General features: G+C 60.1%; 1 protein-coding gene across 11 annotated transcripts; it reads right to left on the bottom strand.

The window, feature by feature from the left end:
* Nucleotides 1–297: 297 nt before the first annotated feature.
* On the bottom strand, nt 298–50,175 carry TNS2 (tensin 2). 11 transcript variants are annotated; one of them, XM_043506637.1, is made up of 29 exons: nt 49,990–50,175; nt 28,598–28,709; nt 27,928–27,965; nt 22,211–22,249; nt 18,310–18,348; nt 17,035–17,084; nt 16,608–16,779; nt 15,940–15,990; nt 15,637–15,759; nt 15,371–15,435; nt 14,812–14,895; nt 14,483–14,661; nt 13,872–13,932; nt 13,705–13,780; nt 13,124–13,253; nt 12,658–12,723; nt 12,146–12,262; nt 8,773–10,194; nt 8,338–8,494; nt 7,005–7,864; nt 6,564–6,650; nt 5,648–5,779; nt 5,150–5,242; nt 4,583–4,660; nt 3,867–3,944; nt 3,278–3,446; nt 2,857–2,925; nt 2,466–2,495; nt 298–1,604 (listed from the first exon to the last, which is right to left on the bottom strand). In XM_043506637.1, the coding sequence occupies exons 1-29, from the start codon at nt 50,083–50,085 to the stop codon at nt 1,463–1,465; spliced, it is 4,815 nt and encodes a 1,604-aa protein (XP_043362572.1). In that variant the 5' UTR covers nt 50,086–50,175; the 3' UTR covers nt 298–1,462. The 11 variants fall into 11 exon arrangements, with proteins under 11 accessions (XP_043362572.1, XP_038234819.1, XP_043362575.1 ...); XM_038378891.2 differs by having other exon boundaries at nt 14,549–14,661; nt 49,990–50,173; XM_043506640.1 differs by lacking the exon at nt 49,990–50,175 and adding an exon at nt 40,312–40,474.
* Nucleotides 50,176–60,948: the final 10,773 nt, after the last annotated feature.

Below are 60,948 nucleotides of genomic sequence, written 5' to 3'. Positions count from 1 at the left end.
CTCAGCCCCTTTCCCAAATCCCAGGCTCGGCTCGGCTCGGCTCGGCCCGGTAGGCGCAAAGATGGGCCTGGAGGCAGCGTGCCCAGAGCAGCGAGCCGGGCTATACAGCGGGGCAGACGCCTGGCGCTGGCTGGGAGGTGCTGGTGGGGGGCGTATTTTCCCCCGGCAGGTTGTTCTAGGGCAGTTACAAGTGGGATCCGAGAGCGTCCGTCGAAATTTGTACAGGAGAAAGAAAGACGCGGCTGGCTAACGCCCCATGTTCCACTCCCCCCAAGAGACGGTAGAGACACCTCTGCCTGGAGCTCATATAAATTCTTTATTAGACAAAAATAGATCTCTTCTCTTAATTAAATCCCACCCCACGGAGCGAGGCCTTCGGCAGCGGCCAGCTGCAGCCCTTCCACTGCACCGGAGGCGGATGGCGAAGCAGCGGCTGTGGGGCGTTGGCTGGGCCCCAGCTGCCTCTCCCCCCTCATGGCGCTGGCGCTCTCGGGCAGCAGGGCCAGAGTCAGCCCTGCCTGCGCTGGCAGGGTCTCGGCTGTGCGAGCAGCCCGGCTCCATAGGCAGCTGGCCCGCCGCGAAACAACCGCCCCCTTGCATTAGTGCTGACATTGCACTTGCTAAGCACCCCGCCCAGCAGCGGGCGAGCTGGGAATAGAACCCAGGAGTCTGAGCACCCAGCCCCGCCCCCGCTCTAGGTCCCACGCCCCTCCATGCGCTGGGAATAGAACCCAGGAGTCCTGAGCGCCAGCCCCACCCCTCCTTTACCCCCTAGGCCACACTGGCTCTGCTCTTGAATCCGGTGAGAGCCAAATGCCTGCACCGATCATGCCGGGAGCATGAACTTGTCCCTCCCGCTCCCTCGGTGCCCGGCAACCCCAGGCAGGGCCGGGCACCCTGGGGTGGGCCCTGGCCTTGCTAAACGCTGCACGCTCCTGCCCCCTGCTCCTTCAGCACTTACAGCTTCCCAGACACTTCCCCTTCCAGGATCCCTCGTCCCCTTGGCACTGGCCCAGCTCCTGGCTGCCCACCTCTTCTATGCCCCCCACTGTCTCCAGTGACCCTGCACCACCCGAGATCACCAGCCCCTAGGCCACCCCCTTTCACAGCCCTGAGCATTAACCCCTGCTGTGCCACCACAGGGTGCGAAACCGAACCAGGCCCCCCTGTTAGGAAGGTGCCTTTGGTTTTTGGTGGCTCTGAGAGGATTAAAGCTTTGAGCTGTGGGGGGGAAGGGCTGGATGAGAACCCCCCCCCATTCCGACTGATGGTGGGGAGAGGGATCAGGCCTGTGTGAGGGTCAGCAGATGGGTGGGCCAAACCCGCAGGCCAGCCCCTGCCCCCCCTGGGAGCCACTGCCCCCTGCATGGCTGGGCGCTGGCTGGGGGGAAGGGGCAGGGCTGGGGTCTCTCTGCGGGCCGTGGGCAAAGGCCAGCGCCCACGTCTCTCCCCCCGGCCATGCTCATTTCCTGTGCGTCCCCAGCATGACCTTGGTGATGAAGTTGACGATGGCCAAGGCCGGCTGCTCGGGGTCGAGCTCGGCGAAGAGGTGGCAGACGTTCTCGCAAGGGCTGCCCTGCTTCTTAGCCACAAAGCCGAAGAGCCTGCGAGGGAGGAGACGAGACTGGAGCGAGCCGGCCGGCGAGACAGCTTCCCCAGCGCTGACCTGGCCCCATGGCGCTGACCTGACCCCATGGCGCTGACCTTGCCCCACAGGGTCAAACCTGACCCCGTGATGCCACTCCAGCCCCTCTGCACCCACCCCAGCCCTGCTGTGCCCACCCCGGCCCCGCTGACCCCAGTCCCACCACAGTGACCCCAGCTGCACTGCACCCACCGAGGCCCTGCTGACCCCAGCCCTGCTGCGCCCACCCTAGACCTGCGATTTCCACCGTGGGGGAAACAAGGTGAAATCATAAGGATGCTACAAGCAAGCGCATCCATGGGACAAACAGAAGGGCCAGCCCCACAGCAGAGCCCTGCAGGTTACTGGGTAGGGTGGAGGAGTTCCCTGGGGAAGGGTTTTTATCTCAGCTGTGCCGGGATGACTGGGGGGAGGGTCTGTCTGTCCCTGCTGTGCAGGGGTCCCTGTGGGAGGGTCTCTCTGTCCTGGCTGTGCAGGGGTCCCTGGGGGAAGGCTCTGTCCTGGCCGTGCAGGGATCCCTGGGGAGGGTCTGTATGTCCTGGCCATGCAATGGTCCCTGGGGAAATGCTCTGTCCTGGCCGTGCAGGGGTCCCTGGGGGAGGGTCTCTCTGTCCTGGCCATGAAGGGGTCCCTGGGGGAGGGTCTCTCTGTCCTGGCCATGAAGGGGTCCCTGGGGGAGGGCTGTGCAGGTCACAGGGTCTCTGACTCTACACCAGGGCAGCCCCGGGGCTGGGCCAGGTGCGAGAGCGGCTCTCTGGTGCTGGCCCATCCCCGAGTGGGCTTTGGTTGCAGCGCTGGCCCGGCCCCTCCCTGCACTCACTTGGAGGTGGTGCCGTCCGGATTCGTCCATCTGCAGTTAAACAAACAAACAGCCCTTGTCTCTCAGCAGGTAAAATTATATTTGCTCTAAGTGACACCGATGCCAGGGGGAGCTCCTGTCAACGTCAGATCCAGCCTCTCCCAGCAGGGGGCGCTGTGGGGAGCGGGGCAGGAGGGCTGGCCGTGGGGGGAACTCCCGGCTACTGTAGTCCCAGCGACTCTCAGCAGGGGGCACTGTGGGAAGCGGGGCAGGAGCGCAGGCCATAGTGGGAGCGCTCAGCTACTCCAGTCCCGGCCTCTCCCAGCAAGGGGCGCTATGGGGAGTGGGGCAGGAGCGCAGGCTCTGGGGGCGCTCCCAGCACCCACTGTTTGGGTGTGGAAGTGTCCGTTACCTCCTGTCCTGTGGGTCCGTGCTGCAGAAGGTGATGCTGTTCACAGGGTAATGGCGCCGGAAGAACAGCCTGTTGGACCAAGCCAATGGCTGGGTGTCAGTGCAGGGTGCTGGGGCAGGTGGCCCGGGGCAGGGCCAGCCCCCCAGCACGAGGATGGGAGAAGGGGCAGCGAGGGGATGGGGAGGGGTATGTGCGGCACAGGGCGGGGCCTGGACAGGGGATGCCCGCCGTAGGTGGGGGGTAGGGCCTGGGATGCTCCACGGTAGGCAGAGGGTGGAAGGGATGCCCCAGAGAGGGCAGCGTTGGGGCCTGGGCAGAGCCTGGGGTCTCCCCTTATAGATCAGGGCAGGACGGGGACAGCGTGTGCCTGCCCAATGGGGCTGCCCCCTAGGAGTGCCCACGTGGCAGGGGTGTCACTTACTTCCTCTGATTGTCCGTCAGGGTGATGCCCTGGGCCGAGACCTTGAAGTGCACGAGGCAGGCGGGCGGGCGGGGGCTGCAACTCAGGGTGCTGGCGGCCACCTTGGCCACGGCCTGGGGTCCCGTCAGCGACTCCGTCTCCACCGAGCTGAGGTAGAGCACGCTGCAGGCTGGGCAAGGGACGAGCCGTCAGCGCCGGGGGGCAGCCCCCAGGGGCCTCGTTCTCCCCAACCCCTGGCCTCAGCACCGTGCCCCAGCTGGGGGGGAGCTGGGCTGGGGCCCCCCACAGGTCTGACTGGGGAGCCAGCTGGCCCAAACCCCACCCCCAACTCTCTGTGACCCACCAGACCCCCCCTCTGCAGACCCCAACGGAGAGACCCTCCCACCCCAGTTCGGATCTCCCAGCCAGGCCGCCCTGCGCCTGGCCTGGGCTGGCTCTGTGTTGAGTGGTCAGTGGGTGTGGGTGGGCATCTCCCAAGACCCCCCCAACTTTAACCATGTGATCCCTACTGCCCCCATGCCACTGCAGCCGGCTCCCAGCCCCAAGGGGGTGCTGGGACCGCCCACCCTGCTCGGCCCGCCTGACCTACCCGCTCCCTGCTTCAACAAATCAGCCGCCGTGCTCACGTTGGTGGGGATGGCCACGTCCGGGGTCTCCTCCATTGGATCTGAGCGAAAGAGGGATGCAGAGGCAGTGTGGGCTAGTGGCTGCGGCAAGCAACCAGGACTCCTGGGTTCCATTCCCAGCTCTGGGAGGGGCATGGGGGGCTAGTGGTTAGAGCAGGGGGGCGGGGCGAGTGCTGGGAGTCAGGACTCATGGGTTCCATTCCCAGCTCTGCCAGGGGCACGCCCTGGGGACCAGGACTCCTGGGTTCACTTGTCTGTGCAGCCTGAGTTCGTGTCAGTGTGGGTGGTGGGGAATCTGGCCTGCTAACAGCAAAGCAAGCCCTTATTTGGGGGGGATCTGGGTGCCGCCCTCAAGGAGCAGAGGGGCCCTGGGCTTGTGGCCTTGTCCAAGCATCCAGGAACTGCCCCGGCCAGGGCTGAGGGATGCAGGCGGGATTCAAACCTGCGGGTAGCGCCCTCTTGTGGGAGAACGCAGTCAGGGCAGGGCCTCCCTTTCTGCTGACAGAGGACTGCGGGACGGGAGGTGCGGGGAAGGATGTTGCCCCCCTCCCTGGGTGCCGGAGTGGGTGTGTGCAGCGCATGTTCTGCAGAAGTGTCAGATGGGACCATCGCCACGGGCCCCTGGGGCTGAGAGGTCTCCAGAGCCAGGGCTGGGGGTGCCCCCTCCCTGGGTACCTACCTCTGCTGGGGATCCGGAGCTTGCAGGGCAGAGAGATGGGGGTGATGGAGTGCTGCGAGACCAGGGCGGGCAGGCTTCCTGCAGGGCACACGCACAATCAGCTTCCCCTGCCCCCGCCCGTTCCCCGGGCCCACAATCAGCGGCTCCTCTGGCACCTGCCCCCACCCAGCCCTCTTCCCCATGCACCAACCCTGGCCCCCTTCCTCGATGCCCTTTGCTACCCAACGCCCGAGCTCTGATGTCCTTCTGCTTTCACCTCCTCCAAGACCCTGAAGCAGGTCCAGCTTGCTGCCCCTCCCCCCCGCCCCGCCACTGCACCCCAAGCTCCTCCCTGCAGGCCGCGAAGGGGTGGGGGGGCAGAAGCCCCAAGCGGCGGCTGGGGTGAGGGACAAGTTGGCGTCTTTGCAGGAGACCCAAGGCCAAGCTCTGTGCCTGGGACGGGCTGGAGTGGCGAGATGCCCCCTGCTGCAGGTGCCGATCGCTCAGTGGTCAACATGCCAAGGGCTGGCAGCCAAGGGCCGGGGAGTTGAAGGACATGAGTGGTGGTTCCCCACCCCCATCACTCACCGAAATAGGGTTCATTCTGGCAGCCCTTGATCTTCACCCCCTTGGGGCCTGTCTCAATCAGGAAGTGACGCACCAGCTGCTCCATAGGGTCACCTGGGGCAGGGACCCAGCCAGGTGAGAGACCCTCGATGCAGACCCGCCACCCCTCCCCAAGCCCCAAGCCCTGCCTCCTCCTTGGTGCTGGTGGGGCTGGGAGCATCCTGGCAATGGGGTGGGCACCAGCTCCCAAAGGGCAATGGAAGGGCTAGTAGAGTAGGGGAGGGGGCTGGCAGTCAGGACTCCTGGGTTCTGTTCCTGGCTCTGGGATGGGAACAGGCTCTAGTAGTTTGAGCAGAAATGAGCCCAGGAGCCAGGACTCCTGGGTTCTCTTCCCAGCTTCCTGCCCCAGAACCTGGGTTCCTGCCCCAGAGTCTGTGCCTCAGTTTCCCCACCTACAACCTGGGGGTAATGGTCATCGGTTCCTGCTGCGGGGCTCAGCCGGGGGTGTATGTGCCTTACCTTTGGAAGGGAGGGTGAGGCAGTTGGCCGGGGGCGTCGCCACTTTCAGAGCCAGCCCGTAGGCACCTTGGAAGGAGTTGCTGTCACGGATGAGGAAGCAGCCGGGCTCCTTGTCCTTCAGCAGCGCGATGGCTGCTCGGGGGGCCGGACGAGGGGACGAGAGGAAGAGCCTGTTTGAGCTTCCTGTGTCAGCCGTCACCCTGCCCGCTCCTCTGCCAGCCGTCGCCCTGCCTACATTGCCCACGAGGGAGGATCTGTGCAGGGAACCATGGCTCCCTCCCGCGGGTCCCCTAGCCCTATAGCAGCCAAGCCCATTGGTGCAGGTGCGGTGCCATTCAGTGGGGAAGCTGCCTCCTGCCCCACAGGGGTTCAGCTCATGCCCAGACGGTGCCCGCTGTTTGGCCCTGGCTGGGATGGAATTCGGGCTGCACGTCCCAGCTTGCCCCTCCATACAGACTGACTGGGGTGACCGGACAGCCGAGCTCTGAGGATGCCCCTGGTGTCCTGGATGATTCTATATGTCGGGGTCTCTAGCCCCATGGGAGGGGTGTGCGGCCTACTAGTTAGGTTTGGGGGGTGGAGGGGCTGGGCTGAGAGCCAGGACTACTGGGTTCTATCGCTAACTGTAGGATGGGAGTGGGGTCTAGTGGTTAGAGCAGGGGGTGGCAGCTGTCAGGACTCCTGGGTTCTGATGGGAGTTGGGTCTAGTGGTTAGAGCAGGTGGGATTTGGCCCTCTGGGCTCTAGTCCCAGCTCTGGAAGCTGAGCACAGCCTGGAGCAGGAGTGCAGGTCTAGGGAAAGATTTTTCCTACTTAAAAATATATCAAATGGCTGCTGCTAAATTCTAACCAACTCGTGTGTGAACTGAATCAAGATAAGCCCCGCTCCCCCTGCCCCCCCCCCCAGCACACTGTACCTTGGTCCCGGGACAGGTTGGGTTTATACCAAAACTTGGATGTATCCTGGACAAATTTGACGTTGCTGTGGCTCTCCGGCTGTGTGTCTGAAAGGGAACAGCGGCCCCCGGTGAGCCGGACGGGGATGCCGGTGAGAGAAACCCTTGCTCACATTTCAAGGGGGAACCTGCTAAACTGGGGTGAGGGAGTCTCTCACTTTCCGTCATTGCTTCCAGCCCAGCCTCTCCCAGCAGGGGGCACTGAAGGGAGCAGGGCAGGAGCGCTGGCCGTAGCGGGAGTTCCCAGCTACTCTGCCCGGCCTCTCCCAGCAGGGGGCGCTGTAGGGAGTGGGGCAGGACTGCTGGCTGTGGGGCAGCTCAGACCCTCACTGCCTGGGCTGGCGGATTATGAAAGGACCCTGGTGCCATCCTCCCATCCCCACAGTGGAGCCGATCTCCTACCTGGGTCTGGCCTGGCTGTGTCGGGCGCGAAGGTGACGTGGTGGCCCGTCCCGGTGCCCCGTCCTGGGGGCGAGCTCCTCTCCCAGTTGCCAGCTGCTGGCGTGTGGCGCTTCTCGGGCAACGGCGGCTGTTGCAGTGAATCGCAGGCGTGGCCCTGGCTGGGGGAGCCCGGGGGCAGCGGGCTCCTCTCGCCGCCAGGGTAGTAGGCTGTGGTGATGGGGAAGGCAGGGGTTGGGGAGCACTGCAGGTCGGAGGGGCAGTAGGGGGCTGGGACCTGCACGCTGATGGGGCTCGGGAGGGGGCTGCCGTTGGGGCAGCGGGCCAGGGTGCCTGGGGCCAGCTCGGCTCTGTCACTGTGCAGGTACCCGTTGTAGGGGGCTGGGTTCCTGAGCGTAGCTGTCGCTCTGCAGCTGGCACAGGCCGGGCTGTGGATGGGCGCGGTCGGGGGGCTGCGCTGGGCCAGCCTGTCCATGCCAGGGGGCAGCGGGTGCGCTGGGGTCCCATTGCTGGGGGATGAATCAGGGGAGACAGCTGGGTAGCTGGGGCTATTCAGGTGACCTGGGCTGTCTCCCGGGTTCACCCTGGATAGGCCGGTTCCCTGGGGTGGGCTGGCAGAGCTGTGGGCTCGGAGACAGGGCTGCCTGGGGGCTGGCCCATTGGACTGGGCCCTGGAGGTGGCTCCGTGGGCACAGGCCTGTGTTGGAGAAGGGGGCTGTGTGGGGCTGGGCGTGGCCCCTGGCAGGACTAAGCTCATCTCTGGGGTCCTCTTGGCGCTGGGTGGGGCCGTGTCCTCAGGGCTGGAGCACGCTGAGCTCTCCTGCAGGCTGGCTGCCAGGGTGCTGCCTTTGGGCATTGCCGGGCTGTGGAATCACAGAGGGGGCACAATCAGTATCACCCTAGGCACCAGCCAGCACATGGGGGGCAGGGCACAGTACAACCCGCAGCACTGGGGCCAAGGGCCCACAGAGGGCAGACAGAAGCTTGTGCCAGGGCAGCGGAGCACAGGCTGGTGGTTCCCCAGGGGACCCCTAGGAGGCTGTTCCTAGTGGGGACGATTGTCCCCTGGCCAGGGGCTGGGAGCTTCGACCCTGGGACAGCTGGTGCAGGGGGAGCAGTGCCCTGGCACTGGGGCATCAACCTATCACTCCCAAGGGGCATTGGGGGCCTGGCAGGGGAGCTGGTCTCCTTTGAGTTTGTGTGTGTGGGGAGACTGCTTCTGGCCCTAGGACCCCTCTGCCATTGGGCCTCACTGTGCCCACCCTGGGATCTCTGGGTCTCTGCCCATGGGTGACTCCATAACCACCCCCCGCCCTGCGCAGGGGGCAGCACGAACCTGTCTTTGCTCTGCACCGGGCTGCTGGTGTGCAGAGGCGTTGGCGGGCCTGACAGCTCGGGGGGCGCGAGGCAGGCGGCGTGAGCCTCCCAGGGAGGCTGGCGCAGGGAGCCAGGGGCGTCTCGCCAGGGCGCCTCGTCCCCAGGGCCCTGCATCTCTGGGAATGAGCAGCCAGAGTGAAAGGCAAGCCATGCCCCCCACCCTCCTGGCTGTCAGCCAGATTTCCCCCCTCCCCATCGGCCACATACCAGCCCCTTCCCCCCACAGCTATAAGCCACCCACCACCCCCTTTTAGCCACCATCAGTCCCCTCCTCTGCATGGCTGTTGGCAAGATTACCCATCCCTCCATTAGCCACACACCAGCCCTCTCCCCCCAGGGCCATTAGCCAGTCCCCAGGCCTGGTAGCCAGTGCCATGCCATATTAGGGACTCACCAGTGGGCGTCCGGTCCTGGTGTCCCGGACGTGGGTAGCCCTGGCCCGTCTCCGGAGACTGGGGCTCATAGATTTGCTTCCTGGAGGCTGGGTAGGCCGAGCTGACGGGGGACGCTGAGCCGGATGGGGGCGAGTGGTAGCCTGGCGTGTCCGGGGGGGAGGCGCAGGGCCTGGCTGGGGACCGGCTGTAGAAAGGTGGCTGGGGGCACTGGGTGGGGGGGCCGCAGGTGTAGGTGCCGTGGGGCAGCAGGGCGGGGTAGGGTGGGCCATAGCGGTAGTGGAAGGGCTCTAGGCTCTGCTCCATGCCCTTGTGGCCCTTCTGATGGGCGCCAGGCATGGGCTGTGCCGGGTAGCTGTGGCTGAAGTGCGCCGGCATCTTGGCATGGGCAGGCTCGAACTCAAACACCTCGTGATGCCCCCGGGTGCGCTGGCTGTAGGCGGCCGGCATCAGCAGGGGCAGGGACTGGCCGGGGTGCCCTGGCCGGGACAGGGGGGACTTGGCACTCTCGTGGGCCCACTCCTCGGGCTCGCGGCTGCCCAGGTGCAGGCCGTAGAAGGCGGCGGTGGGGGGCAGGCCGGCTTCCTCGTGAACCTTCTCCTGGCAGTCCTGGCAGGGGCACAGCTCCAAGCCGCACACGGGCTCCTCCTCCAGGATCAGCACCTCCCGGTAGCTGGGTGGCTTGTAGGCCAGGTCCTCCCGCTTACCGGGGCTGTGGGGCAGCTCGTAGGCGTAGGGGTGGGCGAGGGGCTGCAGGCCCTCGGAGAGGGAGCGATACACCCGCCGTTTCTCCCCCGGCCCGGCCTCCTGCGGCAGGCAGGGGTAGCCCTCGGCGGGGTGCAAGTGGACCCCGTTGGCGCTGTAGACCAGGCGCCGGCGCTCCAAGGTGCCCTCTGGCCTGTAGTAGGCGCCATTGGGCAGCCTCTCGGGGCTGTGGGCGCCCGGGCAGCTCTGCGAGCGGTAGCCCAGGTGGCAGGAGCAGTGCCGGGCCAGGCCGGGGCGCCGGCTGGGGTACGCCAGAGGCCCGAAGGGGCTCATTTCCACCAGCTCGTCTTCCAAGATGGCCGTCTCCCTGTCCCTGGCCCCGTTGCTGTGCGGGCATCCCCCCAGCTCCCGGTGCGGGGATGCCCCGCTCTGCTGCTTGGGGGTCTCCGGCCTGGCCTTGACCCCGAAGCCCCCGAGCAGCCGGTCCAGCTCCTCCCTCTCGGCCGGCGTGGGCAGCGGCTTGGCGGGAGGGGAGGGTTCGGCCAGCATGGAGGAGTGGCCCGAGTCGCTGCTGACGGAGAGGAAGCGGCTGCCCTGCTGGGTGGAGTCGGTGCTGGCCGGGCTCCCGCCGCCGCCGCCGGAGAAGCCGCTCAGGTTCCGCTTCTTCTTGATCTTGGCGTAGAGGCTGCCGTCGATGGGGCCGCGGGTGTGGGACGTGTCTGTGCGGGAGCAGACAGCAGCGCCCAGTCAGGGCGGTCCGCGGGCACCGACCGCACAGGGATGGCCAGGGTGTGTGATCGGCCAGAGGGACCTGCACGTGCTCGCAGGGTGGGGTTCGTCCCTGCCAGCAGGGGGCAGCGCACCCACACACGCGCGCGCACGCGCACGTACACAGGAGGGCTCATCCTCGCCAGTAGGGGGCAGCGCACACACACACACACACGCGCACGTACACAGGAGGGCTCATCCTCGCCAGCAGGGGGCAGCGCACACACACCCACGCGCACGTACACAGGAGAGCTCATCCTCGCCAACAGGGGGCAGCAGAGACACACTCACACACACACAGAGTAGGTTTCCTCCCCTCCAGCAGGGGGCAGCGCGCGTGCGCACACACACACACACACACACACACACACAGGAGGGCTCATCCTTACCAGCAGGGGGCAGCAGACAGACAGACACACACACACAGAGCAGGTCTCATCTCCTCCAGCAGGAGGCAGCGTGCGCACACACACACACACACACACACACACAGAGGAGGGCTCATCCTTACCAGCAGGGGGCAGCAGACAGACACACCCACACACGGAGGAGGTCTCATCCCCTCCAGCGGGGGCAGCAGAGACACACTCACACACACAGAGCAGGTCTCATCCCCTCCAGCAGGGGGCAGCGCACGCACACACGCACCCTAACTTCCATTCATACCTTTGAAAATCTCCCTGACAACCACAAAATGAAACCCACAACAACCTCATGAACACAGAGACTCTCCCCCACAAAAAAGTTACACAAATGTAAAGTTACACACACACACACTCACACACACATACAGAGACACAACCCAAAGAGGCACATACAGACATGAACACACACGTGTACTCACAGACACACATGGGCGACTTCAGAAATTCACTTAGACTCGTTCCACCAGGGGGTGCTAGACCCCAGGAACAACCCTTCCTGCCAATGACCAAATATCCCGGAACCATTACTTGCCCACAAATCTCCTGTTGGTTTAAGACATTCAGTTCCTGCCCCCCCTCCAGCCCCCCAAACCCTCCCCCAATCAGAGAAGTCATCACAGATCCTCGTGTCAATCCTTTTCTCAATTCACTCCTCTTGGTTTGGAATCTCTCTCTACAAAACTGTAGGTCCTACACAAACACTGGCTCTTGCTTCAGGGGTGGGTTTTGCTGCTGCCCCTTCTCTCCCTGCGCTAGGCGCTGTACATATGTCACAAGCAGCTGGCCCCAAAGCGATCGCCGTTAGAGCCAGTCGGGGATTTACTGACAAACCGGCGTGTGGGGGGAGTTCGTGAAGACAAATGCTGATTTAGCGGAAATGGTTTGTGAAGCCAGGGCAGGGGCAGCAAGTCCCCCAGTTTGAGCCGTGTCTGGAAAAAAGTTTTGACAATTTCGAAAGAAAACGTTCCAGTTTCCCAGTTCGCAATGACTTTTTGTGCAGGAATTTTGGCTCATTAGAGTGAAAAAACATTGGGGGGAGGGAGGTCAAAATTGAACCGAAACGGTTCCAAGTGATCAAAACAAAATATTGACCCAGTGACCCAAACTGACATTTTTTCCCCAGTTTTTTGGGTCACGTTTTTGGAGGTTTTGACTTTTCGTCCTGATTTGGGAGAGGAACATTTTTGAAAATCTGGAAAATATTCGTGGGACAGGAAAACCATTTCTCTCTTCTCAGTCTGAACAGACAAAGGGCAGGAGGGGAAACTGAGGCAGAGCGAGGGGCAGCAGCTTGGCCAAGGCCCCAGGGCAGTGGCTGAGCTGAGAAGAGAAGCTAGGTATCCTGACTTTCACCCAGCCCCGTAGTCACATTGTTCTCTATGGGTGGCCTCACTGCCCTGGCCAGTCACCCCTGTGGCATGCGGGAGCGGGTGGCTGAGGGTGGCTGTGCCCAGGCCCTGACAGTGCCCGGCCGTACCTTCCAGGCTGTCCTCGTGGTGCAGGTTGAAGTTCTCATAGGAGTCCCAGCGCACCATGGGATCGGAGATGTTATAATCCACTGTGATGGATGGACTGTTCCGTAAGGTCTCCAGGCCTGAGGGGAGAGAACCGGTGAGGGCCACAGGCTGGGGCATCCCTCTGGCTGGGAAATGGGCCCTATGTGGGCTGCTCCCTCGGTGAGGGACTGGGCTGAGAGCAGCCTAGCTGTGGGGGTGGGGGGTCTCCTGGCTGTTGGGGGGCTCCCACCAGCTGAGGGGGTCTCCTGGCTCAGGGAGTCCTCCCAGCCCAGCCCAGGGCAATGGGACTTCTGGCTTGGAGGTGTCAATCCTGGCTCGCTGCAGGGAGGAGGTGGGGGGGTCCTACCGGCTTGGCCCCAGGGGCAGGGGATTCCTGGGCGAGCTTGGCTCAGCGCAGCAGGGTGGGGGAGGCTTAGGGGGTGCTAACACTGTGGGGGGAACTTTCCCCCCTCTCCGCCTGCCAGCCCCTCACCTTTCATCTTCTCAGGGCCGGAAGAGAAGACGAACTCCACACTGGCTTCAAAGGGGAAGCGCTCGTCTGGGGAGAGGAAAGGAGAGCATAGCACATGGTGAACAGAGGAGCTTTTGGCTGAGGGTACAGCAAGAGGGGGTGGGAGGTCCCAGGCATGAGGGGGCAGGGGGAGCAGAGGGGTCCCGGGTATGAGGGGCAGGGGAAGCACGGGGTCCCAGGTACAAGGGGGGGGCAGGGGGAGTGGAGGGGTCCCAAGTACGAGGGGGTCAAGGAGAGCAGAGGTTCCTGGGTATGAGGGGCCAAGGGGAGCAGAGGTTCCTGGGTACGAGGGGGCCAGGGGTTGCAGAGGAGTCCCAGGTACTGGGGCAGGACCGGTCACTGCCACGAGGGACGTACAGGGGTGCTGAGCTGCATGCCGGTACCCCGTTTGGAGCCTGCCCATGATGCCGCCCCCTGCCCTGCTCACCTTGCCAGGCCTCGTCCAGCTCATCCTTCCCGAACCAGAGCTGGGTGCCGTGGATGGTGCACGTGTGGAATTGGATGCGGAAAACCACATCCCGGTCAGAGCTGCAGGTCTGCTTGTGGTAGCACTTCACCTGGGGGGGTGGGAGTGGAATCAACGGGCACATGCAAACCCACGGACACGCCCACAGGCTCCCATGCACACCCACGTCTGTGTACGCACACCCATGTGGATCGCCCCATGTGCAAACAGAGGCACACTTGTACACACCCATTGTGCACACCGACACCCTCACACGCACACACACACACTCACCCCCCATTTGTGCACACTGGCACCCCCACGTGTACATCCATTTGCACTCTCCCATCCTGGGTGTGCACAGCGCCATGCTCACACCTGCTGCCTGCCTCGCAGAGCTGTCTGGCAGGCAACCGAGCCTCAGCTCCCGGGTTTCTCCTGCTCTGTTGCTAGCAGCCCGCTTCCCTGCTGGGCTCAGAGCCGGTGGTGGTGGGGGTGGGCTCTGGACTTTGCGCCCACTCCTTACCCGGCAGAGCCCCCCCCCCGGAGCTGGCTGTACTCACCATCACATCCCCTTTCAGCAGCAGGGCTGGCTCCAGGGTGACACACAGCTTCTGGGGGCCGGGGCCCGGGACGCTGCTGCAAGGGAGGGCAGAGAAACACAGGGCTGGGGTCAGAGCATTGGGGGACGGGCCCAGCAGCTCTCAAGCAGCAGGCGCCTCATACTCACTAGATCCCCGAGGTGTAGACGAGCTGCATGGACTGGTAGATCTTCAGGAAGGGCTGGTAGCCTAGGGCAGGATGGGGAGAGGGGCAGAGGGTAAGGGGGCAGGCTGCTTCAGCCAAAGGCTGAGCCAGTCTGGCAGGAAGCCCTCATAATTGGCTCAGGACACAGAGGCATGATCTCCCTGGCGAGGGTGCAATGCCACACCCATGCGTGCAGGCCCGAACTGCTGGTTCACACCCGTCTGTGCCCGGAGACTCCTGCCTACTTTGCACATGCCTGCAGCTTTTGGCTTGTGAACGTGCCCGTTTTGCACACCCCAGCAAATTCGCACCTGTGTGAGCATGCCCATTGTGCACATGCAGATGGGCGAGTGTGTGTGTGCACATGTGCCCATTTTGCACACATCAGCAAGTTGACGAGTGCTCATTTGCACGCACCATTGGGTTGGTGTGCACGCAAACATACACATTTTGCCTGGGTCTGCAGGTTCACACATGCGTCCTCATTTGTGCGTGTGAGTGTGAGTGTGCACGTTTTGCACACAATGGCAGGCTCACCCACGTGCATGCGCTTGGTTTGCGCATGATGGCTGGTTCACCTGCATGGGTGCCCACCTTTTGCACGTGGGATCGTCGGCACGCACCCGGGGCCGGAGTCTGCGTGTGCCCCATGGCACTCACCTCCGCTGGCCTCGAAGCTGGGGATGGCGGGAATGAGGACATGGTGCAGGAACAGGGTGTTGCTGTTCATCTTGATGGTGCCCGACAGCAGACCGCTGAAGTAATTGATGTACCTGGGAGGTTCAGGGGGGACAGCTCAGCCCCATGGTCCTGGCCCTCCCAGCACTGGAGCGGGCGGGGAGGGAGGGGCCAGCCAGTGGGGACCCTCCCCTGTCCCTTAATGGTCACCACATCCCCCTTCTCCGCCCCTGCCCCTACCTCACCTTTTCTGGGATGGCTGCAGGGACGCAGCCACTTTGTCCTCGCAGAACTTCCGCATGGTCAGGGTGCCGAGCGCTTGGTCCGCGCTGGGGGGGAGAGCAAAATGGTCAGTGGTGTGGAGCCCCCGGCCACCACAGCGACCCCCTGGGCTCAGGGCTTGACTCTGCTCCAGGGGAGGGGAGAGAGGGGAGCAGAGGAGGGTGAGGGAAGGAAGAAAGATGTGGGGAACTGCCCTGGGGGGTGGGGGGAACAGCCAGGCTTGGGGGGGAGGCTGGGGGGAAAGGGGTGGGAGTGGCAGGGGGAACAGCGCTGGAGGGTGGGGGGAAGAGCCAGGGTGGGGAGATGGGGGAGGCTGGGTGGAGGGGGTAGGAGTGGGGAGGGGAACAGCTCTGGGGGTTGGGGGGAACAGTTGGGAGTGGGAGGTAACCACCCTGGGGCAGTGGGGCTGGGCCAAGGGGAAGCAGCCGGGGGCAGGGCTGGAAATAGGGGAAGGGGACGAGCACACACCAAGGGATGGGGGGGTCAGCCGGGAGGGAAGCTCACTGCCCCACCACTCTGTACCTGGCAGAGATCTTGCTGTAGTGCATATAGGCGGCCACGATGACGCCCGTCTTGCCCTTGTTCCCCTGCAGCGGAGCGATAGCGTCAGGGCCGGCGCCCCCTCCAGCCCCCCCAGCACTGCCAGGGCCCCACGGGGTGGGGTCCCTGCTGCAGTCCAACCTCCAACCCAGCATGACCCCGCCACGGGTCAGGGGCATTGCCCCCCATTCCTCGCTATTTCTCCCCCAACCCCCTGCCTGCCCCCCAGCTCCACCCTGTCCCCTCACCTTGCAATGCAGCACCACGACGTGCTGGGGGTCCGAGTTCAGCCAGGTCTCCATGGCTTTGCAGATGGAGCAGATCTTGTCCAGGGGGGGCGCGTGCATGTCCGGCCAGCCAAAATCCTGAACCTGTGCCACGTTGGGGTGCAAGCAGTTAGATTCCTCCTCCCACCCCCAACACAGCCAGCTGGGAAGCGCCAGCTCAGAGCTAGAGAGTGGGGTCCCGCTGCCCCCTCCCTGGAAAGGGTGCCCCTCCCTGGGAAAACCCAGGGATCTCCTGGAGGACGTGGGGTGCCCCTCCCCTCTCACCTTGGGGTTCAGCCTGCTGATATCATGGCGCTTCTCGGACAGGTTGAAAAGCTGCAAGACAGAGAGCGAGCTCATTGGCTGCGGGACCGCAACTGTAGCTCAGGGGCCCCCGGCCGGCCCTGCCCCTTCCTGTGGCCCCAAGCCCTCCAGCCCCGACGGGCCTTGGTGTGAGACCCAGGCCCAGGGTTGAGTCTCCAACACACAGCCCCTCAGACACAAATGCCCAAATCCCTGTCCTGGCTGTAGCACCCCAGCCCTGCCGCCCAGCTGGGAGGGCCCCGGGGCCTGGCTGGACACAAACCCCATGTGAACACCGAGGAAACCTTGCAGCCTCGCCGGGGCAGGGCGATTGACATGGTTATCCCTGTGCGGCCACAAGGGGGGGGGGGAACTGAGGCACATATAGGTGCTTGAGACTCACTCAAGGTCACAGGACAAGTCAGTGGCAGAAACCTGACTCCCAGTCCCCCACGTGCTAACTACTAGACTCCCCTCCCGGTCCCCCTCCCCAGAGCTGGGGATAGAACCCAGGAGTCCTGGCTCCCATCCTCCCCTGCTCTAACCACTAGAGCCCACTCCCCGCCCAGAGCTAGGATAGAACCCAGGAATCTTGGCTCCCAACCCCCTCGCTCTAACCACTAGCCCCAGCTGCCTTTCCCAGGCCCTACCGTGTACTTATCCTCGTGCTTGGACTTGAGCATCTGCGCCACCTCGCGCAGATTGCCGCGGTAACGCTGCTCCTCCAGGGCAGGGGGGAAGAAGACGGAGATGATGCGCTCGGTGATGTAGGTCAGGTCGAAGTCGTACTTGTGCTCCATCACGTGGTCCAGGCTGAAGCTCCTGGGGTGGGGGGTGAGTGTCGGGGTGTGCCAGCTCCTGGGGGTACCCCACCCCTGCAGGGCGGGCAGCTCCCTGGGGTACCGCACCCAACTAGCAGGGTGCCTGGCTTTATCCCACCTCGTGCACCCCATTGATGTACCCCCAGATCAGCAGTGGATCCCCCCACTCGGTGTCTGAGTCAACCCCCCCCCATGGCAGGGGCAGCGGGCAAGGAGCAGGCTACGAGCCGTACCCTCCCCGGCCTCACCCACTCACCTGGGCAGCGTGCTCCGTTGCTTCAAGGTGTGGAGGGATTTGGTGGAGCCCTGGGGGACGAGAGGGGAGGGGGGATGCCGGTCAGCGTGGGGAAATCTGGGGTCCCCGTGGCCCCCTATCAACTCCTTGGCACCGAACCACAGCCCCGGGCCCAGGCTGCTGGGGGGGCGGGGAGGGGAAGCAGGGTGGGAACGGCCCGGGAGAGCGGGGAGGGCCCGCGACAGGTCCTGCCTAGGCCCAGCCTGCAACTCGCGATCCCCCGGGGGGATGTCAGAGGCCAGGATCCAAGCTGCCCTCGCTCAGTTCCCAGAGTCCCACTGACCTAATGGAATTGGCTGTGGGCGGGGGCCCCGGCTCCCAGCCCAGAGGATGGGCGGAGTTCTCCACTCGCCTCCCCCCCCTTGTAAGATCTGCACCAGCAGGCTAACCCCTCGCCCCCCCGGCTGCACCTCTCCTGCCCCAGGCTGCACACCGACACCTGCTGGGGGCAGCCAGGGTGCAAACAGAGCAGGGGGAGGGGGCGGGGGGGGCAGCATTGGGCCTCGTCAGAGGGCGTGCTTGAGACAGGTCAGCACACTGGGCTCCCACAAGCCGGCACAATGGGGCTTTGGCTCAACCCCGTGTGTCCTACAGCAACACCCCACAGGGCCTAATGAATGGGCAGGGCTGGAGATGGGCAAACAACCCCCTCCCCACTATCACCCCATCCACCCCCCTCCCCGTACTTCACAGCCCAGTTCCCTTCCACACCTGGCCGGTGTGGGAATAACCATGCAGGGTCCTGGAAGGGAAATCCAGATCCCTTCGCACGCTCCCCGCATCAGGCGTCAGGGACGTCTCAAGGGGAGGGTTTCGGAGGCTGGCCCCCGATCACACAGAATGCCCCATGCAGCGTCACTCCTCTGCCATCACAGGCCAGCCTGCCCCCGGCCCTGCACTGAAATAGCCGGGGCAGAGTCCGCGGGGCAATGCACCCCGGCAGGAAGAGGGCTCCCCCGGGCTGAATTCCCCAGGCGCTATGGGTCAGCAACCCCACTGGCTGCTTCCCAGATCTGCCTTCTCCCCAAGGAAAGGGCCTGAGCTGACAGTCATTTCTGTAGCCCACCCTATAAAAAATCCCAGCATCCAGCCATCCCCCAAGCTTTGGGGGGAGGGGGCTGGGATCTCTCCCCATTTCGCCTGGGGCAGAGGGAAGGTCTCATGGCGGCTTACGCCAGGAGTGGGGCATGGATTTGGGGTGGGGTGGCGGCTGGATAAATTGAGGCAGGGACTCACCAGGTGCTCGATGCGCCGGGCCGGAGCAGTGTTCCGCCTCTGGAGTACGGGGAAAAGGGAAAAGAGAGCGCGAGGGGAGTTGACAGGAGGAGACGGAGATTGATAGCGACGCATCAGCCCTTTCCCTGAGACGCCAGGCCTGGGCGCTGAGCCAGCTGGCCCCGAGGTCAGCAGCTAGAATTTATAAACCTCCCCAGATTGCGTGATGTGGCCCGGAGCTGGGGGTGGAGGACTTCAGGAACCATGAAGAAGCAGCAGGAGGCCTTGATGGCGGTTCACGGGAGGTCAGAGGTGCTATTTTGACAACTTCAGCAAGTGGAACTCCCTGTTTGCTAGCAAAGGTGGCCCAGTGACGCCAGAGACCTCGCTTCTAGTCCCAGCTCTGCCCCTGAGCTGCTGTGTGACCTGGGGCGATCCTGCGTGCCTCAGTTTCCCCTCCAACTCCTTGTTAGATAGTGTGTGCCTTCTGTCTGTTATGTAAGCCCCTGAGTCGTTCACAGCTTTGCAGCCTGGCACTTTAGCAGCTCATGCTTCTAGTTCCACAGGGCACTCCCCATGTTGGCCAATGAGGCAGCTGTCACATGTACAGCACCCAGCGCAATGGGTCCTGATCTCAGCTGAGCCCTTTAAGACAGGTTATAAGGAGGGATGAGCCCCAGCTCTGCCTTGGGGACCAGTTCAGTATCTGTGGGTTCCTCAGCCTCTCTGCTGAGATTTTTCAGGGGAAGCCAGCAGGTGCCCTCTCCCCCGCCCCCCGCTCCCAGCTTTTGGGAATTGAATTGTGGCCCCGTTTCCTTCCCAAGTGACCTGGAGCCCAGCTGGCACAACCGGTGGGCAGCAGGGGAAGTGAAATTGACACCAGGCTGAGGAGGTCTGCCAGCGAATCACCTTGGGAAAGGATTCACCTTCTCTTCCCAGGATCAAAGGGAGTCGGTGGGGAAAGCTAACGCTGGCCAGAGGACTCAGTTCCCGGAGCTTCTCAGCCTCCTGCTCACGAGCTAGGGCACAGAGCAGGGTGGGATGCTGGAGTCACCCAAACGCTGACACTGGCCACGGGCACAAAGGGCTAAGATTGACTCCAGGGATGGAGAGGGCAACGCAGGACTCAGCCGAGGGGAACAGACTGGTGGCCCGTTCAGTCCAGAAGACACCAGTGGCCCATCCTCCCAGAGGAGACTGAGGCTCGTGGTCCATCTGGCCCAGAAGAGACCCAGGGTCCATCCAGCCCTGTAGCCCGTCTCCCACAGTGGCCAAGGTTGGATGTGGCCATGGAAGATGAAGCATGGAAGAGGAGTGCCTAGCAGGCTGCCATTGTCGTATGTTTCATGGCCATTAAGGGCAAAGCTTAATGAGGTCCATGGGGGCTGTTGGTGGAAATCCAGCCAGTTATTTAGGTGCCCAAGATTGGATCTAGGGGCCTCCTAGGCTCCCAAATGGACTATGTGTCAGCCTGACTGCATCAAGAAAGCAAATCTGTGTGGTCAGTCTCCATGCTTGAGGCCCGACATCAGCTGTGGGGGTCAGGAAGCTGCCTGCAGGGGTTAGTATTGCATTGGCCGCTTCCTTGGGAGCATCAGGCTACAGGGACCATGGGCTGGCAGCTCGGAAATTCTGGGCTGGGGCTGCCACAACTTCTAGCTAAGGTACCTAGATGAGCTCCCTCACCATAGGATCAGAGCACATCACGTGAGGCACCCCCATGAGGCAGGGCAGGGCTATTATCCCTGTTGTACATGTGGGGAAACTGAGGCACAAAGCGACAGCCATTTCCCCAAGGTCACCTGAAGCCTATGGCAGAGCAGGGATTTGAACCCAGGCCCCCTGAGTCTTACTTTAGCCCCCTATTACCTGAACATCATCAGAACTCTCCTCGCCTGACTGTCCTTCACATGCTGGTGTCATTTGCCCCCACTATGCCCTGGTGTAACGATGGAGAATCAGGCCCTGGCGAGTTTCCCAGGGGACTTTCCTGTCTCAGGCCAGAGAGGAACCCTCCTGCCGAAGCCACTGCCTGGGAGATGATACATCTGGATCTTCTCTGACAGGGCGGAGTGGGACGATTTTTCACTGCCAAGGACTGAGCTCACCAGGCAGCAGGTCCCAGGGCTGACATCCACACCAGCTGTTTGTACACCAGGCAGAGACAGCAGCATCGAGCTTCCTCCATGCTGCGTTGCTGACGTACCCCAGTGTAGCACCCGGGCGCGGGTGCACTGCAGGCAGCCACAGGGTGACTGCTCCCTCTGGAGATGGGTTCTATTCCCTCCCACCCATCCTGCCAGGGGACACTTGCCCACTCAGACATCAAAGGCAAAGGCCACCAAACAACCATCAGCTGGTGACATATAGTCATTGCTGTCCTGACCCAGCTTTGAACCAGTGACCTACTCACGAGCCTGAGCCTGCTCCCACTTATTCTCCACTGCACCCCCTATCCCTGGCCAGGATGACTAGGGGGCTGGAACACATGACTTATGAGGAGAGGCTGAGGGAACTGGGGTTGTTAGTCTGCGGAAGAGAAGAGTGAGGGGGGATTCGATAGCTGCTTTCAACTCCCTGAAAGGGGGTTCCAAGAGGATGGATCTAGACTGTTCTCAGTGGTAGCAAATGACAGAACAAGGAGTAATGGTCTCAAGTTGCAGTGGGGGAGGTCTAGCTTGGATATTAGGAAAAACTTTTTCACTAGGAGGGTGGTGAAGCATGGGAATGGGTTACCTAGGGAGGTGGTGGAATCTCCTTCCTTAGAGGTTTTTAAGGTCAGGCTTGACAAAGCCCTGGCTGGGATGATTTAGTTGGGGATTGGTCCTGCTTTGAGCAGGGGGTTGGACTAGATGATCTCCTGAGATCCCTTCCAACCCTGATATTCTATGATTCTATGATAAGGCTGGCCACCAGGAAACGCTTCATCCGGTGGGGTTATCCCAGCTTTTCACACCAGGATACACCCTGGCATTGAGGCCCAGATGCCACCCAACTCCCAGGCTCACTCACAACACAGGTATCTGCACCACTTCCCGCTGGTTTAGAAGAACCCCCTGGAATTTACCCAGCCTCGCTACGGACTCCGATCAGGAGGTCTCTAGCTGCTGAAAATCAGGCCTCCAGCTGGGCACCCGAAAGTCGAAGCGCCCAATGGAATGGGCGAATGGCTCACCCAGCGCTGAAATGCAGCCAGCTCTGGGGTGGGATGTGGCCGCTGGTTAGCAGCTACGCTGCATCCCATTTAGGACAGGAAGTGAATCCGAGTGTTTTCCATGCCAGTGGCGCTGTGCATCTCCAGCAGCCCAGTGCCCTCTGGAGGGATCTAGGCCAGAGCGGTTGTCACGGGGTCAGCTGGGCGAGGTGGATCTGTAAGCTCCCGCACTAGATCCTATGCATTAAGATCCTGAAGGCCCAGGTTTAATTCCTGCTGCCAGCGTCCCAGCAGGGAGCCCGGCATTACCCAATCCAGCAGAGGCCAGTTGGAATGACCCAGGTTGGAATTTGGCCAGGACCGGGTGGAGGCGGCTCCCACTCTCGAAAAAAGTTCCAGGGGAAGAAGCAGGAGTCACCAGGTGCTTGGTTCTCCATTCGGCCTGAAAGATGGCATCTCGAGCGGCACCGCGGTCGGCACCGGGGCCAAGGGACTAGGGCTCCTTTCTGAGCATCCCGTGTGGCGGCCCGTCACTCTGGGGCTTTCCTGAGCCATCTCCCACCCACGCCCCGACCCAGGCCTCTGGCGAGATTGATCGGGGACCCAGCACCGGGAGATACGGACTCAGGGGGAGCAAGGCTGGCGGCTGCCGGGGCCGGCACATGGAAAGTGCCCATCTCCCCCACCCCTACCCATTCTAGCAGCTGGTGGCTCAGGGAGAGATCGCCGGAGGGGTGCCAATGGGGACAGACCGATCTTGGCACTTACCAATTCAGGCGGGGGAAGGGGCTGGCAGGATGATGCCACCTGAAACAAGAAGCCAGGAAGGAGGTCAGGGCGGTGCAAGGACCCCGGCCGGGCAGCGTCCCCTGCAAATCAGCGCCGTGGCAGCCACAGGGACACTTCTTCCACCCCCCTCCAGACGGGACGTCTCCTCCCCTGGGTTGGGGGCGGGGGGGGGGGGGAGACTGTGGCTGGCCCGTGAGGTGGGCTCTGTGCAGCGAGGAGGCTGGACCCCCCTTGGCCGTGGGGCAGAGGTGTTTTTCTTGGCCCCAGCTGGCCCTTTCCAGCTCGGGCACACACAGAGGCCGCGATTCATGGCAGGGCCTGGGAGGCGGGGAGGCCGGAATCGCCGGGTGGGGGTGGGGTGGGGGGAGGCTATATATAGAGAAACATAAACAGGCTGCGCCCCACCCCGGGCTGGGGGTGCACAGGGAGCCCATTCAGCTCGGACCCTACCTCACCTGCCCCTGGCCCTACCCCGCACCCACCGCCTGGCTCCAGCCAGAGAGAAGGAAATGGGCTCGGAGGGGGCCGGTGAGCCCTCCCCTGCCCCACCCCCCCACCTCAGGGGGGCACCTGGCTGTGCCAAGGTTGCCTTTCTCATAATGCCTTGGTGGCTTTGACTCAGGGACGAGTCAAGGCCGCTAAACTCAGTGCAGCAGTGGGTGGCTGGGGGGTGGGGGGTCCATGCCGAAGTCTTGGGGGCAGAACTGATCTCTCCGTGGTATTAAGGGGAGTACAATTCCCCCCCCCGCCCCAGCCCCGTGTGGGGTGAGGAGTAGCTACAGAAGAACCTGCGTGTCCTGCAGTGGGTACATCTCCCCGCCCCCCACGCTAAGCCGGGGGCTGCGGGTCCTGGGCTTGTGGCCTCCGTGTTCCCAAGCCCGTGCTTGAGTGTCCACCTTGCACTGTACACCCCTGCCCTCCCCTGCCCCCCCGTGCCAGCCTGCCCCCGCTGGAGGCAGCTCCTGCATGCCCAAATCTCTCTGCCCTTAGCCCACTCCCTCCTGCCTGGCTCCCCCCTGGCCCCGCTCCACACCCCGAGCCCTTCTAGCATCCAGGACAGTTTATTTATCTCCTGGCAGCCAGGAAACGGGAAGCGCCGGAGATCATTATCACGCTCACGTGGTCCTTACAGCCAGGGGCAGTGCTGCGTACCCAAGGGCTGTGGGGCACAAGCAGGCCTGGCTTGGGGAGCAGGGCCTGGCAATCCATCCAGGCCGTGTCATGCCACCCCTCCCTCCCCGCCTGCCCTGCTCCTGGTACATCTCCGTCCAAGCCACCTTGACACCCTGGGCACCGTCCTGGCAGCTGGCCTGACATGGGGCTCCTTGACAGAGCTCAGGGTTGGGTTGGGAACAGGGTTGGGAGGAGGAGGTGGGGAGACAACCCCGGGGGAGAGGGAGTTGGATCAGTGAGGGACTTGGGGGGTGGTGGCGTGGGGAGTGCAGGCCAGGGGTGCTAGCAGGAGATTGTGGGGAGGTGGGATGGGGCACGCAGGCTGGGGCAGGGCATGTTGGATCACAGAGGAGATTGGGGGGAGGTGGGAGGGGACATGGGCTGGGGGGCACATGTTGGATCAATGACAGGCTCAGGAGGGAGAGGTGGGATGGGGAGCGCGGGCCAAGAACCAGATCCGGGGTGTCTTTGCAGTGGCAGAGTCGCACTGTAAGAACCTAAAGGGAGCCGAACGGGGACCCCCAACCACGCTCCATCCCCGCACCTCTGCCCCTCACCCTCTGGGAGACAGGGCATGGCTACAGGATGAACCCTGCCCCCGGGTTTGCAGCCAGGCCCCCAGACCTCTCCCTCTCGCTCCCCATGCCAACCGGGTGCACATCAGCCAAGGGAGGAGTCGGCCCTGGAGCAGGGAGAGGACGAGCCACGGCTGGCTGGGTGCTAGCTAGTGGGACCGGGGCTGGGCAGAGCTCCAGGCATCCCAGACTTGGCAATGTCACAGCCCCGCATGCCAACACCGAGTAACAACAAGCCCCTAATTACAGGGCACGCAGAGGTCCTGCCAGGCAGGGAAGGTAGAATTAGGCGAGGGTCTCCCTGGGGCGACGTCCTGTGGCCAACTCCAGATTTGTCACTGCTTGCCCCGCAGCCCCATAAAACACCTGGCGCACCGTACAGAGGGGATTCCTTCCTGACCGCCCCGCACCCTGGAGAATGAGACTGAATCATAAATCTCTGTTAACAATGGTCATAAAATTAGATGGGCCTTTTAACGAGCCAGGTGAGGGATTGAACTGAGTGCCACCCTCCGGCTTGCCCTCCCCGTGCAGCTGTGAGGCTGAGTGGGCAGGTACATCCTCTCTCTTGCCCACCCCGGGCTGGGTCTATATGCTCCCCCCAGAGCCATGGAGGTGGGGGCACTTCCCTTAGGAAGGAACAGGCAGGAGAAAGGCTATAGGTTGCCTCTTGCATAAGGAGAAATGAGACCACTCCCTCCCCCCCAAACAGCTCTCCCCATCCTCCAAGCTCTGAAATCCCTCCAGCCCCTCAGAGCAGCCTGCCATCCCCAGGCTGTCTGCCTCCCCCTGCCTGAGCCCCTCACTCAGCTGACCCTCTGGACTGCATCTCCCCCTTGAGCCTCCAATTGATCAGACCCCTCTCCTGGCCTACACTCCCCATCCCTGAGCCCCGCACTGATCAGACACCCCACCCCTGGTCTGCAATCCCCATCCCACCCCAGGAGCCCCTCACATATCCGATCTCCTTTCCTTTCCCTTCTTCTTCCTCCTTCTGGCTAGGCAATTGGTGCGCATCCCACCTTGGTGCAAGAGCCATCTCCTCCGCAGCGCTTGCTAGCCACCTTAAATCCCTTCTGCAAGCCTCTCCCACATCTCCCGGCCTGTTAACTCCCCTCCCCTCCCACAGTTTCTGTCTGATCAACATTTGCTGTCCAGAGAAAAGTGTGTCGCACAAATCATCCTCAGCCCAAACTTCCTGCCCCCTCTCCCCGCTCTGCCTCTCAGCTTCGGCCTGGGAAAACATCTGGCTCGGCCTGCAGGACGGAGAGGGGGCTGGGATGTGGGAAAAGCACCGTGACCAGAAACTCTGGGAGAGAGGCAAATGGGCTTGAAAACTACAGGGGCCATGTGGAAAGGGGTCCCCCCCATCGTTGTCCCCGCTTGGGGCCGCTTCCCATGAACAGGATCAGTGTTTGAAGAGCATGTTGCTTCTACCAACCACCATACTTCACCCCTGCTCCCCAAAAGTCATCTTGTAGGTGGGGAAACTGAGGCACAGAGCGGGGAAGGTACTTGCGCACAGTCACTCTGTGTTGGTAGCAGAGCGAGTGATGGAACCCAGGAGTCTGGGCTCCCTATTCCCCCCTCCTTCTCCAACCATTAGAGTACACTCCCTCCCAGAGCTTGGGATAGAATCCAGGAGTCCTGGCCCCCAGCCCCCTTAATCTAACCACTAGACTCCACCTCCTCTCAGAGCAAGGAACAGAGGAGCCCTGCTGTCAGTCCTCTAAACACTGGATAATGCCTCGGTCTATAAACCCCCCTCGCAAGGTTTCATCTCAGGGTAACATCACCTCTAAGGGACCCTGATAGCACCTCTGGGCAGGGTACTTGCTGGGGCACGGTGCCCAGCCCTGCCCACCCTTCCCACTAGCAGGCTCCGGACTCCCCGGGCACCTCCTGCCAGCTGCTATTCGAGCACTGTGGCTGGTCTCCCCCCTTTTCCAATCACCCTCCTATGCCCCCTGCTATCCCCACAGCTCACCCCGACTCAGCCCCCTCCCCGACACTGAGCTTTGGTCCAACCCCATCCCCATCCTCAGCTGGCCTGGAGTCCTCTTAGCAATCAGGTCCTGCTCTGCCCTAGGCTACCCCCTGGTGGAGGGGGCGGAGACGGCCGATCAGAGGGGCATCCTGTCCTGTCCCGGCCTCGCCCACAGGTCCCCCTGGTTGTCAGCAATGGAGCTTTACCTGGGGGTCAGCAGGGCAGGGTGGCGCTCGTCTTTAGGATGCCGGGTTTCTCCATCCAGCTGTTCCCCGCATGGGGGGAGCTCCCCAATTCTCCCTCTGGTGTAGGATCTTCTCTGCTCCCTCTATCCTCTCCTCCCTCGCTTAGCCACTTCTCCCTTCGCCCCCCGCCTTCCCCTCATCTGACTCCCGCGCAGCCCTCCGCTCCTTGAATGGATAGACGGATGGAGGGGTCTGCACCAAGCAAAGAGCCCCAGAAAATCCCGGAGGAGAACCAGCAGCCTCCAGCTGCACACGCTGGCTCGGGGCCAAGAAAAACTCCCTGCTCCGCGCAACCATAATTACACAACCAAGGCTTAAAGGGCCAGAGACGCCAACTTCAGGGGCTCCGGCATGGTGAGCCGGCTCCGCGGGCTGCAGATAGCCGTGGGGCTCAGCACGGGGCCACCTGCATCCGGCTGAGAGGGCTCAAAGCCTGGACTGTGCCTAGTGCCGGGCCATGAGGAACTGTCCCTGGCACTGGGTCTCAAGCCAGGTGTGTTAGGAGGGGATGAGAGTAAAGCTCAGAGCAGTGTTCCAGCGCTGTGAGCTTTCTCACAGCAGTGCCCTGCAAGGATCCCAGCGCTCGGAATTCCCAAAGCAGTGCTCTGCCGGGACCCCAGCACTGTGAACTTCCCTAAAGCAGTGCCCTGCCAGGACCTCAGCGCTGCGAGCTTCCCTAAAGCAGCACCCTGCTTGGACTCCAGCGCTGTGAGCTTCCCTAAAGCAGTGCCCTACTGGGACCCTGGTGCTGTGAGCTTCCTCACAGCAGTGCCCTGCCAGGACCCCAACACTGTGAACTTCCTCACAGCAGTGCCCTGCCAGGACCCCAGCTCTGTGAACTTCCTCACAGCGGTGCCCTGCCAGGATCCCGGTAAATCTGAGTTCTCCCAGCGCAGCTCCCACAAAGCCCCGGAAACCCGCTCTGGCATTAGCAGCCGCAGTCCGTCTCGGAGAGAGAAGGACTCCACATCTCATGCCAGAGCCCTGGGGAATGTTTGCTTGACCACGCTGCCGGCCCCCCACTCTTCCCTCCCTCGGTTCAGCACATTTCCCACGGCCCCATGTTCCTGCTGCTCTTTAGACGGGCTCCCTTTGGCTCTTATCTTGCTCTGTGCTGGCCTGGATAAGGGTCTGGATCTCCCAGTAAACAGGGCAGGAGCGCGGGTCACTGATGCTGTGTTTTATCCCTCCCTCCCCTAAACCCCTGGCTCTGCGGGGCCGCAGTGACCTGTTCCTGCAGTCCTGCAGCTGCCACCCACAGCTGGCCGAGCTCCCGCATCTCCCTGCCGCCAGGAGCCTCTTCCTGCCCTCTGGAGGGCAGGTCCCCATCCTCCTCCTGCCCCACGGGGGTGAGCAACCCTGCCCATTTCTGAGAGCTTGCGATGGGCACGGCCACCCTCCCTGAGGCTGGCACGCATCTCCTCTGGCTGCAGCAGTGGTGGGATCCCTCGCTGGGCCCCCAGCACCCGCCGAGCACGGCCGGGGAGCTAGAGGGGCGGGAGCACTCCAAGCTGGGCCGTGCAGGGTGGAATTGGGGAAGCTGAACCTGGGTAAGTGGGGCCCCAGCCCTCTATGGACAGACACCCCTGCCTGCCGCACTGGGCACACGTCAGCTAGGTTTGCCCATCACACATGGTCAGGAAGGGACATGGTCCCAAAGGCTGGGCTCCAGCCATCTCCCCCCACCCCCCGATTCAGCATCACGCCTTCGCCTACCTTCGCTTCGCATTTCTTGTGGCTGGCGATCTTGCAGCCTGCAGGGGAGAGAAAAGGGGGCGTGAAGGGGAGATCCCTGCGCAGCCCAGGGTTAGTGTGCTGTAGCCTGGCTCCTGGTGAGCCCGGGGGCTGGAAGTGTGAGTCCTGGTGCTCGTGCGCTGTGGCCTGGCTCCTAGTGTGCATGGGGGCTGGGAGTGTGAGTCCTGGTGCCTGTGCACTGGGGCCTGGCTCCTTGGTGTGCACAGGGGCTGGGACGGTGAGTCCTGGTGCTCGAGCGCTGCGGCCTGGCTCCTTAGTGTGCACAGGGGCTGGGAGTGTGAGTCCTGGTGCCTGTGCACTGGGGCCTGGCTCCTGGTGAGCCCAAAGGCTGGGAGTGTGAGTCTTGGTGCTCGTGCACTGGGGCCTGGCTCCTGATGAGCCTGGGGGCTGGGAGTGTGAGTCCTGGTGCACATGCACTGGGCCTGGCTCCTAGTGTGCACGGGGGCTGGGAGTGTGAGTCCTGGTGCCTGTGCACTGGGGCCTGGCTCCTGGTGAGCACGGGGGCTGGGAGTGCAAGTCCTGGCACTCGTGCCCTGGGTACCATGCTTCTGAGGCTGCGGGTTGCCAGGCTGGGATCTCTCGGACCACCCGCCCCAGCTCTGAGGAGGGTAAAAGTGGTGGGGGCTGGTACCTTGGCAGATGAGGCCCAGCGCCTCGATGGATTCCTTACACACCACACACGCTCGCTTCTTCTTCTTAAAGGCCTTCTCCTTGAAGCTGTGGGGCTCGGGCACCTTTTCTGGCTACGGAGGCAAACACAGGGCAGATTTGGTACAGGGGTCTCTAAAGAATGGGAGAGCAGTGTGTAGCGCCCGTGGGTACAGAGCCACGTCTAGCGCCCGTGGGTACGGAGCCAGGCATAGCACCCGTGGGTACAGAACTATGTCTAGCGCCCATGGGTATGGAGCCAGGCATAGCGCCCTTGAGTACGGAGCCATGTCTACCCCCGTGGGTATGGAGCCAGGCATAGCGCCCGTGGATACAGAGCCATATACAGTGCTCGTGGGTACGGAGCCACGCACAGTGCTTATGGGTACAGAGCCTCGTCTAGCGCTTGTGGGTACAGAGCCAGGCATAGCGCCCATGGGTATGGAGGCAAGCATAGCACCCGTGGGTACAAAGCCATGTCTAGCACCTGTGGGTACAGAGACACCTATAGCAACCGTGCTCAGAGAGCCCTGGATACAGCCCCACTCGTGGGCACAGCGCCACGTCCAGCACAGCCAGATACGGAGCCATGTGTAGCACCCACAGCTACCATGCCTTGAGCCCCACATGGCACCACAATTGCACCGGGGCTGGCATCGGGGCCTATGGCACCATGGATAATGGCCTCATGTGTCAGCCACAGTGCCAGGGGGAGCTTTTTTCACAGCAGGTAGCCAGCAGGGCCACCACACCACTCGCCACTTCTTATTGCTACAGTGACATGAGCTGAAGATTTGGATTATGGAAGCGCCTGGTGTCCCCAGCCAGGATCAGGGCCTCATTATGTCAGGCGCTGCACAGATCCCAGTTGAGATAGGGTACCTTTGTGTCAGGCGCTGTACAGACCCCACTGAGATCAGGGCCCCATTGTTTCTGTCAGGTGCTGCACAGACCCCAGCTGAGATCAGGGCTCCACTGTGCCGGGTGCTATAGAGACACACAGGGAGACAGCTCTCCAACCTTAATAGATAAAGGGGTGGGAGGGGAAACCGAGGCATGGAGAGAGGAAATGACTTGCCCAGGGTCACCCAACAGGGCAGTGCTGGCCCAGGGAGAGAAACCAGGTCTCTTGAGCGCTAGGTCAGTGCTTCAACCACTAGATCATGCTGCCTTTCTGGAGGAGATTTAAAGGAGAGAGCGACAGGGCATTGGACACCCACCTGCAGGGCATGCTCGGTCTCTACAGCCCACTCCATGCTCCAGTCCCTGGGCACAGCAGGCCCTACGCCCTGGGGCACTACTGCCAGATTTCTCTCTCCCAGCCCCCCAACCTGAGCGCCAATTAGGGCCAATGACTGTGTCAGCTCTGCCCAGAAGTCACCACGAGAGGGGCGGGAAATGTGTCCTGCCAGCTGCGGGGGGGAGGGGGGGGGCTTTCCCAACCGCCTCCCCCACACCGCAGGTTCCTCGCTGACCCCCATCCCCCTCCTGGCTTCCCAGCCCCACAGCGCAGCACCAATTAGCCAGAAACACAACAGCTGGCCGGCCGGAAACGCAGCCTCTCGAGGGGCCAGATTCCAGCCGTGCGGCCGGGGGGGCGGGGGGGGGGACATGAAATGCCATGGATTCCCCGCAGAGCCTCCTTCCCTGCCCCCACGCACCGGCCCGCTGCTGGGGAGGGCTCAGTTACACAGGGCCAAATTCCACTCTCCTGAGCCCACCACCGTGCCCAGCGAACGAGCAGGCTGCAGCCTAGTGGGACAGACACAGGGCTAGGAATCCTTTCTGCTAGTGCTAGACTGAGAACCAGGACGCCTCCGTGCCTCAGTTTCCCCTCCCATCCTTGATCTGTTCGGCCCAAGAGCTTTTTGGGAGCCGGACGGCCTGGATTTATGTCCATACATACAGCGCCTGGGGCAACGGGGCCCTCATTCTCAGCGCCTGCTGCAGTAACAGCAGTGACACCCCCGCCTTTGCAGCAGGGGATGGGTGGGTTCAGAAGGCAGCCCGAGTTAACAGGCCTCATTGGGGTTAGCCCTGAAAGCACTCAAACACTGGGACGGCCACAGCCCTGCTGGTGCCCCAGTGCTGCCCCCTAAGGGCAGGGGCTGTTTATTGCTGTTTTCAGAGCCCTGTCTCCCCCCCACCCCATTGCATGGTCTGGCCACGCTCCCCTTTGGGTTTTGTGTATGAAGGTGATGGGGCGGTGGGGGAGGGGTCTGAGACCCTCACCCCACCTTTAACCCAGCCCTGGAAGTGGCCACCGGTTCAGGACAGACACGGGATGGCCCCCAAAGGCCCTGCCATTTTTCTCTTCTCTCACATCACTCAGCGGACCCTGGAGCCAACTACCCCGCTGCACCCTGGTAGCCAAGCCACCCAATCCAGTGGCCACGCTCACTGAGCTGGGGACATGGGAACTGCAGCCGCCGTCCCGGGCCACTGGCACCGGCTGCCCAGGCTGGCAGGAGCCGCGCCCGACTGGTTCCAGCCAGGTTCCCCCCGCATCTGGTTAATGACGCCTGAAATCAGCCAGGCAGCCTCCTCCCCCTGCCCCCCCCCGATCTCCCCAGCAGGGCAGGAGGCTCCTGGGACATGTAGTTTGTCCCTGGGGAGGAAGGGAAGGGAAGGCTGAATGCGGCCCTGTGCCTGTATAAACCCCACTGAATGGGCCATTCACGCCGGCTGGGGCACGGCCGCCCGCGCTATAAATAGCCATGAATCGCCAGCTTTGTTGCCTGGTGCGAAAACAAGGATCTTTCTTAAAGGGCAGGATCGGGGGGTGGGCCCAGGGAGATGGGGGTGGGGCAAGGGCCACGGGCCCAGCGAGATGTGGAGAAAGCAGGCAAGGCCCAGTGAGATGGTGTGGGGGGGAGCGGTGGGGGGTAAACCCCTCTGTGCTAATAAGCCCCCTCCTCACTGTGAGCTGCATGCATGGCACAGGACCTGCCAGTCACCCCCGGGCAGGTACCCAACATAGAGTGGCCAGCCGAGCCTCTGGCTCCAGACAGGTGCTCGGAGGGGCTCAGATACGCCGGGGATGGGCACGGTACAAAACCAGACCGCGCGCTAGACAGGCACCGCTGGTGTGCATCCGGCTCGGCTCTAGCTTGGGCTGAGGGACACCCGTGTAGTCAGGTCGCTTAGCTGGAGTAGCCCGTCCCTCGTTCTCACTGCCCGGCCCCTTGTGCCATCAGCCGGGCAGCGTCTCACATACCCTTTGCCCAGCGGTGGGTGCTGGACGGGGCAGGATCAGAAACACCTGCCGGCCCGCACATGGCGCAGCCTTCACCCATGCTCCCCCACCAACCTTGAGCTCCACCAGCCTCCATCCCCGACCCCGGGCAGCGTAGGCCGTGGGCAGTGCCGCCCAGCCAGGCTGACCCTCAACGCACCAGCACCGCTTACCGGCATCCTGTTCAAGGCACACCGGCGTGGGGGCGGGCAGAGGGCAGTCCCACCCTGTGTCCTTTCCCTTCGGGGTGGGCTGCTCTCTGCCCAGGCTGGCGGTGAAATACAGCAGGGATCTGGCTTAGCTCTGGCTGCCTTTCGCAATCCTCGCCCATGGGGAGCTGCGACACAGCCAGCCCCCCCGCTCCCCCCCCGCCAGCCCTTCCCCGCTCCCAGCTGAGTCCAGGAACCGGGCGGGAGAACATGTTTACTTACTGGCTTGGGTCATGATGCTGCCTGCTGAGTGCCCGTGCCTCGGGCAGCGTACCAGCATCTCTGGGTCATACCCGCGGCTGGGCCCTCCTCACCGGGCCTGCAGGCCTCTGGGCATCACCCAGGGCATGGGAATACCCCATCCCATCCACATGCCCCAGGCTGGCCCCCACTTGCGGGCAGAGTTCAGTGCCCGGGGCCCGTTCACTGTGGTTTGGGGGGGGGTGTTGTGAGCCGAGAGAGAGGGAGGGATGGAGATAGGATGGGGCCAGGACCCAGATCCAGCCCCCACTCAACTCGGGGAAAGGGGAGATTCAGGCCTCCTCAGGCAGGGCCCTCCCTGCCTGGCAGCTGGCAGAGCAGTGAGGGAGAAGGGTTCCCTATAACATGAGAGGCACTTGCCCAAGCTGGCATCACTCCCTGGCCCTTCCCTGCTGTACCCCCCTTGCCCTGCCCTCGGTGGGGGGACAAGACATGCAGCAGCCAGGTGTGCTCAGCATCTCCTCCGGGGCAGCGCCCCTGTTAGTGCCACCCTAAGGGTGGATCAAAGGCAAAGGAGCCATGCTATGACCCTTGGGACGGGGGGAGTGTGTGTTCCCCCCTCCCTCAAGAGATTCACCCCCCCCAGGGAGCTGGCAGAGAATGGCTGCTCCTGATGCCCCATAGACAGTCTCTGCCCTGCCGCCCCTCTCTGGTTGCTCCTGGTGTCCGGTGGACAGGCAGGGGATGCCCTGCTGCACTCCTTAAGAGCGGGTGCCAATGCCCCCAGGCACCCATACCAGGCCACAGCAGAGACACCAGCCCTTGCATTTCAGTCTAGATATACACGGGATGGGAGGTTCCCCTTAAGCTGAGCTCCGTGTTCCCTGCTCAGGAAACACGCCCGTGCTCAGAGAATGGCTGGCAGGGAATGGGTAGGGAGGGTGCCCAGCCTTAAAATAGGCCCTGTCAAACTATCAATGTTAGAACGAGCCTCTCTTCCCCTGGGCCACGGATCAGGCCAGAACTGAATGGTCCAGAGAGACCCCCCCTCGCAGTCAATCTCTTTGCACTGGAGCCCAAAACCACACTGGTCAGTTTCACTCTCCTCCCAGCAGCATAGTCAGTTTCACTTCTTGGTTCCCATGTGGGGTTAGGTCCCCAGGAGGGAGGGAACCTGGGAACGTCTTGCCCGGAATCCGGGGATCTCGCTTCTCGTTTGGAAACCAATTCCACGAAAATTACCGGGTTGGTAAAACCCCCTGTGTGCACCAAGCCTCAGCCACGGTCCCCAGCCAGCCCGAGAATGTCCCTGTAATTCCCATCCCCCGGTGCCCGCGCCACCATCGCTGTCGCCCACACTGGTGCCAGAACTGCTCGTGAGAGTGTTTTATAATCCCCAAAGCGCCCAGGCTGGGAGGTATAAACGGTGGGTCTGTCTACACAGCAAAAGCGGGGGCCTGAGGCTAGCCTGCCCAAGTGTGCTGGAATCCAGCTGGCATGGGGAATCACAGCAGTGAAGCGAGCGCAGTGCCATGGGGGGAGGAAAGGGGGCAAACCTGGCTATGGGCTCAGCTCGCTAGCCCGCTGTGCAGCCTGGCAACACCCCCTGGCTAGGCTCTGGGCTGAGACCCAGCAAACTCATTTCACGCAGGGGCCCGCTGGATGGGGGCGGCCAGCGGGGGAAAGAGGCTTGAGGTTCCCCCAGTGAAGCTGGTCAGAAAATGCAGCCCCAGGAGGGGGCACATTGCCTCCAGATCAGCCCCCCAAATATTCCCTGAGAGGCAGGCGGGGTGGACGTGGGAGAGCCATGGGCATCGCCCAGCAAGGTGGCAGAGGGGAGGCCGGTGTGCTGTGATCTGCGTATCAGCCAGAGATGTGCAGGGCCAGGCCCCGGGAGCAGCACCCCGACCCTGGCTTTGGACCCACCAGCATGCAGAGGGGATCAGAGAAGCAGCCAAAGGGTCAGTGGTAGCTGCCAAGCTCCTCCCAAGCACCCTGACCACTTGCCTTTGCCAGGCTTGGCTTGGAGGGGTCAGCACAGGGACTTCGAGCTCTACAGGTCATTGGATGGGCCAGGAAAAACCTTCCCTCCCAGTGCCACCCAGTCCAGTGCCAGGCCCTGCCTGATTAACTCTTCCTTCCCAGTGCCAACCAGCGCCAATGCTGGGCCCTGCCTGGTTAACCCTTCTCTCCAAGTGCCAGCCAGTGCCAATGCCAGGCCCTGCCTGGTTAACCCTTTCCTCCCAGTGCCTTGCCAGTGCCAATGATGGGCCCTGCCTGGTTAACCCTTCCCTCTCAGTGCCAGCCAGTGCCGATGCCGGTCCCTGTCTGGTTAACCCTTCCCTCCCAGTGCCTTCCAGTGCCAATGACAGGCCCTGCCTGGTTAACCCTTCCCTCCCAGTGCCAGCCAGTGCCGATGCCGGTCCCTGTCTGGTTAACCCTTCCCTCCCAGTGCCTTCCAGTGCCAATGCCGGGCCCTGTCTGGTTAACCCTTCCCTCCCAGTGCCAGCCGGTGCCAGTGCCGGGCCCTGTCTGGTTAACCCTTCCCTCCCAGTGCCAGCCAGTGCCAATGCTGGGCCCTGTCTGGTTAACCCTTCCCTCCCAGTGCCTTCCAGTGCCAATGACAGGCCCTGTCTGGTTAACCCTTCCCTCCCAGTGCCACCCAGTGCCAGTGCCGGACCCTGCCTGGTTAACCCTTCCCACCCAATGTCCCTGCTGTACACACACCATCATCTCTGCTCATCACCTCCCGATACTGAAGGGCTGCGATCTGGCCCCGGGGACTAGCTGGAGCCTCCAGGCCGCGCTGTGCCAAGGGAAGCAGGGGCCCCCCCATTCCAGCCTCTCCTCCTGCTGCTCCAAGCCCGGAATGGCTCTGGCTGGGCCATGCTCCAGGACCCCGGCGATTAGCAGAGGCCTGGCGCCCTGACAGCCCCGTCACAAGGCCAGGTCCTCCCAGAAGCTATTTCTGAGTCAGCCGGACACGGACACGGGACCTTCGGATAGCCCCGGGACCTGCCCGTGGCCCCCCCACCCTCAACATCCTTCCTGCTGCATGGGTTGGGGACAGCGCCTCCCACTGGCTGGGGCTTGACCCCTTCCATCTCCATGTTACCCTGGTTACCAATGGAGGGTCGGACCCACAGGTGCACCCCATGGCTGACTGCCCTAGTTCCTATGAGAGGGGCTAGACCCCCCCACACCTGAACCCCATGTCTAATCCCCCCTGATCCTATGAGAGGGGCTTGAACCCTCAAGTGAACCCCACGTCTAACCCCCCTAGGTTCTCTGAGAGGGGCTAGACCCCCCCACACACACATGCACTCCATGTCTAATTCCCACATATCCTATGAGAGTGGCTTTATCCCCAAGTGCACCCCATGTCTAACCCTCCTAGATCCTATGAGAGGGGCTTGACCCCCAAGTCTAACCCCCCTAGATCCTTTGAGAGGGGCTTGACCCCCAAGTGCACCCCATGTCTAACCCCCCTAGATCCTATGAGAGGGGCTTGACCCCCAAGTGAGCCCTATGTTGCTGACATGCCCCCCCCAAACTCCCCTCACTGCAGAGGAGTTGATCCTTCTTTCCCCACTCCATCCCGCCCCCACCTTCCCTGGACTGGTGGGGCTGTCAGCTGAGTTGGGGGGTGGGAGGGTAAGGAGGGTGTGGGGGGGTCACTCCTACCCTGCTGGAGCCTGGCACCCGGGTGCTTTCTCGCCTTCCTAGCGCCCTCAGCAGCATCTCCACCGTGTCCCTAGGCTTCATAGCAGCCGGCGCGGTGCGGGGCCGGCCGGAGAGGCTGAGCCCCAGTCCCCCTCTTGGCTCAGAGCCCCGGGCCGGCCGGAGAGAGCGCCCGCCCGCGCCGATGCAGCGCCCTCCAGGGTGGCACCAAACGGCACGGTGGACTCAGCCCGTCCCAGCCACAGAGGTCTCGCTCCCCCGGCAGCCCAGCCCGGTCAGAGGCGGAGGGGGCCAGGGCGCGGGGGATAGGATGTGAGGCTGGAAACAATGAGCCAGAAGCCGGCCCAGGGGCTGGGATCAGGACGAAGGGACGAGCTGGTGTTTCCTGACTCACAATAGCCGCTTCCCTTCACGCTGAGGTCACGGCGAAGGCCACCGCGGGCGGGGCCCTGCCTGCCGGGACACGGCTGGGCCTGGCTCTGGCCCGGCGATCCCGCGCACCTCGGAGCCTGTCATCGGCGAGGCTCGGACGCGGCCCCGTGGGCCAGGCAGGGCTGAGCGCCGACGCACTTGTGACACCCATGAGGCTGCTGGCCCCTTCCCAGAGGCAGCCAGGAAATGCCTCGGGCGGCTCTTCTGGCCCCGGCTCCGGGCTTATCTTCAGCCGCGCAGGGTGTTCAGTGTCAGGCCTAGAGGGGTCGGCAACCCTCTGTCTGCCAGGACGGGCAGACCCCAAGCATGGACGGGAGCCCCCAGCCCTGAGCAGAGCTGATGGGCTCCGGGACAGCGGGATAGATGTACACACACAGGCATCAGATGTACAGGCACTGCCCCTCCCTCACCCAGACCCCCCAACACTCATGCACTGCCCCCTCCCACCCCGTGCAAGCCAGCAGGACTTTGCCGGGCACAGCCCCCTCCCCACCTTCTCTCACTCCCGCTCAAGGCAGCAGAGAGAGCCTGAGAGTCAGGGCCTGACACCTTCTCCCTCCCCACGCATAGGAATAATTCATTCCTGCCCCCTCCTCGCCCCGACAGATCCCCACCCTCCCATGCCAAGAGCTTCCAGCCCCACGAAGAGACCCTCCGGCATGAGGATTCGCACTGGGAGGCCTTCGCTGGAAGATGCCAGCTCAACTTTCACTTCTCCCTTCCACCCGAGAGAGGAACTCAGCCCCCTGGAAGGACACACCCGTGGGTGGATCATGGCGGGGCTCAAACCCGGGGCCGCTGGGTGTAAAAGTAGCCTGTCCTACTGCTGAGCTCACGGGACAGGTCTCCTAGCACTGAGGCTTGGCCCACTTGAGGAGCATGGCGCAGCCCTGCGAGAGTGGGGGGGGGGTCAAATCCCGAACACCCTGTTTTGTTTTCTCGCCCATTCCGTTGCCCCTCCAGGGATGCCTCCCTGGAGACGGTCCCCAGTTGCTCTCTGCCATCCTCCCCCTTCCCTGCTCCGCGCTTGTCCCCCTGCTCCGTCTCTCCGCTGTCTCTGCTCTTGGCCGGGGCCGCAGGCACCTTGGGAGGGTGCCAAGGGGCTGCCACTGGCGTCTTGTGACCCGCTAATTAAGTGGCCCCTGGCAAATTCCCGCCTCAGTTCCCTGCCGCCCTGGCCCTGGGTTAACTGCTCTGCCGGGGAGTGGAGCTCTCGTGCAGACCCAGGCTTCCCCTGCCCTGAGTTTCTCCAACGCTCCCCGTTCCCCAAGCACCTCAGGTCAGTCCTGCTGCCCGTCCCCTGGAGAATCCCCTGCACATGCCACACAAAGGGCTCCAGGGGCCTGCGGGACCCACCTGCGCTTTGAGACCAGCCTGCTCTAGGGGTCAGGGGACTGGCCTGCGGCTCAGGACAGCTGGGTTCCAGGCCCGGTTCTGCCTCTCCAGCTGGGTGACCTGGGGCAAGTCATGGCCCCTTTCTGTGCCTCAGTTTCCCCTCCCATCCTCAGGCTAGACTGTGAGCTCTCTAGGGCACCACTCTGGCTCCAACCAGGGGCCCACCTAATCTGCTCTGCTGCCTTCAACAGTGGCCCTGGCCACAGAGGAGGAAGGGGTGCGACACCCTGCAGTGGGTTATGCAATAACCTGCCCGCAGAAGAGCCAGGAATAGAACCCAGGAGTCCTGCTGGCCAATTTCCTGCTCTGATTACCTGGCATGCTAGAGCGAAGCAGCCTTGACTCCTCCCATGGTACCAACCCGGCACAAGTCACCTCGCTCCTCCCTGGTCTGCTGGCATCCCTTAAGCAGGCAGGCTCCTTGCTCCCCATGGCCCTGGGGGCAAGACAGCATCGAAACATACACCTGTTAAGCTTTGCCCTGAGGCCAAGAATGCACAGAGCCCAGGTGCGGGGGAGCACCATGATTTCAGGGTGCTGCAGCCATCTGGAGCACCCCACAGAACCATCCCTGTCCTCTTGTGTCTGAAGAGCTGAACTGGCTTTCCCAGGGCGAGAGGCTTTCCGGGGGGAAGACTCTTTCCACTTGCAGTCTCCCACTGAAGCCTGGAGGGGGTGTGGTTTTCAGTAGGGACCCCTGCAGCATCGTCCCCCACCCGCTCAGACTGGCTTCCAGCTCCTCCCAGCCCAGGGAAGTGATCTGCGGCCCTACTGCAGCTGCCCCTTTAAGATGCACCCACGTGGTTTCCAGACCTGGAAAACAGTTCTCTTTGCCTGCTTGTTCCTACTGGGAGCAGCCGTGGGGAGAGTGACTCAGCCCGGGGTTGGCCGGGGAACCAGCTGTCAAGTAGAGCAAAAGGAGGCAAATAGTGAGATCTGGCAAATCTTGAGTCCACATAACAACGGCCACACCGGGATCCAGCTAGCCTGGGATCCTGTCTTCCGACAGTGGCCAGGGCCAGATGCTTCAGAGGGGATGAACAGAATGGGCAACCATCAAGCGACCCTCCCCTGGTGCCCAGGAGGAGGTTTAGGGGCACCCAGAGCATGGGGGTTGTGTCCCTGAGCATCTTGGCTAATAGCCATTGGTGGACCTATCCTCCATCCGCATATCTCATTCTTTTGGGGCCCCACTTTTGGCCTTCATGACATCACCTGGCAATGAGTTCCACAGGTGGACGGTGCATGGGGTGAAGACCCAGGGAGGCAAAAGTCGGGCCTAAAGGTGTTTCCCCAGCTGGGTGTTTTTGCATACACGGAGCTGCACACCCTGGTGCGGAGGCCTGGCACGAGGGCTCACGCAGCACATTCACACTAGGGCTTGCAACTGGAGGTGGGGGGGGCGGCTTTCGTGCAAAATCACGCCGATCGATCCACCCGCCAGCGCCACCTCGCACACTCTCACACACATGCCCGGGGCATGCGGTGCCACGGCCCAGCTGTTCTGCGCCCTCAAACCCAGCAAGCCGTGGCGACGGAACGAACCACTCCGGACTAGATTTTCACACGCCCTCAGCTTCTGACCAGGCACCAAAACAAACCGCCAGCTCTGCAAAGAGGCGCAGTGTGCGGGGCACCGGCAAATCCAGCCCGGCCGCTGGCAAACCTGGCCCATCCTGGTCTGGGAGAGAGATGTCTGGGATCAAAGGCCTCCCTGGTGTAACAATGGAGTTGCATGTGCTTATGCCAGCGGTGAATTTGGACCGTTCCCTTTTAGGCTGAAGGGGCAGATTAGGCTGCACCAATAAAATAAACACAGAGGCCAGCTGGTTGGAGAGAGAGCGGAAGTGGCCACAAACCCCTACACCGCGGCCGGCAGGTTCAACCGCTAAATGATGCTGCCTTCTAATAAAACGGAAGCTCAGTTCTCCTCCTTGGCCCACATTCCAGTCTCAGACCGGTGTCAATCTAGAGTCACTCCATTCACATTGCTTTGCATTTACACTGGGGATAACAATGATCAGAATCTGGCAGTATGATAGGGAGGCAGTGTGGCCTAGTGAATACAGCACTGGGGCTCAGGAGAAAGAAAGAAAGAAAAAGAAAGCAAGAAAGCAAGCAAAGTAACAATGATTGCCCCAATCTCCAGCTCTCTAATGACAAGTCTGGGATCCGTTTCTCCCCCAGGAATCCCAGCACCCTGCAGACCTTCCATTGATTTAAACCGTATGCTAAGGACCAGCTGCTCGCATTGGACACACCCCTCCTCCCCCAGTAGAGAGGGCCAGGGGCTTCCCCCCCCGCACTCCCGCTCACTCAGGGAATGTCTAGACTCAGCTGTGGGGTGTGGCTTGCAGGGAGGAGAGGGTTTGCAGGGTCAGATCCAATGACCTGGTGGTCCCGTCCGGCCTTAAATCCTATGTCCCATTCCCAGGACCTGCACAGCGGCCTAGAGAACCAGCATCACTCCATCTTCCCTGCCCCATCGCCCCGTGACAGGGCTGACAGCTGCCCCGCCGGCCCAGGGCTCTGCCCGGTCCCTACCTTCATTCTGATCTTGCTGCCCAGCAGCTGGCTCGAGCATAGCCGTCTCCCCTTGGCCGAACACAGCGGTGTCTCTGTCTTATTCCAGCCGCCCCCAGCCACGATTTGGCTTAGGGGAAACTCCTGGGTCAGAGCGAGTCCTCCGGAATGCAGCCCCGGCTTCCCTTAACCCGGAGCAGCGGGGAGGAAAACACACCCTCTCCTCCCTCAGCCGCTTTTCCCAGCCCCCTTTCCCACCCTCCTTGCAGGGAGGCGAGCATACTGGCTTCCTGCCACAGAAATGAAATCATCTAAGGGTTGGGGGGGATTAGCCCCCGGACACAAACAGCCCAGCAGCCGCAGGGAGCGTTAATATAACGGCTCACACAGCTCAGCCCTGGGACCTCCCTTGCAAGGAGCAGAAAGCATTAATGTCAAGGGATCAATAGCTTGGCCTCTCAGCCCTCGGGAATCCTGGTGGCCTCCGAATTTGTAGGAGTCAGAGGTTGGGCAGAGTGGCTGGGCTGGGGCCAATGCAGGCTTGCCCCCCCCCCGTGCTTGGCACATGGCCCGTATACCTGGTCTGGGCCGGGTCCAAACATGGCCTAGGTCCTGTCCCGACCCCCACGGTTGGCCCCAAACAGCGCCTGAAGCCCCCTTGAAACCCGGCCGCTCCCCGGAGAGTCCGAGAACCGGGAACGTTTCCGACGCTCCCCTCGGCCTCACGTTTTCCTTTCATTCCATCCAGCTCCCTGGGGCCTCCCCCACAGGGCTGAGGACGCAGGTCTGGCCGGGGAGCAGGGGCAATGGGGCGTCTTCGCTGGACCAAGGGGCTAATGTTGGCTTGTTCCCTGCAGGGGAGATTTCATGAAATCTCTGTTCCAGTGGGGAGGCAAGAACCCCGTCCCCCTCGTGGCCCCAGTTAGGAGGCCGTACAGTAACGAAGGATGCGGTGGCCAGGCTATATAACAGATTTAGGACCTTTCTCCTTTACCCATTGTCACCTGCACAACAGGCTGAAGCCAGAGGCCCCTTGCGCTGGGTGTTGTATAGACAGCTCCTGCCCCAAAGAGCTCACCGTCCAAATGGGACGGGAGGGGAAACTCATAGACTCATAGATATTAAGGTCAGAAGGGACCATTCTGATCACCTAGTCTGACCTCCTGCACAATGCAGACCACAGAATCTCACCCACCCATTCCTGCAATAAACCTCTCACCTATGGCTGAGCTATTGAAGTCCTCAAATCATGGTTTAAAGACTTCAAGGTGCAGAGAATCCTCCAGCAAGTGACCCGTGCCCCATGCTACAGAGGAAGAGGAAAACCCCGCAGGGCCTCTGCCAATCTGCCCTGGAGAAAAATTCCTTCCCGACCCCAATATGGCGATCAGCTGAACCCTGAGCATGTGGGCAAGACTCACCAGCCGGATACCCAGGAAAGAATTCTCTGTAGTAACTCAGATCCCACCCACTCTAACATCCCATCACAGGCCATTGAGCCTATTTACCATGAATAGTTAAAGAATCAATTAATTGCCAAAATCATGTTATCCCATCAGACCTTCTCCTCCATAAACTTATTGAGTTTAATCTTGAAGCCAGATAGGTCTTTTGCCCCCACTGCTTCCCTTGGAAGGTTGTTCCAAAACTTCACTCCTCTGATGGTTAGAAACCTTCATCTAATTTCAAGTCTAAACTTCCTGATGGCCAGTTTATATCCATTTGTTCTTGTGTCCACATTGGTGCTGAGCTTAAATAATTCCTCTCCCTCTCTGGTATTTATCTCTCTGATATATTTATAGATAGCAATCATATCTCCCCTCAACCTTCTTTTAGTTAGGCTAAAGAAGCCAAACTCCTTGAATCTCCTTTCATAAGACAGGTTTTCCATTCCTCAGATCATCCTAGTAGCCCTTCTCTGTACCTGTTCCTTCTTAAATTCATCCTTCTTAAACATGGGAGACCAGAACTGCACACAGTATTCATCTGATGAAGTGAGCTGTAGCTCACAAAAGCTAATGCGCTAATAAATGTGTTAGTCTCTAAGGTGCCACAAGTCCTCCTGTTCTTTTTGTGGATACAGGCTAACACGGCTGCTACTCTGAAACAGTATTCCAGATGAGGTCTCACCAGTGCCTTGTATAACGGTACTAACACCTCCTTATCTCTACTGGAAATACCTCACCTGGTGCATCCCAAGACCGCATTAGCTTTTTTCACAGCCATATCACATTGGCGGCTCATAGTCATCCTGTGGTCAACCAATATTTCAAGGTCCTTCTCCTCCTCTGTTACTTCTAATTGATGCCTCCCCAGCTTATAACTAAAATTCTTGTTATTAATTCCTAAATGCATAACCTTACACTTCTCACTATTAAATTTCATCCTATTACTATTACTTCAGTTTACAAGGTCATCCAGATCCTCCTGTAGGATATCCCGGTCCTTCTCTGTATTGGCAATACCTTCCAGCTTTGTATCATCCGCAAACTTTATTAGCACACTCGCGCTTTTTGTGCTGTCAGTAATAAAAAGATTACTGAGGCACAGAGCAGTGGGAGGGATTTGCCCAAGTCACCGACCGAGCCAGAAATAGAACCCAGTGCTCTGCCCACTAGACCACACTGCTGCTTGGTCTAATATAGTTCTTAGCAAGGATGTCGCTGTGGTTGCCAGGACACCCAGGTGCTCCATTCTGCCCCCCCCTTTGAACACCCCTCAAGTTGGCATTCGAGCTGCACCCAGGCCCCGCTCTGCCTGTTGACTCCCAAATCTCGCCCTCCCCTCCCCAGAGACGCCGTCCCATCCCCAGGCCCGGCCTGACCCTGACTTGCTCTCCCGGGCGAAGGCAGGGCCCACAGCACTCAGGAGCCGGGCTTGGGAGGAACTCTGCCGGCTTCCTGTGACCTCCACGGCTTGGAACCAGCGGGCCCCAGCTCAGCCAAGGGGGACGGGAAGCCCAAGGGGTGGCCGTGGGTGGCTGGAGCAACAGAGGCTGATCGATGCTCACCAGGGCATCACCAAACAGTGGGTGCTCCCTGCAGCCCCCTCATCCCTTTGCTCCAGGTCTGTATAGCCACGGGGCCGCGGCGAGCCGGGGTATTACGCTGCATCATGCTTCCTCCAAGGTGGAATGAGGGAGGGTGTCAGGGGTGGGGGGGTGGATCTGGCCCCATTGCTCCCTCAGTGGGGCAGGACACCCCAGTGAAAGTCCAAAGGGAAGCAAATTCGGTGCCGTCATCCACCCCTGGGCTCTTTGCGCAGGTCACGGGGTGCCATCTTCTGGGCAGGCACCAAACTGCACGGGGGTGAGACGCAATGGGCAAAGGGGCTCCAATTTTATTGTTATTTGGATTATCGGCGCCCCACCCAATCTCGGCTCAAGACCCCAGTGCGCCAGGGGCTGTATAAATACAGCCCCTGCCCCAAAGAGCTGCCAGTCTACATACCGGCCTTTCTAACCAGGGGCTGCTACCTGGGAGAGGGTGTGAAACAAACCCCGTCTGGTTCTGCCATGCTGAACCCAGCCAAAGGCTAAAGGTGAATGAACAGCATCAGAGCACAGCAGCTGTTTGTGTCTCACAAGGTTTGATGATTAGAGCAGTGGGTGGGGGATCAGGACGCCTGGGTTCTATTCCTGACTCTGAGAGGGCAGCGGGGTCTAGTGATTGGAGCTGGGGGCTGGGAGTCAGGACTCCTGGGTTCTCATCCCAGCTCGAGGAGGGGAGCGGGGTCTAGTGATTAGAGCAGGGAGCTGGAAGTCAGGACTCCTGGATTCTCGTCCCAGCTCGAGGAGGGGAGTTGGGCCTAGTGATTGAAGTGGGGGACGTTGGAAGCTCAGGATTCTGAAGCTCTGCAAATGCCTCACTGTGTGACCTTGGCCAGATCCTTTCCCAGCTTGGGCCTTAGCGTCCACCCCTCCCTAAGGTGTGGCAGGGCTTCCCATTTGCAAAGCGCTTAGAGATCGGTGGCGGGAACCAGAGGCTGCCCGCCTGCGATTCAGGATGCCACGTCTTCGGAAGGTGCCCTGGCGCACAGAGATGTGTGCAACAGCCGAGCAGAGGGGAAGACAGTGTGGCGCAGTTGGCAGGGTGCTGGAGTAGAACGGAGGAGACTTGGGCGCTGGGCTCGGGTCTGCCACAGCCCCAGAGCATGACCTTGGGCAAGGCCCTGCCTCGCTTTGTGCCTCAGTTTCCACACTTGCCAGCTGGGGCTGTGCAGCCTCCGGTACACCAGGGTCCCGGTCTCTGTTGTGCTGCTGTGATCAAGCAGGGCCTGTTGCCAGTTCAGGGGGATTTTTGAACATATTTATTATCTTGGCAGCAGCTCCCTTGGGGCTAAATATCAGAGGAAAGGAAATGTGGGGGAGGGAATTGGCTGCCTAGCCAGCCTCCTTCATGGGCTCATCACAGGCAATTAGCCCTGCCATGGCCAACCCCCTCTCTGAGCAGGGCTTGGCTGAGCCGCCTGCATCCGGTGTCCTGGCCACTGTCACTCCATCACGCCAGGGTAACGCTCTTGCTTCGAGGAGGGGAAGGCTGTTATCAGAGCTGGAGCAGGGCCAGCCTTTCTGCGCTGGCTGCTGGGATTCTGGCCTGGATCCAGCTTCCCCAGGGCCCGGGGGGGGGGGGGTTAGGAGCCATGCCCAGGGGGCTGCAGGGCCTGAGAGCAGCGTATGGGCTCCTGGGATTGAGTCTGGCTTAGGCGGGGGTTTCCCCCCCATCTCCCCATTCATGTTCCCAGCTGGGGGAGTGCAGACAGAGACAGATCCATGCCCAGGGCACAGCTCCCTGGCAGCCCAGTGCCCTGAGTCTGTTCTGCAGGCTGGAAACACTGGAGAGGGGGGGACATCATGAGATGAGTTTGCTGGGTCTCAGTTGGGCCCTAACTGGCCCACTGGGGTTTAGGGGTATGGTGGTGGGTACAGGCTGGGGACCCCCCACCCGACTCATTCTCCAACTGGGGGGGAGGGTCTCTGCTCTTCCTTGGGCCTAGACGCTGCCCTTTATGCCAGCTGGGCACACAGGGGGCAGAGCTAGATGAGGGGCTTGTGGATAGAGAGAGGAGGGTTCGCGGCAGCTTGGCTGGCTGGGATGAGGACAGTCCTGGGCTGATCCCAAGGTGAAATACTGGAGGGGAAAAGCTCTAACCCCTCCCGCCCTGGCCACTGTAACCGGCCCCAGGCCCCTCGGTGAAGGAGCCAGCCAGGCCCACCGGTCCCAGTATCCGCAATGGGTGCAACCTGACCCAGAGGCTGGGCTAGCACGATGCCCCTGGATCTGCCTGCTGGGCCCTTGACCCCGGGAAGCAGTTGCTAGCCAGTCTCCTCTCTGCTCTCTATATGGAGAGTCTGGGGGCAGCTGGGCAGCTGGGACCAGTAACCTGAGCAGGGGGGGTCCTGGCTTTGCCAGGCGCATGGCCCGGCTCCAGGATGTTCTGGCAGTGCCAGGCCAGAGCAACGGGGTTGTCAGAGCAGTCGCTGTGCCCGGCCTGGCTCACTGCAGGGTGGGCACCGGCGCCTGGCCGGGTTTACCTCCAGGCATACGCTTCCATGTGGGACTGGCAGGAGCTGGGAATGGAGCAGGGGGGCTGTGAGTGGAAATGGGGCAGGGGCTGGGGCATTGGGAGCCATGGGGAGATGATAGGGGCAGGGTGATGCTTGGGAACAAGCTGGGGCTGGGAGGGGAAGGGTTCGGATGGGAGTGGGAGGGCCTGGGGGTGGGCAGGACAGGGCCTGGGATGGAGAGTGGAGTGGAGTCTAGGGGTAGGGGGTGGGCACGGGCTGGGGACCCCCCCCCGTTCTTCAGCTGTGAGGGGTCTCTGCTATCCCTGGGGCCCAGACTCTGTCTGTCCCCCTTCAGAGGCTGCCTCGCCCACCCCGGGGGCCGTACGGGGGAGCCCCCGGGGCCTCCAGCCAGTCACCCCTTCGTCAGTACAGCCTCTGCCCCCCACCCACACTCTGTCTTTCTCCTCCTCCATGGCAATGTCTGGGGTGGAAAATCCCGACCCCCCCCCCCCAAAACCTCCCTGATTGCCTCGCAGCCTTGGGGGTCTGGCTGGGCTGGGTGGGGAGGTGCAGCTGAGCTTGTGTCCAGCCCACAGTGTAGGCTCCCCCCCACCCCCAGCCCCTCAGTTCCCATGGGGGCAAGGAGAGGTTAAGTCTCCGGGTTGGAACCAACTGGGGCTCAGCATTAACCCTTCAACAGACACAGCTCCCCACCACGGCCCTACAGAGACCCTGGTTGTAGGCAAGGGACAGGGGCTCAGCTGGGCTCGAGATAATTTGTTATGGACGCTGCTGGGCCTAGCTGCCTTGCGTGAAGTCCTGGCTTGGACTTAGCGCATGTGCCACTGCACACAGGAGCTGGGCCTATACATCCCTCTACCCCCGAAGCAGTTTCCTCCCTCAAGCCTCCTTCCGCCCTCCGGCCGGACATGCTGGCTCCGAGAAGCATGACACCAGCAGCTCGTTCTCGGAAGACACGGGGGATGCTGCTTTGCATGGAGAGCCTCTTGCAGCTGAGGATCTCTATGTCTTTGCGGGGGGTGGGAAGGAGGGGAGCGCAAAGAGAATTACTCTCCATTTTTTCAGAGGGGGAAACTGAGGCACGGAGCGGCAAAGTGACTTGCCCACAGTCACTGGCAAAGCCAGGTGGAGAACCAGGGTCTCCTGAGTCCCAGCCCAGGCCTCTATCCACTAGGCTTCTGAAAAATCTCTCTTTTCCCCTGTCCGGGCCTCAGTTTCACCCTCTCTAAATGGGCTAATAGATTGTGAAGATAAAATCCATTCATGATTGTAAAATGCCCAGATGCTGTGCTGATGGGCCCATGGAAAGCACCTAGCCAGCCAGCCTTACCCTACAACTGCTGCAACATCTGTGAGATCTTTTTCCCTGGCAGCTCCCGCCTCGTGCCCCTGCCTGTCAGCTAGACAAAGTCTGCTGGGCGATGAAATCAAATGACCAGGGACTACGCCACGGTAACAGGACTTTGGGAGACCTCACCTGGGTTTGACGCACACACCCCAGGCTGCTCCCAAAATCCATGTCTAGACTGGGGATTAGCCCCAATTCAGACAGTGGCCAGCAGCAGCATGGGCAGGCGGTATGGTTGGGCACCAGCCATCAACGTGGGCAACCCAGGTTCCATTCCCCGCTCTGCTGCAGACTTCTTGTGTGCCCTTAGGCAAGCCATTTTGCCATGCCGTGCCTCAGTTTCCCCCTTGGGGCAATGGGGCTAATAGTACTGCCCCGCCTTATGGCATGTGGAGGGCTCTGCTGCAGGAAGTGCTGAGTCAGGGACAGGGTGTGACAGATCCCCACGCAGACCAAGCTGCGGCTTGCCCTGGTGCAGCTAACCCCGTGCAGCTGGTGAGATCCATTGTCTGCTGCGTAGGTTCCTGGCCTCTGAGCGCTGAGTCCCAGTATAAACAAGGCCTTTGAAATTCTCCTGCAAACTTTGACTCTGCAAAGCCACTCCCCGCTGATCAGGTCGGCCTGCTCCCTGGGCATCCGAGCCGCTGCTTGTACTCCCACAAGCCCCACTGTCCTGCCCTCCAGCTCCCCGCAATGGGAGAACAAGCTGCTGGTAGCGATTTGTATGGCAGTAGCCCCTTTGGGGCCCCAGGGACAAGATCAGGGCCCCACAGACACAGTCCCTGCCCCCCAGGGTAGCAAAGGGGAAGACACCGCAAGCAATTCGTCTGACATCACCCAGCGAGCCAGTGGCAGCTCTGGGAACAGGGTCTCCCTAGCCTTCTGCCCCACATCACAGAGCTCATGTCAAGGACTTAAGAGGGTGGGTGCAGAGTAGGCAGGGAAGGGCTGTTTTCCCCTTGTGCATCCATTTCTGCCCAGTCATTAAAGGGTTGTGACTTCATTAAAACCCCGGGCAGCTGCTGTTTCTATTGGCTGAGAAGAGATGAAATGACACATTGTTGCAACTCGTGTTCCACCCAGCAGCCGTGCTAAGGCTCGTGACATTTTTAGCTCTACTGAGGGATCTCCTGTCCGTATACCCAAGGCTCCGTGATCCGTTTGCAGACTGCACATCTAGTCAATAACTTTCTGAGTAAAACAAAGCAACGATCACTCGCGATTTGCATGACGCTCAACAGAGATTACAGCCCCCTGGCCCACGAGGCAGTGCCTGCCCCAAAGAGCTTACCATCCAAGCAGACACAGAGGGGAAACTGAGGCAATCAGAGCAGGGAAGCGACTCATCTAATATCAGGGGCGAAGCTCGGAAGAGAACCCAGAGGGTTTTGACTCCCAGGGCAAGACTCTAGCCAATATATCACACCGCCTTTGCTAGACCATGCTGCTTCCCCGTCATCTCCAGGGGCAGTTCTGGCCCATTGAGTCCATCAGCTGGTCCCGCTGAATTACAATAGCTTCCTGCCAGCAGAGGAGATTCCTAGGAGCTACTTGTTCCACCAGCCCTGGAGTCCCCACTTCTCTCCACGCTCCCTCTCCTAGCCCCTCCATCAGCGATACCTGACACATCCCCCCCGCCCCACATCGTGAATTAGACTTTTGTGAGGATCCCCGACTGGATCTCCCCCATGTGCCCTCAGCTCCCCTTGCTCCGGCCAAACATACACACATGTGCAAAATCCCCTCAAATCAGGTTTTAACCTCAAAAAATGCAAAGAACGCCCTCCGAATCAGAGGGTGCCAAGAAGGCCAGAGAAAGAGGCTTGGAGAAAGGAAAAGCGAGAGTTCCCAGCCTGGGGAGGAATTAAAATATGCAGGCGGGGAACACAAACCCTGGGTAGGCCCCGTGCCTGGGGAACATGCAAAGAGCACAGAAAGGGGCTTTATTTTCCCAGCTGGAAAAGTCCCCGGTTCAGCAACTCTCTCCCTGACGCAGCTTGGTGCTTAAACCTATCATGTCGGGTGCAACGGGGAGCCCCGACAAAGCTGCCTCCTTGCTACGGCGGCCATTGCACGGTCCGGGGGAGGGGTGGCTCAAACCCCTCTGGCAGCCCAGGAGGCTGGAGGAAAGCAAGGTCCTCTCCTCTTGGAACACACTTAGCACTTCTTGTCCTCCGAACATTTGCCAGAGCATCCTTCCATCCTAATTTGCCTGCGGAACTCACCGCCTCATGATAGGGCTGGGAATTTAGGGTTTAAAAAAAAGGATTGGCTGTTTGTGGGGGAACATTGGTTGGTATTTGTTATTAGCAAGGATGTAAATCCAGGGATTTAATTCAGGGCACATGCCAGTCCCATGGGGTCAGGAAGGCTCTTCCCTGGTGCAATGTTTATTGCATAATTGTCCATAATGGGGAGTGCTGCCCCTACCTTTGAATCAGCCAGTGCTGGCCACAGGACTGGCTGGGCCCTGCTCTGCTCCATTACGACAATCCCTGTGTCCCCTTTCCTCAGGAGCTGTTGGATGGGGGTTTCTGAGCTGGGACCCTCACTGTGCAGACGGGGGGCCAGGCACCGTGAGGGGAAGTGACTCATGTTGGGAATCAGAGGCCCATCTGGGGAGTTCCCGGCTCCTGTTTCCCCTGTTTAACCCCCTAGATTGCGTCACCTTTTGCAAAACGACGGCTCCCATCCTCTGACGGTGAACCCCTCGCAGCCACACACACTTCTGCACCCCCCTCCCCCCTGCAGCTGTTGGTCACATGATCTGACCCTTCCCTCCTTCCCTCCCCTCCCCCTTGATGCGCAGATTTCGGAAACACACCTTGGTCAGTTGCATTCTTGTTCTCCTGCCTTTGCTCCCCCGGGGTGGCTGACAGCAGCTGTGTCCCCAGCACTCGGAGCCACTACCCCAGCCCATGAGGTCCCCACCGCTCCCTCCAGCTTTTGCTCAGTCTACGCTGCTGTTTTCTTCCTCTGGCTCTTTGAAACTGACTTGAAAACTCCACCTCCTGCCCTGCTCCCCCCTGCTCTGACACACAGTCTCTTAATATTATTCCGTCTGGTGCCAAAGCAAAGTCAGCCGTGCCAGGGTGAGCTGCGATCTGACGCCACTGGGGTCTGTCAACAGGTGGAGACAGAAGATCTCCAGGATGCAACCAGGCCAGGAGCTGATGGGGAAGGGGGCTTAACCTTTGGGGCTAATGATGTGCATGCAGGGGTCGGGGGGGGGGGATAGATTTTAAGGGTGAAGGGATCCTCGTTCCAGTGCATGATTCCAAGCAGTGGAAGTGGCTAATTGGAAACAGATTCCTGCTCTGAAAGCCCTCCAGAGCAAATAGATATATGTGCTGTATATATATATATGCGTGTCTATGTGTGTGTCTATTTCCTTCCAGCCTTCCGGCTCTGGGGTTGCAGACCCTCGGCCCAGTTCATAAGAGGAGGATTGACTTTGCTTCCCACTCACCCACCCCTTCCCGTCTCTCCCAGGCCCTCTGCATGGCCAAGAATCAGATCAGATAAGGAGAGAAATGGAGGAACAAGGCATCTGCCCCACCCCTGTGCCACCACACAAGCTGCGCGGATGGAGGTCTGGGAGAGCCGGCGGCAGGGGGGCTAGAGGCAGTCCCCTGTTTAGAGCCCCCCCCCCAGGTTGTAGGGGTGGGTAGTGGCCTCTGCTGGCCATAGTGCTCGTTAATTAACTGATAATGATGCCAAGGGCTTGATGGAGCTTTCCACCCACAGGGGTTAGCGGAGGGGAGGGGACTTGTCTGAGGCCTCCTGGCGACAGAGCCTGGCCTAGAACCCAGTAGTCCTGGCCTGGCGTGTGGAAGTGCGCTGTGCCTGGAGGGTGGGGCACTGGAGCAGCTCTACAGGGATGGAGCCAGGGCTGGGATGAAGGTGGATTTAGTCTCTTGCATGCGGAAGGCGTGGGCTGGGGTCGGGGGCCGTGTCCCAGCAGCACCACAGTTGCAGCTCGCGGGGTCCCGGCTTCCCCGCCCCGTCCCTAGGGGTCAGCGGGTCAGAACCGTTGCCCCGCCGTGAGGGACCAGTGTCGACACGGAGCATCCCAGAGCAGGCAGGCGACAAATTCCTTCCTGCTGCCGGGAGGAAGCTGAGTCCCACTAGATAGCGCAGCTGGGGGCTGGGTTATGTCCAGGAAGCAGAGGGGCGGGGAGACGGGCTGGAGGGGACGTGCGTGGCTCTAGGCAGTGGCCTCATGGCTGAGGCTCTAGATCAGTGATCACGAGATGTGTGGGCTACTCCTTGCCCTGATGGGGCAAGTCACTCACTTCTCTCCCACCCTGTATCTGTCTTGCTTGGTCAGACTGCGAGCCCTCTGTGTCTGTGCAGAGCCGGGCACAAGAGAGCCCTGATCTCGGTGCCTCTGGGTGCTCCCATGATCAAAGAGCTTCAACTGGCACTGGGCAGAGGATGGGGGTCCGGCGATCATTCCCAGGACTGAACCGGGAGCACTGCCCAGGGAGCAGACTGCTGGAATGGCAGAGCCCTCTGGAAAAGATATTCGAGGGCAAGATGGGCCCGTTTTGCAACCAGATCCTTTCGGTAAGATCTGCCGGTGTTTTCAGCCGCTTTGCTCGGGGCCATGCCCGTTTGCAAGCCCAACCGTGGCAGCTCCTGTGTGTAGCAGGGTCCATGCCCTGGCCAGGATCCTGATGCCTGGCTTTGGAGTACTGCAGGATCCTCATCTCAACCCTCCACGGGGGGGGGGGGGAGGGTTACGCTCCCAGCGCCAAGCCCCCTCTGGCCCCAGGGCGTGCCACTCCAGATGGAATCAATGGGTGAGCCTAGGCAGGCACAGTGGCAATGAGTCACTGCAGCAACATCTGCCGACAGCAGCAGCACATCTGGCCCTAGACCCTACGTTCACTCTGATCCCCCGAACTCCCAGCCCAGGCACCCGACGGCCTCAGCTACCTCTCAGCGACTTCTCTGGGACCCCTTTTCCCTGGGTTTCCTTTCCCAGCTGATCCCTAACTCTGAAACCATCACCGCTGGGTTGCAAATCCATGGTTAACCCGCCTCCCCAAACCTGCCCAAGGGGGAAACAAACAGATGGCACTTAGTGCCAGAGGAGTGCCCGCCCCTGGGGTGTGGGGCAGAGGTGTTTCTGTCCTTCATCTCTGCCTTCACAAGATGGGTCTTCTGCAGTGGGGGGCAGCATTGGCTAGTGGCTCAGGTACTGGCCTAGGCGACAGGACACCTGGGTTCTAATTGCTGCTCCGCTTGCAACCTGCTATGGGACCTTGAGCACTTCTAGGCCCCTTCAGGGCTCAGGGGCTGCTTCTCACTCGGGCCTTGTCTGGGGAAATCGACCGTGTGTTAATATCCCAGGTACATGGGTGCGAATTTCCCTGATGCACACAAATCCCGCGGGATCTGTGCAACACCCCGGCCCCTGATCTCCGTCAGGGAGCCTCGGTGCTAGCCTCTGGGTTGCATTTCCAAAGCTGCGGGGAGAGAAGATCTCAATGGAGCTCAGCTCCAGGGAATGGGAGAGCGGCACTGTCCAAAGCTGAGCGTTGCCAGGGGGCGGAAGCGTCTCCTGATTCAACGACTCGGATTAGCGGGTGGCTGGGCAGAGCCGGCTAATATGGATGGGAAACCATCACCGAATTCCAGGTTCCAGCTGCTTAGTTTCATTGAAGCAGTGAAGGCGGGGGGGGGGGGAGAGTCTGGGGAGATCGGTCCCAGCAAAACAAGAAGACACAGCGTGCCCCTTTGGGGCCTGCTGAAATTACCCCGAGCCTGGTGCTGTGGCAGGCAGGGAGGGGCTGGGAGCTTGTGTGGTTGGGTGGAAGAGGTCACGTTCAAGGTTATCCAGAGTTCAGCCTTAAAAATAGCACTTTTCTTGGCTGCTGAATATGGAGGTTGTTTCAAAACAAAACGCTTACATATTTATCTGCCTGCTTCTTCCCTGCCAGTCTCTGAGGCTTTAGCCCCCCGGCCCACGTCAGACCCTTCCTTAACCCCCCCTGTGCATCGCTTGGGTGGGGTGGCAGCTTGGCCTGGTCTTGGGGCCGGCCTGGCACTCAGGGGACCAGGGCTCCTGCAATCATTGGGGGGGACAGGGCAAGCTCAGGGCTTCGGTGGGTGGGCTGGCTAGTCTCCCCAAATGGGGGTTCACCTGCTGCCCAGGGAACCTAGTGACGTCTTCCTTCACTTCCAACGCTGCGGCTGACTCTTCCCAGCTGGAATCGGCTTCATCAATTTGCTCTGGACCCACCCTACGAACGCTGGGTTCTTCTGTGCGGTCTAGTGGCTAGGCCAATGGGCCATTAATGCAGTGGCCCAGCCTTCTAGCTCCTGCCAAAACGCCTCGTGCCTTGCGTAATGTAGGCTGGGGGCTTGAGCCCAGCTCCCAGCCCGTGGGGGGCCTGGTCCAACGTCAGAGACCAGAGAGTTATCTTCGGCAACCAGAGCGCACTGCAGGAATGCTTTTTGCGTCATTGTACCTGGGTTCCGGCCGCTCCCTCTTCTTGGCCAGGCCGGGATTAATTCATTAGGAACAAGGGCAAAGGAGCGGCTGAAATCAGTCAGCAAAAGCCATTTTTAGCCCTCCATGGCATCCTCTAACCGCCCCCCGCAATGTCCCTTTCATGGCCCTTGATCACGTTAGCTGGTGCTATAAAGAGGGAGAATTAACAAAGGGTTGGGGTTTAATGTCTCTACGGGAGAAGCTCTGAACCAGCCAACCGCCCCCTGCCAAGCCTCTGACTAACTCCTTCCTTCTTTCTAAGGAGTCTCAGAAGAATGGCCACACTGGGTCAGACAAAAGGTCCGTCTAGGCCAGTGTCCTAGCTTCCAACGGTGGCCAGTGCCAGGTGCCCCGGAGGAAACGAACAGAACAGGTCATCATCAAGTGATCCATCCCCTGCCACCCATTCCCAGCTCCTGGCAAACAGAGGCTAGGGACACCATCCCTGCCCATCCTGGTTAAGAGCCATTGATGGACCTATCCTCCATGAACTTATCAAGCTCCATCTCTCTCTGGAGATTTGACTTTTCCCATGACTGGAAAAGGGGAGATGTGGGGGAGGAGACCATGGGTCTGACCTACTGGCAGAGCCGCCCCTGCGGATTTCCCAGGGGAATAAGACACCCCTGAGAGGGAGGTGCTGGAAGAAGGGCTGAAGAGAGAAATCAGAACAGGCAACACCTTCCCTCAACAGCTCTCAGAGCATGTTGCCATGGGTAATGGATTTACCCTCACAACCCCTCTGAGAGACAGGACAGGGCTATTATTCCCCTCATATCGATGGGAAACTGAGGCACAGAGCGGCTAACTGTCTTGCGGAAGGGCATAAATGATAAAGCATGGAATTGAACCCAGGTGTATCAAGGCACTAACCCCTGAAGGACTCTTCCCCATCAAGCTAAGATGAGCTCAGCTCAGCCCCTACCGTCGCTGCTGGCTTGGGAGACCCGCTCCGTGGGCCACTGGCCGGGGCCCCTGGTTTAGATTTCTGTTGTGAGGATGGAGGGGGTGGGGGGAAGGGGCATGGCTAATAGGACAAACCTGGCAGACATGCAATTACACCTAGTCAAAGTGCTGACTTGATAGCAGGCTCCAGCCCTGCTTGTTATGAGTCACCGGGGGTCTGCCGTCTCCCATCTCAGCGCGCAGGCTGGCTACGAAGCAGAGTCCCTAGCTAACCCACTCATCTCTCCAGAATTCCCTACCTGCAGCTGACCTCGCTCCGTCTTTACAAAGGGCCCAACCTCCCAGTATCTGGGCAGTGCCAAAATTCACCGAGGCCCACGCATTCGGCGCCCGCCCCTGCCTCACGTTCCAGCTGGTGGCTCTAGGAAACTAGGCGCTGTTAGTGGCAAATGGATCCCGGGGCATTTTAATAACAGACAGAAACTCAATATCCCGCAGGCCCTGAAGCAGCTCAGGACTGCAACGGAGACAGGATAAAAATCAACCCTCAGCATCTCGCTCCCTGCGCCGGCTCCCACCCTGCTTCTGCTGGCAGGTCACGGGGTTTGGTCCTGATCTGTAAAGCCAGGAACGGGCCAGGGGTCAGCTACTTTAGCGATCGGGTCTTCCTCCATAGTAGCGGATCATGATCTTCCAAAAAGCTCCCGACCCCTGGCTCCACAGCTGGCGGTTGACTGCAGGATGGCTTCATGGTTAGGGGTTAGTTTCGGATTTAGGAGACCCAGGTTACTCTGCTCCAGGTGTCCCATGGGATTTGGGATACGGCCACGCCGTTGTCATAGGAGGGGCATCTAGCTAGTGTGAGTACTAAAGAGGTGAAGCTGCAGCACTGGGACCTGCAAATGCCCACCAGGAACCCTGGGGTGATGACTTGTGTGGCTGGTGGTATTGCTGCTGGTAGCGAGATTAAAGCTAAGCGAGCTCTGGTACGTCTACATGTACTGTGGTCACACCCTGTGAGTACAATGTAGATAGAGCCCAGGGATAACAGCACTGTCCTACCTTGCAGCGGGAGCGTGAGAACAACGGTCTTAAGGATTGTGAGCTGCTTGGGTGCTACAGGGGCCACTGAAGTGCAGCAGTAGCAGCTAACAGGATGTAGGGAAAGGGACAGAAAATATCACTATGTAAATCCCTAGTGCACCCACACTTTGAAAGCTGTGCCCAGCTCGGGTCACTCCATCACAAACAGGAGATAGTGGAACTGGGAAAGGGACAGAGACTTGCAGCTGAGATAATCAGGGGCCTGGAATGGCTTCGGTACAAGGAGAGACTAAAAAGTTTCAAACTGTTCAGCTTAGAAAAGAGATGTCTATGGCGGGATGTGATAGGGGTCCATCAAATCAAGAGCGGTGTGGAAAAAGTGAACAGAGGAATGTTATTTACCCTTTCCCACAACATGAAAGCCAGGATGTCCTGCTGAAATTAATAAGCAGCAGATTTAGTACAAACAAGAGGAAATGCTTTTCTGCCCAACACAGAGTTAACTTGTGGAACTCAGTGCTGCGGAATGTTGTGCTGGCCAAAAGTGTAACTGGGTTTTAAAAAAGAGCTAGCTAAGTTCATGGAGGGCAAGTCCATCAGTGGCTATTAGCCAGGATGATCAGGGATGTAATCCCTCATCCTAATAAGAGGTTTCAGAGTAGCAGCTGTGTTAGTCTGTATTTCTAAAAAAGAAAAGGAGAACTTGTGGCACCTTAGAGACTAACAAATTTATTTGAGCATAAGCTTTCGTGAGCTACAGCTCACTTCAACGGCATCCGATGAAGTGAGCTGTAGCTCACGAAAGCTTATGCTCAAATAAATTTGTTAGTCTCTAACGTGCCACAAGTTCTCCTTTTCTTTTTTTCATCCTAGTAAGGGTGATCCGAATCCTCTGATTGCCAAAAGAGGAAGACAGGTGTGGATCTCTGCCAAATTGCCCTGTCCTGTACACTCTCCGTGATGCTCTGGTACTGGCCATTGTCATTGACAGGTTACTGGCTAGATGGACTATTGGTCTGACCCAGCATGGCAGATCTTATATACTTAACATAGATAGAAGATTCCCCTGGGGCATCACCCTCCCTCACTAGATGGCCTGGGTGGAGCTGCCCATTTTGCAATCTGTTGTGTCTGGATTGTTCATACCCCCAGCCTCGGGCAGCTGCAGAAGTGAACTTTATTAGCACCAGATCAAACTGGGGTGCGTATCACATGCCTGAATCATGGTGACACTTCTCCCATGAGCCCCACGGCTTTGAGCCAGGAGTCAGATGTGATTAACCCGGCCCGAGGATTGCACGGGCAAGAGGATGCTAAATAAATGATCTGGAGGATGGTGTGGATTGCACTCTCAGCAAATTTGCGGATGATACTAAACTGGGAGGAGTGGTAGATACGCTGGAGGGGAGGGATAGGATACAGAAGGACCTAGACAAATTGGAGGATTGGGCCAAAAGAAATCTAATGAGGTTCAATAAGGATAAGTGCAGGGTCCTGCACTTAGGATGGAAGAATCCAATGCACCGCTACAGACTAGGGACCGAATGGCTCGGCAGCAGTTCTGCGGAAAAGGACCTAGGGGTGACAGTGGACGAGAAGCTGGATATGAGTCAGCAGTGTGCCCTTGTTGCCAAGAAGGCCAATGGCATTTTGGGATGTATAAGTAGGGGCATAGCGAGCAGATCGAGGGACGTGATCGTTCCCCTCTATTCGACACTGGTGAGGCCTCATCTGGAGTACTGTGTCCAGTTTTGGGCCCCACACTACAGGAAGGATGTGGATAAATTGGAAAGAGTACAAGGAAGGGCAACGAAAATGATTAGGGGTCTAGAGCACATGACTTATGAGGAGAGGCTGAGGGAGCTGGGATTGTTTAGTCTGCAGAAGAGAAGAATGAGGGGGGATTTGATAGCTGCTTTCAACTACCTGAAAGGGGGTTTCAAAGAGGATGGCTCTAGACTGTTCTCAATGGTAGCAGATGACAGAACGAGGAGTAATGGTCTCAAGTTGCAATGGGGGAGGTTTAGATTGGATATTAGGAAAAACTTTTTCACTAAGAGGGTGGTGAAACACTGGAATGCGTTACCTAGGGAGGTGGTGGAATCTCCTTCCTTAGAGGTTTTTAAGGTCAGGCTTGACAAAGCCCTGGCTGGGATGATTTAACTGGGACTTGGTCCTGCTTTGAGCAGGGGGTTGGACTAGATGACCTTCTGGGGTCCCTTCCAACCCTGATATTCTATGATTCTATGATTCTATGATGCTTCTCGTGGATATGCCTGAAATATGCTTTCCCCAGGGTCAGTCCTGCCTCATTGACAGGGTCACCCGCCCTCGGCGCCCTCCAGCTCGCAGTGCAGCTAAATCAAGCTGCTAGCGCTGGATGAAAAAACATGTCCTTGCTCACAACAGCAAAGTTGCAATGAAAACCACCCATTTGTTGCTTCTGTGGGCAGTTGCAGAAGACAGGTTTCCACCTTTTTTATTGGAAAAACAGACGATTTCTGAACAAAACTTGAAACAAAGTTTGGGCTTCAGCCAAAACTTTTCAGGTTTTGGCCAGAAGGCGACAGTTTTCGAGGCAAGCAGCCACTTCCTGTGAAAAGCGGCATTAACTCGGAAACCAAGTTTCCCATTTTTGATGGAAGTTTTCGATCTGCTCTAAAAATGTTGACTTCCTGCTTCTAACCATGCAACTCCCAGCCTTGCCAATCCTTCACTGATTACCAACCCCATCCCGAACGATTCTACCCTGGAACATCGCACCCACCCCCTGCCACGCTTTTTCTTGCCCTTCCTCCTTCCTCAGCAATATGCTCTGTTCATTCCAGTGCAAGAGGGGGATTTAGAATTGGCCTTGATCCAATAGGCCCTTGATCCTAGGGGTCAAAACTAGAGCTGTAGGAGGAATGGGTTTTTTGGTTCATTGCCGGTGTTGAGAAAGCAGAGAGAAAAAATATTGTTTTGGAACAACCTGAAACAAAAAGTGCCCTGGAAATTTTTGGCCAATTGGAAAGTCAAAAAAAATTTCCACTTCATTTTGGATGTTGATGCTTTTTAAACTGTTTGTAGTTTTCCAAAAATAAAACGGAAGGAATTTTTGAAAGGGAAAGGCGTTTCAAACAGACACCTTTGGATCCTTTGCGGATTTTGTGAGGGGATTAGTTTGGGGTGGTTTTTTTTTTTTTTTGACTGAAATAATATGCTGAAACAGACACAAATGTGTGAAACATTTTGGAGGACCCGAATCTGCATTTTTTCAGGAAAAAAAAAAAAAAAAAAGAAAGGGCTTAGCTGAAAAATGTCACGTGGTTCTAATCAAAGCTGCTACGTGCCTTGTCGGTACTAGGATCCTCCCCCCCCCCCTTTCCCCATGAAGAGCAGGCCCATGTGTTTGTACAGAGCCTAGCACAATGGAGCCTGGATCTTGGGCAGGGCTTCTAGGTGCTACCCTAATACACCTAATAAAGCAGCAGCAAAAAGAGGGGGCATAAAGCCCATTTTCTTCCTTTGCAGGCCCCCTTTAAAAGCCAGGCCAACGGCTGCCAACACAGACAGTCCCAGGAGAGCACCTCCATTGCCACATCCTGTGCTTGCAGAAATGTGGCTGCAAATGTGTGCCCAGATGTGAGTCTCAGCAGAACAAAGGAGGGCTTTCAGCATCTGGGAGGGGCTGGGGGAGCCTCTGAATGGCTAATCACAGGCATGTTTGCGTTAGAATGTAAAGGGAGCAGCAACCAGCCAAAGGAAACCGGGGGTGGGAGGATAGTCCTGTGGTTAAGACAGTGGCTGCGTGACTCAGGCTACCTAGGTTCAATTCCCAGGGTCCTCAGATATGTTATTTGACCTCTCAGTTTCCCAGTGATAAAACAGGGCTAATAAACATTATTTGCACTGCAGTGGCACCTCTGAACCCCTCTGAAGCAATGGGCCAGCCCTGCATTGCGCTAGGCGTTGGACAAACACAGAACAAAAAGATGGGTCCTATCCCAGAGAGCTCGCCATCTAAATAGAGACGGGCTAGGAGGGTATACTAAGGCACAGAGCGACAAAACACCTTGCTCACAGCCGATGTTGCGTTAACCAGCTCATTAGTTATTATTCAGATTACCATTGTGCCAGGGGCTGTACGTACAAGGCAGCCCGGAGGAGCTTACAAACTGGGGATAGGACAAGAGACAACATGCAGGAGGATCTAAGGTAACGATGAGACAAACACGGCCAGCAGGAGGATGCTCCCTTTGCTGGTGCGATTTAGGCTGTAGGTTCTTCCAGAGGCAGCGCCTGGCCCAAGAGGGGCCTGATCTCACTTGGATGCTAATAGAAGAGCCAAGTTGGGCCTGCCACAGATCCGCAGCGCCCAACACCTCCCGGACAACTGGGAGAAGGCAGGTGCATGTTTGCAAAGCAGGGATCTGACTGATGCAGCACTGTTCCCCATTCCCTCAATGGCACCCCTTCTTCCCTCCCCACTGCCCAACGCTGGTCCAGGACCCCCGGCCGTTGCAGAGACCAGTGGAAGCTTGCAGCCTAGAGCGTGGGCAATGCTGCGTACACACCCCCCGGCCTGGGTAAAGCATCACCACCACCAGGTCCTGAGGCCGTCAATAGAGATCGGGGCCCTGAGGGGCACTGCACAGACACCAAGTGAGACAGTCCCAGCCCTGGAGCGTGCAGGCTGACAGTGGGGAAGACCAGGGTCACCAAGCAGGTCAGCAGCAAAGCCAGGAACAGAAGCCAACTCATCCAATTCTCCCTGCAATGCCCTCTCCATGGCCCACACACACTACAGCTATCCAGACCCATGAGACACCCAGAGGCCGTCCTGCTAGCGCCGGAGAGGCTTGGTTCCTACCAGACGACAGCTCCTAATATAAGAAGACAAAGCCCATGTCTAACAGGAGTCTGGAGCTCTCAGGGGCACAGAGCCCTTCTGCGGGTCCTCGGGAGGCACTTGAATAATTCCACTGGGGAAAGAACCCTGAGTCACCTTAACTTGCTTCCTACATAGTACTGAAAACACTTGGGCTCACGTTAGTTGTGGGAGGCTCAGCGCCAAACTGAAACGGGCCCAGTTTGTCTAGTGGTTACCCCAGGGCGACTCCCAGCTGGGAGTAGAGTAGGCCATATGACAGGTTTAGTGCCTCAGTTTCCCCCTGGTGAAAGGGGAATTATACAGGATTTCTCAACAAGGTGGCTGAGAAATGAATCAAATCAATGAGAGGGAGGGGGAAAATCAGTGGGGGAGACAGTTTGCACCAACTCTACCACTGAAGGATTTTTTCCTGGAGGTAGTTCAAATTTCCCTTCCAGTCTTTGATGAGGAGCCACCAG

Source organism: Dermochelys coriacea, chromosome 20 (assembly GCF_009764565.3).
Source record: "Dermochelys coriacea isolate rDerCor1 chromosome 20, rDerCor1.pri.v4, whole genome shotgun sequence".
Classification (NCBI taxonomy): Eukaryota; Metazoa; Chordata; order Testudines; family Dermochelyidae; genus Dermochelys; species Dermochelys coriacea.
This window is presented reverse-complemented; position numbering and strand designations above follow the sequence as displayed.

What these genes read in the sequence shown, in the direction of transcription:
- TNS2 (XM_043506637.1), bottom strand. Translation starts at nt 50,085, where the DNA reads ATGGGCTGGGGTAGTGGCTCCGAGTGCTGGGGACACAGCTGCTGTCAG. An exon ending in TGCTGAAAGGGGATGTGATG is followed by an intron (nt 13,254 to 13,704) that starts GTGAGTACAGCC and finishes CCACCCCCCCAG; the next exon opens with GTGAAGTGCTACCACAAGCA. An exon ending in TTTGTTGAAGCAGGGAGCGG is followed by an intron (nt 3,447 to 3,866) that starts GTAGGTCAGGCG and finishes TCCCTTGCCCAG; the next exon opens with CCTGCAGCGTGCTCTACCTC.